Source organism: Nerophis lumbriciformis, linkage group LG13 (genome assembly GCF_033978685.3).
Source record: "Nerophis lumbriciformis linkage group LG13, RoL_Nlum_v2.1, whole genome shotgun sequence".
NCBI lineage: Eukaryota > Metazoa > Chordata > Actinopteri > Syngnathiformes > Syngnathidae > Nerophis > Nerophis lumbriciformis.
The window spans coordinates 34,065,479-34,137,280 of NC_084560.2; the positions used below are offsets into that span (position 1 = coordinate 34,065,479).

The 71,802-nt window shown below is 41.5% G+C and overlaps 5 protein-coding genes across 8 annotated transcripts in view; 4 read left to right on the forward strand and 1 right to left on the reverse strand.

The window, feature by feature from the left end:
• The window catches only part of fhip1b (FHF complex subunit HOOK interacting protein 1B), an 18,449-nt gene extending 11,368 nt beyond the window's left edge, over positions 1 to 7,081 (reverse strand). The window contains exons 1-3 of one of the 3 annotated variants that reach the window (XM_061970958.2): positions 6,754 to 7,081; positions 308 to 659; positions 1 to 79 (exon numbers count right to left, since the gene is read on the reverse strand). The exon at positions 1 to 79 is cut by the window's left edge and continues 326 nt beyond it. In XM_061970958.2, coding sequence (XP_061826942.2) covers positions 1 to 79; positions 308 to 436 — 208 coding nt within the window. In that variant the 5' untranslated portion in view covers positions 437 to 659; positions 6,754 to 7,081. Of the gene's footprint in view, positions 80 to 307; positions 660 to 4,796; positions 5,045 to 6,753 lie in introns of those variants that run through there. The other 2 variants (XM_061970956.2, XM_061970957.2) reach the window with 2 other exon arrangements.
• A 1,724-nt stretch (positions 7,082 to 8,805) lies between these two features.
• Positions 8,806 to 14,531, forward strand: cnga4 (cyclic nucleotide gated channel subunit alpha 4). Its single transcript, XM_061970961.2, has 7 exons — positions 8,806 to 8,949; positions 10,938 to 11,039; positions 11,251 to 11,357; positions 12,387 to 12,970; positions 13,043 to 13,288; positions 13,625 to 13,790; positions 13,904 to 14,531. The coding sequence occupies exons 1-7, from the start codon at positions 8,807 to 8,809 to the stop codon at positions 14,482 to 14,484; spliced, it is 1,929 nt and encodes a 642-aa protein (XP_061826945.2). The 5' UTR covers position 8,806; the 3' UTR covers positions 14,485 to 14,531.
• A 2,915-nt stretch (positions 14,532 to 17,446) lies between these two features.
• trappc10 (trafficking protein particle complex subunit 10) lies at positions 17,447 to 43,324 on the forward strand. 2 transcript variants are annotated; one of them, XM_061970951.2, is made up of 23 exons: positions 17,447 to 17,605; positions 20,431 to 20,512; positions 20,613 to 20,748; positions 22,029 to 22,228; positions 22,291 to 22,486; positions 22,573 to 22,684; positions 24,484 to 24,731; positions 24,992 to 25,138; positions 25,263 to 25,377; positions 25,459 to 25,535; positions 26,274 to 26,365; positions 26,434 to 26,574; positions 30,998 to 31,107; positions 31,182 to 31,726; positions 35,753 to 35,894; positions 35,965 to 36,123; positions 36,197 to 36,423; positions 38,534 to 38,634; positions 38,715 to 38,838; positions 38,901 to 39,065; positions 39,140 to 39,320; positions 42,236 to 42,430; positions 42,527 to 43,324. In XM_061970951.2, exons 1-23 carry the CDS (start codon positions 17,545 to 17,547, stop codon positions 42,775 to 42,777), a joined length of 3,807 nt encoding a protein of 1,268 aa, XP_061826935.2. In that variant the 5' UTR covers positions 17,447 to 17,544; the 3' UTR covers positions 42,778 to 43,324. The 2 variants fall into 2 exon arrangements, with proteins under 2 accessions (XP_061826935.2, XP_061826936.2); XM_061970952.2 differs by having other exon boundaries at positions 30,998 to 31,098.
• Positions 43,325 to 44,833: 1,509 nt separating this feature from the next.
• gdf3 (growth differentiation factor 3) lies at positions 44,834 to 52,156 on the forward strand. The gene is made up of 3 exons (XM_061970558.2): positions 44,834 to 44,966; positions 45,127 to 45,544; positions 50,941 to 52,156. Exons 2-3 carry the CDS (start codon positions 45,265 to 45,267, stop codon positions 51,765 to 51,767), a joined length of 1,107 nt encoding a protein of 368 aa, XP_061826542.2. The 5' UTR covers positions 44,834 to 44,966; positions 45,127 to 45,264; the 3' UTR covers positions 51,768 to 52,156.
• A 17,567-nt stretch (positions 52,157 to 69,723) lies between these two features.
• LOC133613161 (olfactory receptor 10K1-like) lies at positions 69,724 to 70,647 on the forward strand. The gene has a single exon (XM_061970557.2). It carries the CDS (start codon positions 69,724 to 69,726, stop codon positions 70,645 to 70,647), a length of 924 nt encoding a protein of 307 aa, XP_061826541.1.
• Positions 70,648 to 71,802: the final 1,155 nt, after the last annotated feature.

The window sequence follows — 71,802 nt, forward strand, 5'->3', positions numbered from 1 at the left end:
TCTGGTCGGTGTGGTTCCTGACCGCGATCAGGTCATCAGTGGAGGATGACGGCTCGCTCTGATCCAGCACACGTGACACCTGAGGCGCACAGTCACAGTGTTTGCACTCCTGAAGTTACACAAGCTAAGACTTAAGAAAAGCCTTCAAGCCAGTCTAGAAGTCTTTACTTCCTCATTTCATAACTTACACAAAATGATGAACCGGCGTGACAAGCATTGATGTGCAGTTGTAGATAACAAAGTGCCACTTCCTTCAATTTTGTGTCGTGCATATATTGAAAACATACATGACAAAACCAAGGCTCACCTGTCTCCAGTGGTTCTCAAACACCATCAGACATGTCTCCGGATCGGCCGTGCAGGGGGCCGACTGGGCGGCGCTCCGACCCGGACGGCCGCCGGGAGCCCGTGGGTTTAACCTGCTCAGCCAGCTCATGTCGGACCCGACAGCAAAAAGGTGAAGGGTCAAGGTCGCAGCAAACGACAAGTGGAGAGGAGTCACTCAAGGAGAGGGTGATGTAGATTAGAGGTGGGAGGGGCCGACGTCGCTGTCAGTCAGTGATTTTCCTGTTCAGGAAGTGCTACAACCCAGTCCTCCAAGGAGACCCTGTCATCCGGTCTGAAGCCAAGACCACTCCATAGCCAGTCTCCACTCTCAACTGTTAAACGAACAACATGCTCAGTCATCCATTGGTTTGTATCATTTTACATTTATCGTAAATTCCAGATTGTTAGACGCTACTTTTTTCCCATACACTTTGAACCCTGCGGCTTATAAAACGGTGCGGCTAATTTGTGGATTTTTCTTTGCTGACGGCCATAATGCAAATAGTTAAAAAAAAACAAAAAACAAGCAAAGACACGAAATAGGTGTGTTATTGGTATGGCGCCATCTTTTGGACAAGTTCGCTCACTGCAGGTGCTGCAGTGCATTTCTGTTTAGACTGAGCTTTCAACCGGAAGTACAAGTGCCGTTCCATCTTCTAGCCATCCAGAGCGTTTCAACTCATATGGATTCTTTATTCATCACTCCAAGCAACGTTTGTAAGTTCTACAATCTAACAAACAATTCTTACTTACAAAACCGTCCCATGTGTGATGTCTGTAGGAGTGTTTTCATGCATATTAGTATATGCTGTCATAATGTAATCATGCTAGCGTTGTTATTATTAGCTAATATGCTAACACATTTATAAGTGTCTGTGTTAGTATTAATAACTTACAATAGCATTCTTTTTGTATTGTTTCAGTTTCATAAATTCACCAAAACGTCACTGCGGACTTATTGAATCTGTTTAGCTGATTGGAGCGCTAGCTTCTGCAGCTTGTAGGTCCATGACCAGGACTTCTGTTTTGTTTGATCAGCTGTTTTACTGCCTGTTACAGACACCGTTTGGAAACAATTAAGGCATGTACATAAAATTTACCAAATATTTCTGTGTAAATAACTAATTTCACAACGTATGTATCTGCGGCTTATTGTCCGGTGCGGCTAATATGTGGAAAAATATATTTTTTCTTCTAAAATTTAGTGGGTGCAGCTTATATACCGGTGCCTCTATAGTCAGGAAAATGTGGTGTGTGAATATGTTTGTATTGTTTCATTGTACACATTTTACTCCTGGTGCAACAAAGAGAGTATGAATCCCTTACATTTAAAGCCCAGGGCAGAGATAAATGCACAATGCATAGTTTGTTTCTATGGCAACAACACTTGTGGAGTCTGAAAAGCAGAGCCTCTGTCTCAATTAGTACACTTCCGTATTCTTTCGGGTAGGTAAGTGCGTTAACACTGGATGCAGGATGCAGTGCACTGATGGTGCCCGCATGTTGCACTCAAAACGATTCATTACCACCCTCAATAGTCGTCATATTGGCTACGTCCCACAAAGGGAGTGACTACCAAACAAACAGCGGTTGTGTAATCCTGTGCTCATTTTAAGCAAGCTAGAAAAAGTCCCAACAAATCTCTTCTTAATTATTGTACAATCAAGACGTGGGGATAAAAGCTGGCAGATTGTTTCATCGGGTAACTCGTATGCTGGCAATAACAGAGTGGAGTGGTTGCAATTCGCCATTCAAAAGGAGAGAAGAACAAGTTGTGGGTAAGTGCGCCATGACAGATTTGGGACTACACTACACTGTCACAATTGGCGCATTCAGGACCTAAATACACTGTGCAATAAGGATGGGTGATATGGTTGAAAACTGTATCACGATAGTGTTTCGTTTATATGGGTCTATATCAATAATTATTGATATTTTTCTGACCCATCAAACATAAGAACCAGGAGAAAAATACATTAAAAGGTAAACATTTTTATAAAATGTAACCTTCCTCTAATTATAATCCCCTCAGATATCAAGACAGAAAGGAGAGGAAATGTCAGCACTTGCATGGAAAACACTCAATGTAAACAAAATTCCAAAATCACATTGAACACTTAACAATAACCTCTTAAAATGAAGGTGAAAAAATACGTATGAAATGCTTAATAAAGTGTAACAAAGTAGTGCAAAGTGCGAAAATGTAAACAGAGAAACCTGAGAAAAAACTATTTTCTGCAGGTTTAGTGCCAGGAAGTTACAGCTGTGCTCTAAAGGGGGAGCGCGGCTAAGGTGGTGTGGTATTACCGGTCTTGGTGGGGACGAGCGCCTTGCATCATCTACAGACCATATTGGTCTGACTATGATCCATTAAAAAAAAAAAACCTGCCATACTGTCGATATGACTTTCCCCCTTGTATCCACAATCTCTCTGCAGCCCTCATTTTGACTTTCTCTTCTTACTCCATGCAAAGAATCAACCGCAAGACAACAAGATTGCGCAACCAAACTTGATAGTTATTACTGTTACTTGAGTGGCTGTTTGCGTGTCACTCACACTGATTAGTGATCACTTCCCGTGTTGCTGGGTTACCAGAGGATGAGCGAGTGCCTTTGTTCATGCAACCAACCTTGCTTTGCAACTTCCGGTTTCTTCCGATGAAGAAAAAGAAAATGATCGGACGTTTTATCGAACACATTTTTTATTGATAGCAATTCTGTAATGATTATTGATATCGTTTTATCGGCCAGCCCTACAATGTAATTACTGAAGTGTACTGACAGGTGCATCACATTTGAGACAGAGGCAAAATGGAAGTTTTTGAAAATGACAGTTCCAGCGTCCAAAGAAACACAAAAAAACTGTCATCTGCCTTCCTTTGTGTGACCCTGCTAACTAGTGGTCTGGCATGCATATTACAGATCTGTGGGACTGAAACATCCTGTTTTCATGGCAACACAAGCTCATTTGTGGGATGGAGCCAACCATCTAGTCAATGACAAGCTTATCAACAAAAAAAAGCAAGAAACACCTTAGTTTTTATTGCGACAAAGTAGGGCTGGGCGATATATCGCGGGTTTGTCTCTGTGCGATATAGAAAATGACTATATTGTGATATTCGAGTATACGTTCTCATGCAGTTGCTTTTAGCTGCGGGCATTACACTACAGGCGTTCCTCACTCTGTTGTCTCTCCTGCTCACAGAGACATAAAACAAGCGCACCTTCTTACATACGTCACATACGTATACGCCCTCGCGGAGCAGAGAGGTAGCGGCATGGGTAACGTTAGCTGTGGTGCGAGTGGTAATACGAGAGAAAGAAGGGGCGAATCTGGTAACAAATGAAGGAAGAATTAATTCCCAAGAAAAACAGCAGGGGGTCCAGAGTCTGGCAGTGATTTGGCTTCAAGTGGGAATATGTCGAACAGACAACCGTAATTTGAAGTGTGGGGCAAAAGTGTTGCTACAAAAAGTGGCATTACTGCTAATATGTAGCATCATTTGAAAAGTCACCCGCTAGAGAATGAAGAGTGCTTACTCCGCATGTCAACATCTACATTCGGTGCCACATCAACAAAATATCGAGGCAACCATTGCCACATCAACACCGTATGAAAAAAATAGTCAACAACAGAAGGAGATAACGTCCGCAGTAACCTACCACATAGCGAAGGACATACACTATTTGATTTACTATTATGCAGCTCATTTTATTTGACAGTTATTGAGATATCTTGTGTGACATCATGCAAAAAAAGTGCACTTTATTTGTTTTAAACTATTGTAGGGGCGTTCTGTACAAAAAGTGCACTTTAATTTAGTGTTGTTTTGATATGTCATCTTAGTGACATCATGCACAAAAGTGCACTCATAGCTTGTTTTAAAATGTCTCTGACAATATTGCACTTTCTGTTTTGAAATTACATGAATGTTTGTGCCACTGCTTAATAACTGTTTAATAAATACAGTTTTGGTCAATTGACTTAGTTGTGATTTCCCTCTCTGCATGAAAGTTTAAAATGAGCATATATTCATGAAGTATGAAGAAGAATGTTTTAATGTAGACACATAGAATCATCATACTGGTGTGATTATATGCATCAAGTGTTCATTCAAGGCTAAGGCAAAATATCGAGATGTATATCGTGTATCGCGACATGGCCTAAAAATATCGACATATTAAAAAAAGGCCATATCGCCCAGCCCTGCGACAAAGACATTTTTACTTCTTAAACCCTGGAAATATGAGACACATCTAGTTAAAGAGTCCACGAAAGGTGAAGCGTGGAAGTTTAGCTAGGTTAACCTTTAAACGACTCTTGTGTTATCATTTGCAGCTGTCACATGACCGTCCACCACAGAGTTATTTCTTCAAGGTGTTTCTGATAAAAAATAAGGAAGTCTTCATTCGCACATGACATACGCAAAAACAAACAAATACGTGTCCAAAATGTAAGGTCCACTCACCGATTAATCAATCAATCAACCAGGTCAACAACTTTTAGTGCATGTCAGACTGTTCAGCTTCAGGCGAAATGAAACCTCCGCTTTGTGTAGTCGAGGATCGGATTAGGAGCTCAAAGTTCCCCAAGACTCCCAAGCAGGGAGGTTCTGACCTCTAAAGAAGGAAGTTATGTTAAAAAAAACAAAAAATGGTCCAAGTCCAAAGGTTCAGCGTGTGAATGAGAACATGAAACCTACGAGGTGCAACACAAACATCTTGAGACTTCAAACAGGAAAAGCTCAGGTGTGTACAGGTGGGCGGGGCTATGATCTGTCCCACAGACTCACCTTTGCACCTCAGGGCGGGACCAAGTCGATCTCTACTTCTACGCATACAGTTGTAGGACTGTGCCACACACAGTTTGAAGGACAAGAGCGGAACTTGGCTGACATTTCATGTCATGATGAATGCCAAGCCCCTGTCAAAGCACACCTCCTTTCCGTTGCTGTGACAACCAGCAGCAACCATTACTTTATCACAACACGAGTGAAACAAACAGCAGTGTTTCTCCTAACATTCTATTAAAAGGGGCAGCAGGTCCATCAATCCATCCATTTTCTACCGCTTGTCCTGTTCGGGGTTGCGGGGGGTGCTGGAGCCTATCTCAGCTGCAACTTATATTTAATTTTAATCTAATTTTCTTCCTACGGCGCCAGATCTCATAAACAGGTTTGTACATTGTTCTTTTACTCAACTAAATCAACTTGATCAACAAATATTAAAATACATTTTGCAAAGACTGCTTACTAAACACAAATGCCCTGGTTATCCTAGGGCTGTGACGAGAACCGATATCAGTTCATATTGCCCATTAATTTTCAACGCAGGAAGTGATCAGTGGGAGAAACATGCCAACAGCCAACCAGGTAACAGCATCAACTGTCATGTTTGGTTGCACCATCTTGTTGTCTTGCTCTTGATTCTCTGCATGGATACTAAAAAGGAGTGCTGCAGAAAACGAAGAGATTGTCGCTAAAAAGGTTTGTAGTCCTTAGCCGAGCTTACCTGTTTTCTTTTCAACCCTTGTCCGGTCCCTAGGAGAAACTAAAGTGCAGGACCGTATAAATAAAATTTATTACAAAATATAACAAATGTGTTTCTTTAAAACAATAGTAATTTGGTCCAATATTATTTCAGTAAGAATTACTGCATAACATAATTTCATTTCAATACTTAAATAAGAATAACTGACCAAAATTAATGTTACACAGCCATTATTACTTATTGGCACTAAACCTGCAGAAAATATTTATTCTCAGATTTTCACATTTTGCACTATTTTGTCACACTTTATTAAGCATTTTCTTACATATTCCTTATGTTGCCCCATTCATTTTAAGAGGTCATTGTTGAGTGTTCAATATGATTTTACAATTTTGTTTACGTTGATTGTTTGAGTGTTTTCCATTGTTGTTGTTTTTATATTTATTTTCCTTTCTACCTTGATACCTGAGGGGATTATAATCAGAGGAAAGTTAGATTTTGAATAAAAATGTTTACATTTAATATATTTTTCTCCTGGTCCTTGTGTTCAAAAGGTCATAAAAAATATCAATAAATATTGATATCGACCGATAAAACCCTTATGTCGTGATACAGTTTTCAGCCATATCGTCCTGCCCTAAATTATCCCGTAATTGTTAATTGAAAACAGGGCATTCTGTATTTAAAAATGTTATGTTTAATAATCATCTACATCGACTGGACCACAGTATTAATAGTAGTATTATTATTAATATATGTGTTATCGTATACCAAATCCCGTTGATAAAACCAAGAAGGTATGCTTCCAAGTGTCACCCAGGAAGGGGAAGGCAATCAGCGCATCCTAATGACGAAATGATGGAGCAGTCTGCTTGATTCCTCACTCGTCATTTGTATAAAAATGTCAAATTCTGGTCAAAGTTGGAGGCCACTCACCTAATGTTGTTGTCAGAGACCTGACTTGCTGAATTAGCTAGCAGGTTAGCCAGCAGGTTAGCTGGAGGCTAGCCGCTAACGAGCTCCAGAATCAATGTCAGCGTGGCACAAGACCGACAGACGCCCGACTAGGCCCCGACACAAGCAGCGCGCCGCGGCGACACGCCACCGTGAAGCCAACAACTCGAAACGCTTCTTGTTCGGGGCGGCAGCGCATCTTGTTAGTGACACAACAACATCCTGTGCGATGCTTGGCCCGAAGCTCGTCCCCGACTTGACGCCATCTTCGCCGAGACTCCGCCCACGCGGCGACGCGCTGCTCGTGCGCGCTGTGACCCACTTCCTTAGGTTCTGTCCGGTTCTGCAAAGACACCCTTTAGTTTACCCCCATCATTTTGTATGGATAAATTTAATGAATATTAAAATATATATTTTGAGTTAAATAATTGTTGTACATTGTAAAAGTTGTGCATTTGTGTAATACACACATACAATACAATTTATTAATGAATAATATATTTTTTCTATAAAAATCACAATAATGAAAATATTGTACATACTAGTATGCAATTAATAGATCACATTAAAAAAGAACATATTACATTTAAGTATTTTAATATTATATACTGTTTTGAAGATTATATATATATATATATATATATATATATATATATATATATATATATATATATATATATATCTCCATCCATCCATCCATTTTCTACCGCTTATTCCCTTCGGGGTCGCGGGGGGCGCTGGAGCCTATCTCAGCTACAATCAGGCGGAAGGCGGTGTACACCCTGGACAAGTTGCCACCTCATCGCAGGGCCAACACAGATATATATACATATATATATATATATATACATATACATATATATATATATATATATATATATATATATATATATATATATATATATATATATATATATATATATATATATACATATACATATACATATATATATATATATATATATATATATATATATATATATATATATATATATATATATATACAAACCCCGTTTCCATATGAGTTGGGAAATTGTGTTAGATGTAAATATAAATGGAATACAATGATTTGCAAATCCTTTTCGACCCATATTCAATTGAATGCACTACAAAGACAAGATATTTGATGGTTGATAAACGGTTTTCGCCTTGCATACGAGAGTTTTAACTTGCACTTACAGATGTAGCGACCAACTGTAATTACTGACAGTGGGTTTCTGAAGTGTTCCTGAGCCCATGTGGTGATATCCTTTACACACTGATGTCGCTTGTTGATGCAGTACAGCCTGAGGGATCGAAGGTCACGGGCTTAGCTGCTTACGTGCAGTGATTTCTCCAGATTCTCTGAACCCTTTGATGATATTACGGACCGTAGATGGTGAAATCCCTAAATTCCTTGCAATAGCTGGTTGAGAAAGGTTTTTCTTAAACTGTTCAAAAATTTGCTCACGCATTTGTTGACAAAGTGGTGACCCTCGCCTCCATCCTTGTTTGTGAATGACGGAGCATTTCATGGAATCTACTTTTATACCCAATCATGGCACCCACCTGTTCCCAATTTGCCTGTTCACCTGTGGGATGTTCCAAATAAGTTTGATGAGCATTCCTCAACTTTATCAGTATTTATTGCCACCTTTCCCAACTTCTTTGTCACGTGTCTTTGTAGCATATTCAACTGAATATGGGTTGAAAATGATTTGCAAATCATTGTATTCCGTTTATGTTTACATCTAACACAATTTCCCAACTCATATGGAAATGGGGTTTGTATTGAAGTTACATACATGTTACAATTTAATGTGGTTAAGAATAAATTATGGTCACAATACCTGTGGCTGGTAGATGAGCAGAAGACGACTTTCTGGAGGGAATATAGAAAATCCCGGAGGAGTTGTATGTGCGTGTTGTGGTTGTCGTCCATAGTGACCAACATCAACAGGCAAAGCGCAGCCTGCAGAACTGGCTTGGCAGCAGACATCTTCATCCCACTGCGTGTCCACAAAGTCCTCAAACACGACTTTTGACGATGAATGACATGTCCGACGTCAATGGTCCAGGCTCCGGATGGCGCAGGTGGCTCAGGTGGCGTCGGAGGCTAGAGATAGCAGATGAGGGAGAAGATGGCAGCGACAAAGACGACAAAGACAACTGCAGCCAGGACAGTGCATCCCAGACAGGGTAAGAACAATTAGGAGAGGATTTTTTGTCTTGTGGGTAAAAAATTTACACATGGTGGTTGTAGAACTACAAATGTGCTGACTTGCTTTACGGCGTACGTCACTCCCCCCATTCGTTAACAAGACAGAAGTCAATGCAAACTTTGCCAGGAAATTAAAAGAAGAAGAAGAAGAAGAACGTCTGTGTGCAATTACTGCTATCTTGTTTGAAGCTCCAAAACAACCAAAGAAACAAAAAGTTTTGTCTCAGGAGACAGAAAAAGTAAAAGGGAGCTTGTACGACTAAAAGGACAGTCAGGATCAACATTGCCCCGGCTTTTACTTGCTGGCGTGAGCTCAAAGACGAGGAGTTTCAGACCGATGCTACCTTGGCTTTGTTTCTGCTGGGTGAGTAAGTGACTTCCGATGCTCAAATCAAATGGTAATGCTCAATGTGTGTGGTAGCAATAAATAACCACCAGCATGATAGTTTCACTACTACCTCCTTTGAAAAAATCTACCGCCGGCCTTTCTTTGCTTCGAACCTGCATCCGCCCTGATACATTCTTGGTTGTAGCGTCATGTTTGTAACGCAATCCAAGATCATTTCTTGATAGTGTCTGCTTTTTAACATCAGCGTAGCCAATATTACAGCGGACATCATGTCATTTTTGACGCTATATGTGATAGTCCTCATGGGAAATGTGGTCTTCTTCTGGCGAAGCACTACCGCTTTGGTCCACTGGTGCCGCCAAAATCAACCAAAACTGAAAGTTCTTAAGTGGGGCTTTAAGTTAATGGAGATCATCTCGTTCAATATGGCAACTTGTTAGCCTTGCGGACATGCCATGATCAGTGATTGTGTGGGCCTAAAGAGCATGACTATGTATTGAATTTATGGAAGCCACCCTTTGGGGGCCAAAAGAAACGACTTGACGGGCCGGGTTTGGCCCGCGGGCCCCACTTTGGGCACCCCTGCTCTAAATAGTACATTTAGTAGTAGTACCTCGGTTGTAGGGTCACGCTTCAATTAATTCGAGGTACAGTAAAGGTTTAAAACAAAATTTGCTTAGCTCTTCAAATGCTTAGGGATTCAGAAAATGTAAATATTCTCCAATACATCCATCCATCCATTCATTTTCTACCGCTTGTCCCTTTCGGGGTCGCAGGGGGTGCTGGAGCCTATCTCAGCTGCATTCAGGCGGAAGGCGGGGTACACCCTGGACAAATCGCCGCCTCATCGCAGGGCCAACACAGATAAACAGACGACATTCACACTCCCGTTCACACACGAGGGCCAGGTGCATGTCAGGTGCATGTCTTTGGAGGTGGGAAGAAGCCGGAGTACCCGGTGGGAACCCACGCAGTCACGGGGAGAACATGCAAACTCCACACAGAAAGATCCCGAGCCCGGGATTGAACTCAGGACCTTCGTATTGTGAGGCACATACACTAACCCTTGTGCCACCGTGCTGCCCCTTCTCCAATACAAACAAACCTATAAAAAAAAACAATTTATAAAGTGAAATAACATTTTAAAAGGTTTCTTTGGAACAATTCCATGCACAAATACATGTGCAGCAAGTTTCGAACTAAGTAATGCAACACAGATTCTCCGATAATATTGACACAATTCATACTATAAAAATAAAATAAAACCCACAGCATGCTCGCTCACCTGCAACATTTTAAATTTAAATTTGGTTCATGCGTTCCTATAGAAAAAATGTATCTTGTTCAAATTAATCACAACTCTCCATAAGACTGGAAATATTCCAGAGTGTCAGAGAAATTGCTGTAAAACAGCAGAAGAGAAGTGATGGCACAATGCAAAGGCTCGGGGTAGTGCGAGTACGCCTATTCCTGTTCCTCACTTAATTGTGAACTGGGTATGCTATAAATACATGTTCCACCAATTGTGGCCATACAAGATGTGATAACTTGCATCATGACACAGTATAGTATCAGAATATTCATGATTGTTTTTTTTGCGACTGCTTTTCCCCGCAGCTGGAGAGGCTGGGTGGTGGACCCGGCCGAGCACTTTTATTACGTCTGGCTGCAGCTGATGGTTTTTCCTGTCATCTACAACTGGGTGATCATCATTTTGAGGTACACCGGTCTCTCCGACATCAGAGCCAGTGTCTATCCACCAATGCCTTTTATACAGAATCCAACCAACCCCCACTTCTTCTCTAAAACAGACATTTTACTACTCCTTTGGATAAATGGGATTGTGATAAAGTTATTTTGTAAAAAAACAAAAACTATCCGCTGTAAAAGGGACATGTGTGTATCACATGACATGGCGTTGCTTTCACAGGACTTGCTTCACGTCCATCGCCCTCAACTACCTGCCCGTGTGGCTCACACTTGACTATGTGTCTGACCTGTTGTACGCCACAGACATGGTTATCGCTGTCCGCACGGGTATGTATGTACGATTTGACCAGTAGGGTTGGGCATTGTTTGGACTTGGACAATTCCGGATTGGATTCCAGGTCTGGATCTGGATTGGATCCCTGGTCCTCATTTTAATCCTGGGTACTAATTTCAATTCCGGTTTCTAACAATTCTTGATTTAGATTTTTTTAAGAGGCAAGGTCAAAAATGTACTCCTCTCACAAGGCTATTTTCAACCAGTATCAATACTTCAAACTTAAATATAAATGTCATGAAGTTTATTTTCACAGGAGATCTTTCTCTGTGTGTAACGTATTTAGCCTTGTCCTCCAGTGATAATATTTCTCAAGAACCAACGTTTTTTTGCCGCACTGGAGGATTATTGCCTTAGGTGAGTGGAGATACAGTTAGCTGCTAGCCTCCTCTGTGGCAGCTCTGAGGACTTAACCTTGATAATAGGAATCCACGTTTAAAAATGTGGATGGTTCCGGTGGAATTGGACTGTAAGACAATGCCCAACCCTATTGACCGGTGCTGAAAGTTGAGCCAGGTTTATGCTTTTCTAGATGCACCAGCGTATGCTACCCAAGCTCACTCCTCCCCGTCCAAACTGTCTTGCGTAGCTTCACATGCGCATCCCCCAAAAATGTGTGGGCTGTAAACGCCGTAATCGGCTGGTCGATTGAGCAGACAATTCGCTCAAATGCGTTTTTTCTGATTTCAGATCAACATTCCCAAAAGTCACTCCAGTAACAGCCCCGTCTCTCTTTAATTGACATTGTTTGCTCGTGACGAAGGAGCCTATCAAGCTAAATGGTCGACGAGTGTCATGTTTGTCCACTGAGTTGACTGACTGTAAAACACTGCCCCAAGCGTTTTGGCTGAGAATTGCACAGAAGCCGCCCAACCACGACGCAGAACTGTCAAAAGATCGCAGTGGGCGACAGAAGCAGAAGCATAAGCCGGGCTTTGGAGTGGTGCAGTTGCTAAGTGTCAGTCATGTGATGCTTATGTCCAATTTTTTTCTGAGTGATTAAACTCTGAGCATTTTTCTAGGGTACCTGCACCAGGGCATCCTGATCAGAGACCTAAATCAGCTCAAGAAGCGCTACCTTCACTCTAAATGTTTTGTAAGGGATCTGTTGTCCCTACTGCCCACCGACTTGTTCTACTTGGTCTTTGGCATCGAAACGCCTATGGTGAGGATAAACCGTCTCCTTCGGACGCCGCGACTCAACGAGGCACTCGACCGCATGGAGACAAGGACCTCTTATCCCAACACCTTCCGCATCTCCAAGCTCATGATCTACATCTTTGTCCTGATCCACTGGAATGCCTGTCTCTACTTTGCACTGTCAAACTACATTGGCTTCGGAAGCGACGGCTGGGTCTACCCCAACATCACCAATCCGGTGTTCGCCTCCACGCGCCGACAGTATTTCTACTGTTTCTGGTTCTCAGCCCAGATATTCACTACAGTCGGAGACACTCCGCTGCCAAGTCGAGAAGAGGCGTTCTTGTTCATGATTGCCGATCTTCTCATCGCCGTGTTGGTGTTTGCCTCAATAGTTGGCAACGTCGGGAGCGTTATCACTAGCCTGAGAGACCGTGACAACGTGTTTTTCCCCAATCACGAGCTGGTAAGACTGCTTGCATCTCCGCTCTTCAGTTTTGGATTGTTTGGACGAAAATTCCCCTTTCCTCCGATGCAGGTGAAAGCCTATTTGCGCAGCCATCACATCAGCAAGGAGCTGAGGCAGCGTATCGACAACTGGTACCAGCACCTGCACATCAACAAGAAGATCATGCGTGAGAATGAAATCCTGCAGCAGCTGCCCATCCACCTGAGGACCGAGATCGCTGTGAGCGTTCACCTGCCCACTCTCTCCAAAGTCACTATCTTCCAGAGCTGCGAGAAGAGCCTGCTGGAGGAGCTGGTGCTAAAGCTAACACCCCAGGTCAGGAAGCCAGTCCACAGCCTTTGTTTGTGTGTTGTGCTTCTCATTCTTGTGATCAAGATGATGCCATTTTTAACCTTCATCCAGTTCCTTGATGTCTTTGACAGCAAGTACTTGGGCTCCAAAAGGTTTATGTAGATTTAAGTACCTGATATATTTCCCTGCTTCCCTAAGTCACGTGCTTTGTCAGATGCTCGGTCATTTAGATGTTTGTTCCTTAGCTTATGTCTCTGCTTCAGCAGCGCTGTTTTGTACTTTTTGTCGGTGAACTTTACAATGATGCAAGCACTGTGTAATGGTGACACCAAGAAAAAGTCTTCATGTTGTGTTATTCAGGTGTTCAGTCCGGGAGAGTACGTGTGCAGAAAGGGAGACGTGGGTCACGAAATGTACATCATTAAAGAAGGGAAACTGGCAGTAGTCGCAGACGACGGCGTCACGGAGTTTGCTGTGCTGAGTGGAGGGAACTTCTTTGGAGAAATTAGCATTCTCAAAATTAGAGGTATGTCAAGGCCAGTTAATCTCTGTAGCTTCTCAGAGTTATTGTCATTTTTCTTTGGTGTTTGAACTTGTCAGTGTTAAAAGTACAATTTCTGAAAATGTCCATGTGTTTAGGCAACAAGTTGGGCAATCGCCGCACTGCCAACATCCGAAGTATCGGTTACTCTGACCTGTTCAGCTTGTCCAAAGAGGACCTGACGGATGTGATTTCGGAATATCCGGTGGCCAAGCGCCACCTGGAGGAGAAGGGCCGACAGATTCTCACCAAAATGGGCATGCTAGATGTCGGTGGGGGGAAAGCGATAGACGCTGCAGAGAAAATGGAGGTGAAGATCAGCTGCCTGGAGAGTATTATGGAGGACCTGCAAACCAAACTGGCTCGCCTCATGGCGGAGGCTGAGTCGAGCAACCGCAAGATGGAGGCCCGCGTAATGCAGTTGGAGTGGGAGGTGGCAGCTCGCTACAGCCTAACGGTGCATGGAGAGGACGACCACGATGAAGAGGGACAATGGCGAGGACGGGGGGTCGGCGAGGAGGTCGTGTGTGAGCGAGAGGAGGCTGAGGGGGAGGAGGAGGAGGCAGAGTTCTGCAATCGAGGACAAGATGTGGACAGTAGGGAGGTTGCCGAGGACGGCGACGGGGAAAGTGCCAAGGACGAAGCACAAAGGTTGCTGCAGGGAAATGAGGGCAAATGAGCGGAAAGTTGGTGGATAATAATAAAAACATCAGTCCAAAACCTTAACTTGAGTCTGCACTGGTTATTACTGGGACCTGTTCCTAGTATTTTGGTTACCCTTTTTAGTTACGGTTTATAAAAAAGGAGTGCTCTTCTTCCACCATCAACGGCCAAACTGTTTTACTGTATGTAAAGGGTTAGACTCTGGTTTAGCAGACCACCACCGCCAGCTAGTGTCACAATGGATGTCATTACCAGAATATAACCGGAATGTTTGGTCAAGAAAGTTCTTGTATCACAGTGCTCAGACACATAAGTGCAGGACAGCAGGGAATGGAACGGAGGGGAAAATATAATTAAACATTAAATGTATTATTATTTGTATGTATGTATTATTGCTTGTTTTTCAGTTTAGAATTGCCCTCTGTGCATAATATAGGTACAATACTTATCACATCACAATAATGCTTATGTGCTGATCAATTAGTATCGGCTCGATACTAGCGTGACGGGATCAATATAAAAATATTTTTATTTTTGTCTTATTTATGTTGTGGCATTGTTGATATTCATATATTTATATATCAATCAATCAAACTTTATTTATATAGCACTTCATGCACAGACAAATTGCAACACAAAGTGCTTGACAAACAAAACACACACGCACGCACGCACAGCACTGCAAAACATGGTAGTACTGAGGATTGAGGAAATTGCCACTTCGGAGGGAAAATAAAAATATAGAACTTAAGACAATTATACATCATAGGGCAGTGTTTCTAACTCATAGGACTGTGGCCCATTGTTGGGCTGCAAAAAATATGTTTTTCAGCTGTGGTCCGTATAGGCCGCAGCGGTACTCAGTTGTAATACACCTTTCCACCACTTGGGGCAGCAATTACAATATCAAACAAACAGAAGAAGTCTGGAGTTAAAGTCTTGGAAAAGTTTCTTAAGCGCAAAAAGTATGACTGAAATGGTGAAGCTGTAGTTCAGTTGCACTTTAATTTTATTGACCGTTTATTTAAGAACACACACACACACACACACACACACACACACACACACACACACACACACACACACACACACACACACACACACACACACACACACACACACACACACACATACACACACACACTCATTGTATTTGTTATCTTCTTGAGACATCCGAAAAATGACTACCTCTTTAGGACCACCCTTTCTAGATATATAAATATTTGTATTTACAACGCTAATAATATATACATAATATGTAAATATAAAAAAGGTAAGCTTTTTGTAAAAAAATTTGGGGGGGGGAATTTTTTGGTTTGTAATTGGTTTTTAATCTTCAAAAGATTAAAGTTATTACAGTATGTCTCTATATACATTTTTTTATTTTTATTTGTTTTATTAATTTTGGCGTAAGGGGGCGCATTTCAATTTCTTACACACACTTGTTATTACACATGTTGGCCAGAGGGAGGAGCACTTCAAATTTTTACACACACTCGTTATTTCAAATGTGGACCAGAGGGGGAGCACTTTTAAAACCGACACAGTCAATTTGAAAAATCCCTCCTTTTTGGGACCACCCTAACTTTGATGGATTTCACCACCAGGGGTGCAAATGAGACATTCTCTATTAGATGCAATGGTTTTTCGTATTGGGACCATGATTTGGGTCCTAACTTGTTCACCGGTCCTCATACGGAATGTACTTCTCCTTGTTGATGTCTCAAGAAGGGTAGAAAGACAAGAACACACACACACACACACACACACACACACACACACACACACACACACACACACACACACATCTTTATTGTATAAAATGTGTTCTATTTTATCCACTAGCGACGCTGAGATCATTATTCATGCGTTCGTTACGTCTCGTCTCGATTACTGTAACGTATTATTTTCGGGTCTCCCTAAGTCTAGCATTAAAAGATTACAGTTGGTACAAAATGCGGCTGCTAGACTTTTGAAAAGAACAAGAAAGATTGATCATATTACGCCTATACTGGCTCACCTGCACTGGCTTCCTGTGTACTTAAAATGTGACTTTAAGGTTTTACTACTTACGTATAAAATACTACACGGTCTAGCTCCAGCCTATCTTGCCGATTGTATTGTACCATATGTCCCGGCAAGAAAACTGCGTTCAAAGAACTCTGGATTATTAGTGATTCCTAGAGCCCAAAAGAAGTCTGCGGGCTATAGAGTGTTTTCTATTTGGGCTCCAGTACTATGGAATGCCCTCCCGGTAACAGTTAGAGATGCTACCTCAGTAGAAGCATTTAAGTCCCATCTTAAAACTCATTTGTATACTCTAGCCTTTAAATAGCCCCCTTTTTTTAGACCAGTTGATCTGCCGTTTCTTTTCCTTTCTCCTCTGCTCCCCCCTCTCCCTTGTGGAGGGGGAGACACACAGGTCCGGTGGCCATGGATGAAGCGCTGGCTGTCCAGAGTCGGGACCCGGGGTGGACCGCTCGCCTGTGCATCGGTTGGGAACATCTCTGCGCTGCTGACCCGTCTCCGCTCGGGATGGTTTCCTGCTGGCCCCACTATGGACTGGACTCTTACTATTATGTTGGATCCACTAGGGACTGGACTCTGGGGGGGGGGGTGGCTATATAAATAAACATTGATTGATTGATTGATTGATTTATTACTACGACCATGCATTAATTAATCAATTGTATTTAATTGAGGGGAATCATTTTATATTTTTCTGGATGTTGTTACATTGTCTTACTCATACTGTATTTTTGTGTATTGTTAAATAGTTTACATCAGGTTTGTTATACTTTTTGTCTACAATAGCTGTCCTATCATTTATTTTTTTTAAATCACTAAATATTGTTAAAAAATGCAAGTACAAAAAAAACTATTCTACTTTTCACTTATTAACTCCTTCCGTAACAAAAATGCGGACTGGCCCTTTAATGAAGTCTGATGACGTATTTCCCGGAAGTGCAGTGTGGTAGTTCCCCCCACCCCCCTCGTACGACTGCAGACCTAAGCACTTACTAATAATAATAATAAAGCTGGACCCGTGAGTCATTTCCATGGAGTGCCACCGCTAATGGAGAGTCAGGAAGAGAAGCCCACCATTTATACTATGGAAAACAAGCCGATTGTGACATGTGAGTGCACATTTAAAGGGCACTTTACTGTCATTTTGCTGCTCTTGACAACTAGCTTGCTAGCTAGCTTCGTTAGCTTCCGCCGCGGCGCAACGGAAACGTCACACCACAGCCACTTCACGTCTCGTCCACTCGCCTCGTTTGGTCTTGTCAGAGGCTCGAACAACGACTCGTCCGCGAAACAGACTCTTGTTTTCGCTCGGTGGTGTTGTGTGTGTGCTAGCTAGCGTAGCAGCCAGCTACACAGGCCTGCTAACGATGGACGTCACTGAGAGAAAACACACCTCTCCTTCCACCTTGATGTGTGTAATGTCCTGTTCTTGTCGTTCATTTCAATGCGCACACACGCTGGAGAAGTGTCACACAAAACGGTGTTGCACTCCCTGGCAGTTGACTGTGTGTGCCTTGCTCAATGGCAGCCACCATCGCCAACTCCCAGACTTTTTTGTGCAAGGGTTAGGGCGAGAGGTACCACCATAACAACCGACATTAAAACACAGTAGCGTTGTAGACCTAAATATTCATTGAAAACAAGGCAGAGGTTCTATTTACCGAGTACATTTGGGACAAGCGGTAGAAAATGGATGGATGGATATTTAATATTGTTGGCCACTGTAACGTTACACACAGTTTGAACAGCAACACTGTGTTTGAAAATGTAATTAAGTGATTCGGTGTACCACTCCAGTTTAACAATCACTCTGGTTAGGGAAAATAATAACTTACAGATGTAAATGTACTTTGTAATGAATCATTTCTCTCCTTACCTGCTTGCGAAGTGTTCTCAGATAAGCGCGGATTTTGTGTTTTACACAGGTAAGACAGTTTGACTGCTTTGGATCGTAGTCACATGTGCACTCCAGCAGGTTACATTGTGCAACTTTCTTGTTCATTGCACCAAAGGACAAAAAAAAAAAGGACAAAGTGACACCAAGTCAGAACTTGTGGAATTATCAGGATGCTAAATCCCACTATTCAGAATCAGAATAGTTGTATTCAATCAATCAATCACTCAATCAATCAATGTTTATTTATATAGCTCTAAATCACAAGTGTCTCAAAGGGCTGCACAAGCCACAACGACATCCTCGGTACAGAGCCTACATAAGGGCAAGGAAAAACTCACCCCAGTGGGACGTCGATGTGAATGACTATGAGAAACCTTGGAGAGGACCGCATATGTGGGTAACCCCCCCCCTCTAGGGGAGACCGTGCAATGGATGTCGAGTGGGTCTGACATAATATTGTGAGAGTCCAGTCCATAGTGGATCCAACATAATAGTAAGAGTTTTATTGCCATTGTTTGAGAGCGGGTTCACAAACTATGAATTTTTCTTGGTACAATCGTGCAACATAAAACAAATATAACCTAGATTAGGTAATAGATACCGTATTTTTCGGACTATAAGTCGTTTTTTTCATAGTGTGGCCGGGGGTGCGACTTATACTCAGAAGCGACTTATGTGTGAAATTATTAACACATTACCGTAAAATATCAAATAATTATTATTTAGCTCATTCACGTAAGAGACTAGACGTATTAGATTTCATGGGATTTAGCGATTAGGAGTGACAGATTGTTTGGTAAACGTATAGCATGTTCTATATGTTATAGTTATTTGAATGACTCTTACCATAATATGTTACGTTAACATACCAGGCACGTTCTCAGTTGGTTATTTATGCGTCATATAACGTACACTTATTCAGCCTGCTGTTCACTATTCTTTATTTATTTTAAATTGCCTTTCAAATGTCTATTCTTGGTGTTGCCACAGAGATACACGTTGTGAAATTAGTTATTTACTCAGAAATATTTTGTAAATGTTTATTTACCTACTTTAATTGTTTCCATATGGTGTCTGTAACACGACAGTAAAACGGCTGATCAAGCAAAACAGAAGTCATTGTCATGGACCCACTAGTTGTGAAAACTACCGCTCCAATCAGCTAAACCGACTCAATAACTCCACAGTGGCGTTTTGTTAAATTTACTGAGGAATTAGTGAAACTGAAACAATACAAAAAGAATGTCATCGTAAATCAATAATACTAACACAGACACTCGTAAACGTGTTAGCATATTAGCTAATGCTAACTACGCAAGCGTCATTACATTATGATAGCACATATAAATATGCATGAAAACACTAATACCGACATCACACGTGAGACTGTTAAGTAAGTATGAATTGCTTTAGTTATATTGTAAAATTTACAAACGTTGCTTCGAGTGATGAATGAAGAATCATTTTGACAAGTGACGCTATGGACGGTTTTACTTCAGGTTCAAGGCTTTAAAACAGGAAGTACATTTTTAAACCGCAACACATGCAGTGAGCAAACCTGTACAAAAGATGGCGCCATAGCACAAACAATGACACACCATAGGGACGGCGTGGCGCAGTGGCAGAGTAGCCGTGCGCAACCCGAGGGTCCCTGGTTCAATCCCCACCTAGTACCAACCTCGTCATGTCCGTTGTGTCCTGAGCAAGACACTTCACCCTTGCTCCTGATGGGTGCTGGTTAGCGCCTTGCATGGCAGCTCCCTTCAGTGTGTGAATGTGTGTGTGAATGGGTAAATGTGGAAGTAGTGTCAAAGCGCTTTGAGTACCTTGAAGGTAGAAAAGCGCTATACAAGTACAACCCATTTATCATTATTTATTTACCATTTAAGTGTCTGTGCTTGGGTTTAATAAAAACTATTGAACACAAAACATTGTGGCCGTTAACACCATTTTATAAGCTGCAGTTCAAAGCGTAGAAAAAAAGGAGCGATTTATAATCCGGAATTAACTGTAGTATGAATGTTTTCTTCCTCCCAGGTGCCGGAGACCAGGGCTTGTTCACGTCTCTCTACACCTCGTTAGCCCAGCAGCTCCCCAGGGAGCCCATGGAGTGGAGGAGGTTAGTTTGAAATGAGTGACACTTCAAAGCGGCAAGATAAGATCTTTTTATCGTAGAGTCAACAAGAACGTGTCACATACCAGTACGCTCTTCCCCACAGGACCTATGGCCGTGCTCCTAAAATGATCCACCTTGAGGCTAACTTTGTCCAGTTTAAGGAGGAGCTCCTCCCCAAGGATGGCAACAAGGCGCTCCTCACCTTCCCCTTCCTCCACATCTACTGGACAGACTGCTGCGTGAGTCACTGTCATTTTGTATGTCACGTTTTTCCATGAAGTGGCAAGATTTGGGAAACGTTGGTACTGTGGGACATCTAAGAGCAAACAGTCCATGCCTGGATGCTGCTCCAGCTTCAGTTGCTAAAATAAGACTACTGTGTAGAATGAATCCTTTAGATCCCATACGGCGTCACCCATGATGACTTTTAAGTAGGTCTGGGCTGATTTAAACAATATTAATTTATTTTACAATAGACATGTAATCAAAATCATTAAAAAAATGTGTTCAATATAAATTAAATATGTATATATTTTTTGGTTGAAAGAAACCGGAAGTTACAAAGCAAGGTTGGTTGCATCCACTTGCTCTGGTAACCTAGCAATGCAGGAAGTAATCACTGAGCAATTGGAGGGACACGCTAACAGCCAATCACATAACAGTATCAACTAAAGTGTGGTTGCGCCGTCTTGTTGTCTTGCAGTTGATTCTCTGCATGGAGTGAGAAAAGAAAGTAAAAATGAGTGGTGTAGAGAGCAAAGAAATTGTGAATTAAACAGGAAAAGTCACCTCGACAGTATGGCAGTTTTTTTAGTTTTAAAACGGACTGTAGTCTTTAGTCACGCTCACCTATTTTCTTTTCAAACCTTGTCCGTTCTCATTACGGTACACGGAAACAACAGGTAGGAACTAAAGTGCAGAACTGTATAAATAAAGGTTATGAATGCTCGCATGTAGAAAGAAAATACATTACAAAATGTAACAAATGGTTTACTTTAAAATAACAGTAATTTGATCTGATAATATTTAAATAATAATTACTGCATACATAACATTTCTTTCCATAATTAAATAAGAATAACACATCAAATTAAATGTTGCACCGCTGTAACTGCAGAAAATAGTTTTTCTCAGGTTTCTCTGTTTACATTTTCACACTTTGCACTACTTTCTTACACTTTTATTAAACCTTCATTTTAGGAAGTTTTTGTTAAGTGTTCAAAGTGATTTAGAATTTTGTTTACATAGTTTGTTTTCCATGCGTGTGTTGACATTTCTTTTCCTTTCTGCCTTGATAGCTGAGGGGATTATCAGAGGAATTTTACATTGGAAATAAAAATATTTACATTTAATATATTTTCCTCCTCGTCCTTATTTTTGACAGGTCATAAAAAGTATCAATAATTGTCGATGTTGATGGATTTAAAATACTTATATGATGATACAGTTCTCAGCTGTATCGCCCAGCCTTACTTCTAAGCATCCACAATGTAATGATGCCTGTACATCCATCTTTTAGGACACGGAAGCGTATAAGAGCTCAGTGAAGGAGGACATGATGCGCTGGCAGAACAGTCTGCGCACGCACAGCTCGGCCGACTGGGTCATCATCGTGGTGGAGTCCAGTGACATGAGAAAGAAGAACAAGACCAACATCCTGCCCCGCTCCTCCATTGTGGACAAGATCCGCAGCGATTTTTGCAACAAGCAGAACGACAGGTGAGAGAGACTTTGGTGTCGCGCAGTGCTGGCGAATCCTTGACCGCTGGACCATATTGCAGGTGTGTGGTGTTGTCGGACCCCCTGAAGGACTCGCCTCGGTCTCAGGAGTCCTGGAATTCTTTGTTGCTCAAGCTGAGAACCCTCCTCCTCATGTCCTTCACCAAGAACCTGGGGCACTTCGAAGACGACATGCGTACTCTCAGAGAGAAGCGCACCCAGCCGGGCTGGAGCTTCTGTGAATACTTCATGGTCCAGGTGACCACCAAATGTTGTTACATGACCAACGACTCTAATTCAAATGCTCTGCTTTCCTGACTGATGTTTTTGTTGGTATTGTGTAGGAAGAACTCGCCTTTGTGTTTGAGATGCTGCAGCAGTTCGAAGATGCCTTGGTCCAGTACGATGAACTGGATGCTCTTTTCACCCAGTATGTCCTTAACTTTGGAGCTGGAGGTACATGCACGCAATAATTACACCAGCGGTCTTTGCAGTACCGGTATATCTTACAATGGGTCAATACTATACATATGAAACTTAAGAGTAGTCTGTGTACAGCTTGTGTAGCAGTAACGATTTACTGAGCCAACACTCAGTCATTATTGTCTAATAGCTGGCAACGCAAGTGAGTAGCAAGATAATTGTGTCTTGCCTACAGTCAAGCAGGGTGGTGTTAGGCTGCATGAGTGCTGCCAGCTGCGGTTCAGTGAGGGCAAACATGAATTTAAAGAATTAATAATAGGGACCTTCAATCAAGGTTTCATGCTGCCGATACTAATACCAATCATCCATAAGTTAGATCGGCCGATACCGATCACATGTATTAACTGCACATTTTTTCAATGTATTTTATCTGAGTGCTATTTGACAGTTTAACATCAATAACACAATATTTTAACTAGTTCATTATTCTTTTTTATTACATTCAATTGTTTGATCAAAACAGAGTCTATAGTACACAATTACTAAACAAAATTGAGATAATTTCGTTTTTGCCCTGAAAGTCTTCCTGTGTCCAAGAATTATAGCGTGAGTTTGTAAATATTCGCTAAAAACAAGTATTTTGAGAAAAAAATATATTGATCTCATCAGTCGAGTAACAATCAAATAATGATACTACCCTTAATATCGACACTCCCAACTTATGGATAGAGGCACCCTAATCTTACGTGTCAGGTACTGACTGCAACAATGCTGACACACCAACAGTTGTTTTATAATCCTCTCTCTAACTCTTAATAATGTACTTGGTAATTCCCTGTCAATATCTGCTTACTTTCTGTTGCAACGTGCTTCCATCTACACTTCTTAAACTTTACTAAGCATTTATTTATTGGTGTTGTTTAAAGCTAGCAGAGCTTAGCTATTAGCATGACTGCTCCAGGCTTCCTCTTTGTGTTTAACACGTTGAGCCTCGTCCTCCATGAGGTGGCAGTGTCGACAACGCTGCGGATATGTCCTGAATGTTTCAGACCTCACATTGCTTGTCCATTGCCTTTTTTTTTTTTTTACTCCTAATGAGCTAGCAAAATTAGAAAATGCTGTAAAATGGCTTAAAAAACACTCAAAGTAGCACCCACTCAGTAGCTGGTAGATGATATGCGTGGCGAAGTTGGTAGAGTGGCTGTGCCAGCAATCGAAGTGTTGCTGGTTACTGGGGTTCAATCCCCACCTTCTACCATCCTAGTCACGTCCGTTGTGTCCTTGGGCAAGACACTTCTCCCTTTGCTCCTGATGGCTGCTGGTTAGCGCCTTGCATGGCAGCTCCCACCATCAGTGTGTGAATGTGGTAATACTGTCAAAGCGCTTTGAGTACCTTGAAGGTAGAAAAGCGCTATACAAGTATAACCCATTTATCAATTATTTATTATGTTATACCAAAGCATATTTTCATTAGTTTTTTGGTATGTTAATCGAAAAGTTTCGTACAATTAGGGGTTCCACTGTAAACGTAAAAATACACCAAGATAACTGCTTGGCAAAGCTGGAGCATAGATTGTGGAAAGGCACAGGATCAAACACCACACATGATTGTGACAAACTGCCAGTTGGGTCAAAGGGCAAACAGTTTCAGCTGTGCAAGAGGCAGTATTGTGCATAAGAAACTGTTTTCCAAAGCGCATACTCATCATGGAGAATCAAACATGTCCGCCTGATAAGTACAGTTAAGTGTCATAAACGACTGAAAGGAGCCAGGTGGTAACGTTGTCAAACCATGCGTGTTTTTTTCTTCCCCTAATTTTTTGGGTCCTCAGATACCGCCAACTGGCTGGGCTCGTTTTGTGCCCCGGTGCGCAGCTGGAGCGGCTTGCTGCTGCGGCGGCCCATTGACATGGAGAAGCGGGACGGGATCCAGCGCGGCGAGGCCAGCCTGCTGGACCTGAGGAGCTACCTCTTCTCCCGCCAGTGCACCCTGCTCATCTTCCTCCAGAGGCCCTGGGAAGTGACCCAGAGGGCGCTCGAGCTGCTGCACAACTGCATCCAGGAGCTGCGCTTGCTCGAGGTCGTCCAGTCGTGAGCCGCCATGGCTGATCTCATTTCCTCATTTGCGTCCTCCTAGTGCATCTTTATTTCTAGCTCATACCGCCAGACACTGTGCTGTTGTACACTAGCGTCAGGCAGTCTTCCTCAGGGGACGCACTTTTGCATATCCTTCATTTTAGATAAAGCATTAGGGAGTCAGGAGGGACACAAATTGGACAAATGAGATGAAGTTCAGGTCCCAGAGGGGTGAAGAACTAACAAGTCTTTGTTGTGGTCTAGGTGTCAGTACTGGAGGGGGCGCTGGACTGTTGGGTTTTCCTCAGCTGCTTGGAGGTTCTGCACAGGATCGAGAGCTGCTGCGACCAGGCTCAGTTAGCTGCCAATAGCGCGCACACTGTAGGACTGTGGGCCTACGCCACCGACAAGGTAACCCGCTTGTGTCTGATTCCCTTTACATTCAATAAACCACGATTTTGTATTCATTTCGGAGCATGGTTGGATAGATGGAGGAAGAGTAGGTGGATGATGAAGGTTTGTCTTCCCCCTGCAGCTCAAGTCGCTGGGCGAGCTCTGTGGGCTGGTGTCCTGTAAAGGTCCAACCTCGGAAGACTTGAACAGGACTGTGGACGTGCTGGCCGGACTGGGAGACGAGCGACCCGAGACTGGTTGGTGACCTCTCTGCTGAACCAATGAAACTTACAGTCAGATCCTTTTGGTTGGTTGGTGATGTGCTTGTTGTCCCGCAGTGAACAGCCTGCAGAGCCCCTACAAGAAGCTGAAAGAGGCCTTGTCTTCTGTAGAAGCTTTTGAAAGACAATATCTTGTAAGTGGGTGTCTTCAAAAGTAGGGATAGGTACCTTATTCGGTATTTTTTTTGGTACCGACAGAATTGAAATCTAACTGTGCCATGTTTTGGTACCTGGGTCGCCAGGTTGCCGACTCAATCTTTGCTTCCCTCCAGTAGCACTATTGCAATTTTCAATACCAACAAAGAAATTGACTCAAAAGGCTCCAACGTAAGTTAAGTAGGGCTCCACTTTTTAAACAGTGTGCTAGCTTGATGCTAATATACATTGGCTCCGATATTGACATGTTACTGAAAAGCATCGGGGATTTTACATGGGAATTTCAACTCCCCAAATTTGTTAAAACAAACTACAAATAAAATGGTGCGTAATAAGTACAATAATTACAGTGTTAACACATTCCAGTGCGAAACAAAAAACAAAACAACACACCATAAACTATATACTAACGCCATCTAAACATCTTGGACTTGCAACATGTCATACTTGCAAATGAGACTCAGAAATGTGATAATAAAACACACACAAATAGACTGAAAATTGGCATCGTTGAGTACCAACAATTGGTACCGTATTGGTTCAATTGTGGACAGTACCCATCCCTATTCATAAGTTTTCTGCATTGTTATCTTTCTAAAGACCAAATTTGTGTGCATTATATCCCTTCTACTAGCAGGGGTTACTTTTACAGACTTTTGGATCTCATTAATAGTTGTAACCAGTCTCCTCTAAAATTCTATTTTCTGTCCAATCAGGAACTGTCTCACGCTGCCATGGAGATGTACCGGGCCATTGGTCGGCTACGGTCGGCCCGGCTGGTGGGAAAAAGCCTGGCGGAGTTTTACATGTGAGGAAGAGATTTGCCTTGTTGGTGCAGCCGCCTTGTGCTCATGGACAACTATGTGTCGTTACCAGGAGAAAGGAAGACCCTGAGCGAGCAGAAGTCTTCCTACAGGAAGCGCTCAAGTCCTACGTGTCTGAGGGCTGGAGCTTCCCGGTCACACACACCAGGAAACAGCTTGCTGAATGCCAGAAGCTGCTGGGAAGAACCGTTGAGTATCCTATTGCCTTGCCTGTTCCTCGCTCGCTCATGAACACATTGTCATGGGACCGTTTGTGAATGGAGCTTGTCATTACGACTCTGTGCTGCAGGTGGCGTTATACATTCTAGCTCCAGTTGTTAACACACCTCATACGCATTAATCATGCGAGAGAATAAGATACTATATTTAGCTAACATTATTTAGGAGCCTCTGGAGGTAAGGTCAGGGCAAGGCTGGGCCGCACAAAGTATTCAGCATAGAATTACCTTTTAACCATGTGACAACATTTGTTAACTACTTCTACCAGCAGCAATAGTGACCTTTTTAACTTTCTGCTAGGCATTAAGTCATTATACATGTCAAATGGAAAGTAATCATTTTATATTTTGACACTAAGTTCACACTTAAGCTTGCTTAAAGGCAGTTGCTCTTCGTGTATAATTTTTGTGTTTGCACTGTTATGGTATTTACTGTTCTTTCAAGATTGCCATAATATATTTAACTATTAGCCGGCCAAGGTGTAAACTTTGAAGTTAAGTAGAGGGCCACAAAATATGGGCCCACAAGCTCTTGCTTTAGATCAGCGGTGTCTAAACATTTTGACTTAAGGCTAAAAAAAATTGTCCGAAAGCCTATTGCATATATTCATCCATTTTCTACCCCTTAATCCCTTCGGGGTCGCGGGGGGCGCTGGAGCCTATCTCAGCTACAATCGGGCGGAAGGCGGGGTACACCGTGGACAAGTCGCCACCTCATCACAGGGCCAACACAGATAGACAGACAACATTCACACTCACATTTACACACTAGGGCCAATTTAGTGTTGCCAACCAACCTATCCCCAGGTGCATATCTTTGGAGGTGGGAGGAAGGAGTACCCGGAGGGAACCCACGCAGTTACGGGGAGAACATGCAAACTCCACACAGAAAGATCCAGAGCCCGGGATTAGAACCAGCACTGCTCAGGACCTTCGTATTGTGAGGCAGACGCATTAACCCCTCTTCCACCGTGCTGCCCCTATTGCATATAGAATAACAATATATGCACACACACACACACACACACATGCGCAAATATATATCCTATACATATCTATGTGTACATATATATATATATATATATATATATATATATATATTATATTAATGTAATGGATATATAATAAATAATATAATTGTATATTAAGAGTGGGTGAAAGTTTGACTCCTACCTTGTTTACTTCTGTGATGACCGCTTTAAAGTTTTTAAATCAATCAGAAATATCCATCCATCAAGCAGCTAAAATGCGTCAAACATGGATAAGTGTGGAAAGTGTTTTGCATTTTTGCCATTATGCATTGCAAGGGATTTAAATAAGTGTAATTTTGGACAGCATTTTTTATAATATCCACAAAGTTCCGTGAGCAGGTGACCATGTGTGTTGCCTTTTTGGTTTAGTTAATTTGCGCCATGACTGGGAAAGGTGGTTTGGGTTGGGTCATGTATAAAAATGCTGTGCTGTGTACACTTCAAAGTGCAATTCATGGTAATTAACCTGAATTACTTAACATTATCCACAAGTTGGCGGCAAGGTTGCAGCAATTATACTGTTATATATTTAAAAATTGGAGATACCATTGATTGAGACTTTTATTAATAGGTTGCACAGTGAAGTACATATTCCGTACAATTGACCACTAAATGGTAACACCCGAATAAGTTTTTCAACTTGTTTAAGTCGGGGTCCACTTAAATTGATTCATGTTACAGATATATACTATCATATATACTATCATCATAATACAGTCATCACACAAGATAATCATCAGGGTGTATACATTGAATTATTTACATTATTTACAATTCGGGGTGTGGAGGGGGGGAGGGTTAGGTTTGGTTGTTATCATCAGTCATCAACAATTGAGAACAGAGAAATGGATATTGAAACAGTGTAGGTCTGACTTGGTAGGATATGTACAGCAAGTAGTGGACATAGAGAGGGAGAGAGAGAGAGATCAGAAGGCATAAGAAAAATATCTGCATTTGATTGTTTACATTTGATTATTAACAACAATCCGGGGAGGGTGTTAGTTTAGGGTTGAAGTTGCCTGGAGGTGTTCTTTTAGTGCGGTTTTGAAGGAGGATAGAGATGCCCTTTCTTTTATACCTGTTGGGAGCGCATTCCACATTGTAGCATAGAAAGAGAATGAGTTAAGACCTTTGTTAGATCGGAATCTGGGTTTAACGTGATTAGTAGAGCTCCCCTGGTGTTGTGGTTATGGCGGTCATTTACGTTAAGGAAGTAGTTTGACATGTACTTCGGTATCAGGGAGGTGTAGCGGATTTTATAGACTAGGCTCAGTGCAAGTTGTTTTACTCTGTCCTCCACCCTGAGCCAGCCCACTTTGGAGAAGTGGGTAGGAGTGAGGTGGGATCTGGGGTGGAGGTCTAGAAGTAATCTGACTAGCTTGTTCTGGGATGTTTGGAGTCTAGATTTGAGGGTTTTGGAGGTGCTAGGGTACCAGGAGGTGCATGCGTGATCGAAAAAGGGTTGAACGAGAGTTCCCGCTAGAATCTTCATGGTGCTTTTGTTGACCAGAGAGGAGATTCTATAGAGAAATCTGGTTCGTTGGTTGACCTTTTTGATTACATTGGTTGCCATTTTATCACAGGAAAGATTAGCCGCTAGAATGGAACCTAGGTAGGTGACCTCATCCTTCCTGGTGATAACAATGTCACCCACTTTTATAGTGAAGTCATTGACTTTCTTAAGGTTGATGTGGGACCCAAACAGGATGGATTCTGTTTTACCCAAGTGTATGGATAGCTTGTTGTCAGCGAGCCAGGTGCAAGTTCTACAGAGTTCAGCACTGAGGATTTTCTCCACCTGTGACTTGTCCTTGTCTGATACCAGCAGGGCCGAGTCATCCGCAAACAAGAACAATTCACAGTCGCATGCCGATGACAAGTCGTTTATGTACATTAGGAACAGTAAAGGCCCCAATATACTGCCTTGGGGGACTCCACAACTCACTGAGAGGGGGGGGGGGGGGGGGGGGGACACGGTGCCGTTCACCTCTACCACCTGTTCCCTCCCCTCCAAGTAAGATTGCATCCAGCTCATCTTATTGAAACTTGTGACGACTTGTGGGCCAAACTGAACAAACTGAAATCTAATTTCATTTTGTAATTGTAAACATATTTGTTCAGTTAAATTCCCCGGCGTCTGTTTGTCAGTTAGTTAGCAACATAACCCAAAAAAAGTAAAGAGCGGATTTTGTGGAAACTTTCAGGAAATTTCCGCAATAGAATGAGGAACAAGTGATTAGATTTGGGGGGGATTATCCAGTCAATTCGTACTATGTTACTTGACGTTACAAGGCTGAACTTCTCTAGCAACCCCACCTTCACCCACAGAGACAAAGAGAGTGGGTACCCGACAAGAGGGTTTACTCTGTTGATTTAATTCCGCTATAGAACATTTGCAACATAGCTCTAAAGCTCAGGTGTCAAATTCCAGGTCTGGCCCACTACATAATTGTACATGGCCTGGAAATAGTATGTAAATAAAGTATAAAATACACATTACAAACATGTGTTTTGTTAGAATAGAAATAAATACTTACAAATCTAAATGACTTGTAATTTCAGAGCAAGTTATCCATTAAATTGTACACTTAAAAAAACGTGGTAAAGTTTTCCATTTCAATACGCTGTAAAAACAACCGCAGATTTTATGGTGCAAAAAACTGGCAGCTCACTCGTCAGAATTTTACCGTAAAAAACAGTGGTACTGTAGCATCTTCCAGTTATAGTGATATGCTTTAAAAATTACTGTAAATTTTACTATTACATTATGCCCGTTTTTGACTGCAAAATGTAGCCTTTTTTTACAGTGACATAAAAGAATATATAATAATTATCCAATGCATAGGCAATTGTGTAATATTACGAGGCAAATGCTTGTACTACACATGTATATTCATGTATTACTCAGCCATAACTTTCAAAGAAAACCAGTTTGACACCTATGCTCTAAAGCAGTGGTCCCCAACCACCGGGCCACAGCCCGGTACCGGTCCGTGGATCGATTGGTACCAGGCCGCACAAGAAATAAAAAAAATAAAATAAAAATACAACAATTTTTATTTTTAAGATACACTTACAATTAGTGCACCAACCCAAAAAAACTCCCTCCCCCATTTACACTCATTCACACTCATTCGCACAAAAGGGTTGGTTCTTTCTGTTATTAATATTTCTGGTTCCTACATTATATATCAATACAGATCAATACAGTCTGCAGGGATACAGTCTGTAAGCACACACGATTGTATTTTTTTATGACAAAAAAAATAAGAAAATTGTTTTTTACCATACACCCCCCCCCCCCTCCCCCCCCCACCCCACCCCCCGCCCCAGCCCTAGTATGCTGCTTTCCTTAACAAGTGCACAGCTCCCTGCAGACCAGCGCCTTGTTGGCCGGCGACGCCAACCTCACCAAAGAGGAGAGGACGCGATTCTGTCAGGATGTCCTGACTTTTGCTGGCAAGCCAGGTAATCCCAGTGAGTTGTGGTCTCTCTTTTTAAGGACTCTTAGGTGTGCACATCCTCGCTTAAGGCGCATTTGTCCTCCTCAGGTCCATCAGGCTCTGCCAAGGCCATCCTCAGCATGGGCGTCTTCGCTCAGCTCACGCGGCTACAGTTCCACCCGGCCAGCGCCTCTGTGCACTCCGGCGCTGTCCTGCAGGTGGAGCTCACGCTGCGATGTTTAATGCCCATGTCGGTGCACGTACAGGAACTAGCCATCAGCATTCACTTCGACCTGGAACAAGGGGGTTCTCAGGGGAGAGGGAAAGGAGGTCTGAGACAGAGCAGCAGCGGGTCTATAGACTTGGATCAGGGTGGTTCCACAACAGGACGCCCCTCCTCCCTCACGGTCAGCCCCCCTTTGGAAATGGACGAGATCCATGACCGCAGTCCCTCGGACAATTCCCTGACCTCCGCGGGAGTGGTGTGCAAGAACGCTCACCTCGTTATCCGTCGCCATGACAGCAACTCTCCTCAGGACACGCCCAATTGTGCCAGCCCGTCCCCCGTCACCTTGAAGGAAGGAGCGCAAATGCTGCGGATGCGCGACCTGACTTTGGCGCCCGGCGACAACAGCGTCCTCCTCACCGCGCCGGTAAGGTCACGTGTTCCCGTCTGTTGCCGCACATTCATCAGAACGATTCCGCTCCTTTTTTAAGTGTTTATTTCAACTAGGGGTGTCCAAACTTTTTATACTGTGAAAATTAAATCATGCGGGATTGCGCGGCCATTTTGATATTTGTGTTTGTCAAAACCAATACAATATAGATTTTTTTTTAAATTTTATTTTTACCTTTTAATGCTTCAATCAAGTTTGGTCCGGGGGACCCAGGAGGGTCTCGGTCATAAAAATGTTGAAAATAAGTCATAATTATACGCTTAAATCTCCAGATCATCTTCAGATCTATCTGTCGCTATAGTTTTAATTTGGTTTGTTTTTATGTTTCATTCCCTATTTGTTTATAGCAAAAAACTCAAAGTATGCACTATTTTACCACTCAAAACTTTCAAAGTGGAATATTTGATGTGAATTAATTGGAGCCTAAGTAAGTCAACATTTATTTTGATGTATTGTTAATTTTTGAACGATGGCAGTTTAAAAAAAACACCCCAGTAACATTCTCAGGGATCCGAAAGGCCTCACTCATAAAAGTGTTAAAAATAAGTCATGCATTTTTAATGTTTTGTACTTGCAAACCTAAAATGTAGGCCTGGGTCGATAACAAATTTTGCTTGACGATATATTGACCAACACATTTTTGCCGATAAACGATATTATTGCCAGTATTTTTATGAGACCATTGATTTAATGATAATACATAATAATAATAATGCATGTATATCCTTTCAAATGCAATAAACTTGTATTTCTCGTGTATTTTAACATTGTAATTGAAATGAAAATGTTTAAATCTCCAAGTTAAATAATCCAACCAATGAGAATAAAACAACTTTGTTAGCAATATTTTGCACTTGAATAAAAATTACAACCAAAAGCAATACAATATCTTTAGGGAATTGAGGGTAGCTCACATATACACGATCATAACAATAAATAAAATGGCTTAATAAAGTATTGACAAACAAAGTTGCACTTCAATATTAAACATGTAGGTAGAGTTGTACATGACTTATCTGACAATCAAGGTAGGAGTCCTTCTTAAACAGAAGTGCAAAGTAACAATATAAACACTACAGTTTAAAAATATGTTTTAACAGGTCATATGCAAAACAAAATGAAGTTTGACAGATTCCGAGTGAAGAACACCGACATGACAGCCACACATTCTGTGAGCGCAAACTATTTTACTTTGTTTTGTTTAAGCTGACCCACCTGTCTTCTTCACCAAAGGTGAAGTGAGTGTAGACTGTGGAGTGGTTGTATATTAAGTGGGCGTCGTCGTAGTCGCGCACATTTAGCAAATTGGCTTCTCAGTCTTTATAGGCTCATCTTGTTCCAAAAGTTTCAACTGAAATATTCTCACATTGGTTCGATGGCATTTGGGTTTGTGATCATTTTGTCCGTGTCAGCTGCTACATGCACTGTGTGATGCTAGCAGGCCACCTAATGAGGACAAGATCATTCACCCCCTTCTTTTCAATCCGTTATGGTACAAACACGCGTAGCCGCTAACAGTGACAAAAAGTGTGAATGCTCTTGAAGTACGCATATGGCGATTTATCCATGCTGGAAAACTTAATGACGTTAATTTTCATTTATCGTTAGTTAATTGACCTACCGAATATCGGCCCAGGTTTACTTAAATCTCTAGATCAACTTCAAATCTGTATCAGTCCATTAAGGTTTTTATTTTTTTCATGTTTTTTTTTTGTCTGGTATATGTTGTTTTTGTTATAGAAAAAAATATGCAATATGCAATATTTCCCCAAAAAATATTTCAAAGTGGAATATTTGATGTGAAGCCTTCATTGTAGGGCTGGGCGATTGTATGATCGTAATCGTTGATCGCGATTTGAGTTCAATCACGGTGGTCAGCATATTTCCTCAATCAAACATGGAGGAAAAAAGTATGTTAGAAGTTACCGCAGTAGTAAACAGTAGGGATGCAGTACTCGTTATAATCCTGCACGGGACAATCTGCTTTAATTTAGAAAAATAAGATTGTGATAATAATCGATATCGATATAAAAAAAAATAATTGTGATAATTTTTTATGCCATATCTCAATACTAGGGATGGACTTCTTCACCCCAGAAGCCGATTCGATACGCATCTCGATACATGATCCCCGATACGATACAGTAACGATACAATGAAGCCTCTTGCCAATACAATGCAATGCGATTCACTCCTGTTCTCGATACGATGCGATTCAAAATTATTTCATAACGATACAACATAGACCTTACAAAGGGGTTCAGTTTGATTAGTTGTTTTATTATGCAGTACCATTCGATTCAGGGGCAGCACAGTGGGAGAGGGGTTAGTGCGTCTGCCTCACAATACGAAGGTCCTGAGTAGTCGTGAGTTCAATCCCGGCCTCGGGATCTTTCTGTGTGGAATTTGCATGTTCTCCCCGTGACTGCGTGGGTTCCCTCCGGGTACTACGGCTTCCTCCCACCTCCAAAGACATGCACCTGGGGATAGGTTGATTGGCAACACTAAAATTGGCCCTAGTGTGTGAATGTGAGTGTGAATGTTGTCTGTATATCTGTGTTGGCCCTGCGATGAGTTGGCGACTTGTCCAGGGTGTACCCCGCCTTCCGCCCGAATGCAGCTGAGATAGGCTCCAGCACCTCCCGCGACCCCGAAGGGAATAAGCGGTAGAAAATGGATGGATGGGCATTCGATTCAGAAATTTTTAAATCTACATCCAGTCTCTTGCCTAAGAAGCTTAACTCTGCCTTACTCTGTTTGAACTTGAAGGTTGCATTTCACATTGCTTTTTTTGTGTGAAGCAAACCAATGAGCCCATTTAAAAATGACAATTCACTATTTGAATATGAAATTACATTTTATTATTAAGCACTCCTCTCTGCTTATTAGGTTAACCCATTTTGTTTTGACAAAACATAACTTTACAAGTGTAGAGGGCACTCTCCACTTCAGTATGAGCAATATGAATGCTCAGTGCAAACAATCATGACTGTTTTGCAAAGAAAAATAGTGTCTACTATACTGATATTAACATAAATGTATGTTAGTTGACCAAATACTGAGTGTAAATAACTGTAATTTGTTTGTATAAGAAATAAATAACAAAAATACAAGTTTCTGATAAAAGTAGAAATTGGCAGAAGGTTTCTGCAAACAACAATACTCTAGGTCTCTTCATGTGTGTAGCCAGGTTTGTCGTGCTACTCACGTACTTGATAGCGGCACGGCATTCTTTACATATTGCATGTGTCTCATCATTCTTACCGTCTTTCTTATAAAACCTGAAGTATTTCCATACGTTTGGGAGCATCGACTATCTCATCACTGTCATCCATGTCGCGTGCACTGTTCTGTGCTGCTCCTTTCCGGAAGTGAGTTTCCTTATGTGCCCGCTCGTAAATACGACAGAGTCAGGGCTGCCAGTCAGATCTCACCGCAGACCTCCATGGATCTTACGTGAAAAGTAAACAACTGAGACTGTATAAAAAGAGTTTCTACAACAAGTGACACTGGGCTGAGCAGGAACATTTAGAACATATTGATATCGATCAAACGCATGAGTTTAACCGATACAGAGAGACAAGAGCCAATGCATCACAAACTTGCCCCTGTTGTTTATCGATGCATGATGGAATGTATCGGTGCAGTCGCATCGCAAGTGTTTGATTCGAACCACCGGTGCGAATCGGTGAATCTGTCCGTCCCTACGCAATACGTCAATAATTAATAACATTCATTTTGATTCATTTTCTAAAGAAACGTGTTATTTGAGTTGACATTGCAACTTTTTCTTTTTACATTTCCGCTGTTAGCTTTTTTTATTCCACTTTTTTATTTTAGTTTTCTGTAATAATATTTTTAGAATGTGCCGCGCGCAGTTAAAAAATTAGTTGCGGGTCGCAAATGGCCCCCGTGCCGCTCTTTGAACACCCCTGATTTAGACCTTTGTATCCATTAGATTCAAAGGGTGCGGCGTAATCTTTTGGTGTTTTGTGCCACCAGAGCGAACAGCCGGGCTCGTACACGCTGCGTCAGCTGTGCGCTACGGTGGGTCAGGTGCACTTTGTGTTGCCTCACATCTACCCCTCCATCCAGTACGACGTCTACTCCCAGGAGCCCCAACTGACTGTGGAGCCTCTCTCAGGTCAGACTCCACACCGTGACCTGGCTCTTCCCTCTTCGCTCCTGACTAACAGGCGCGTTTGTGCCTTCAGAACCGCTGCTGGCCGGCCTGCCTCAGATGGTGAAGTTCACGCTGCTGACGGGTCACTACGCGGTGAAGCGGGGCGACGCTCTGCAGCTCAGCAACAGTGACACCATGCCCATCCTGGCCTCCAGCAGCTGCACCGCCCGCATCAGTAACACCACTGCTGGTATGACAGCCTCCACTTGCACACTGGTTCTAAAAGTGCGGAGAAACCGAGCGCTTGCTTCCTGTGTTCCCAGCAATGGCCGACGGCGTGCTCTCCATCCAGTCCTCTGGCAAGGTGACCAGCATCAGCCTGCCCCCCACCCCGCCTTACCACACCATGGAATTCCAGCTGGAGGTTCTATGCATCATCCCGACAGGCCCGGACCGGCCCACCACCGAGAGGCTGACCAACGGAGAGGTCCGCCATCGGCCTCGCAGCTACAGTCATCCCGACACGCTCATGACCGCCGTCGACCAGAGGGTGAGGCCCACACGCAGGGGTATAATGATGCTGTGATCTGTATGCGACACGGTTGGTTCAGTTACATATGTTAAGGGAACAAATTTGAAGAAAAAACAAAAAACTGCTTAACTTTTTGATTTTTTTCAAAAGATTTTTAAAATTAAATTACAGCTTTAATCATTTTTATAATGAAGCATAAAAAGCAGGCAATTCTCCAATACATAGAATCTTCATCTTCTGCTATTGTAATTTTTGTCTCAAAATATAACTTTTCTTCAGAATATTTTATTGTAAATTTAGAATTTCCCTTTTTTGCAGTTCTTTTTAAATTTTGTCCTCATTTTACAATTTTCGTTTAGTAAAATTGCAATCGTATCTGAAATTCTGAAAAAAAAAAAATGTTTTGTTATATCCTAACATTTCATTTGAAAAGTACATTTGTTCTAGGAATGCACAATAAATATTGTAGCGACATTAGGAATTATGATGTCACGCCAATAAAAACGATAACATTACAAAATGAGCTGCAATAACCGATAACAATAAAACGCTCCAATGAGTCGAGATTACCCGTACTTTGCTGTCGGTTGGTGAGGGTGATCAAATTAAGTGCTACTTTTTTCTTGAGAGGTAATAGTGTATATCTTGGCACATACAGATAGACAAATAAACATTTACCTTAGGGGAGGCGTGACAAAATTCTGTCCCCTAGGACAGTGGTTCTCAACCTTTTTTCAGTGATGTACCGCCTGTGAACATTATTTTAATTCAAGTACCCCCTAATCAGAGCAAAGCATTTTTGGTTGAAAAAAAGAGATAAAGAAGTAAAATACAGCACTATGTCATCAGTTTCTGATTTATTAAATTGTATAACAGTGCAAAATATTGCTCATTTGTAGTGGTCTTTTTTAACTATTTGGAAAAAAAGATATTCAAATAACTAAAAACTTGTTGAAAAATAAACAAGTGATTAAATTATAAATAAAGATTTCTACACAAAGAAGTAATCATCAACTTAAAGTGCCCTCTTTGGGGATTGTAATAGAGATCCATCTGGATTCATGAACTTAATTCTAAACATTTCTTCACAAAAAAAAAAAATCTTTAACATCAATATTTATGGAACATGACCACAAAAAAATCTATCTGTCAACACTGAATATTGCATTGTTGCATTTCTTTTCACAGTTCTTTTTGACAGACATTTTAGTGAGGGTCAAACCATCATGGCATGGGGGAAACTCTGCGTTTATGGTAATGAATGGAATAGCCTACTTGATTTGATGTTCAGTTTATGAACTTACATTCATATTTTGTTGAAGTATTATTCAATAAATATATTTATAAAGGACTTTAGAATTGTTGCTATTTTTTAGAATATAAAAAAAAATCTCACGTACCCCTTGGCATACCTTCAAGTACCCCCAGGGGTACATGTACCCCCATTTGAGAAACACTGCTCGAGGACAATGTAACTATGAGCAAGTTCCAAACAGCCCGTTTCATGCAGTGCTTCCTAAATAGTGGGTTGGGCCCCCTCTGGGGGGCATCAAAATATGGTTGTGGGGGTGGGGTGTCGTGAGAGCCAATGGTGTATTAGCATCTGTAGTGTTAGTAAATAACTATCTTGACACAACAGATAAATGAAATAAACTAACTTCAGGGGGGGCGTGAAATAAGTTCTGTACATTAGGGGGGGGCGTTACAAAAACTAATTGAGAACCACTGCTGTAAGCCTTTCGTAAACTTCCCCTGAGCTCAGTATAAACCATGTGGGACGTCATCACTGTTACCAAAACATTCCACGAGGCAGGAAACGTGCTTCAACACATCAAACCTTATTAGCCACCTGAAACGCTAGCATTGCTGCGAGGATATTTTAAAAGGCGAAGGAGACGCCTTTGTTTAGTCCTTCTCACCTCCAGGTGTGCATTTAAAATTGAATATATGTCAATAAGTTATTTGTCTCGAGAATATATCTGCTTGAAATCAAATATATTGTGCACTCCTAATATTTTGACTCATACTCTTAAATATATTCATTTTCTTCTGATATTCTGCCTTTTTGACCTTGCGCGATTTTTAAATGACAAAATCTTTCCCCATGGAACCAAACGCATCTTCTCAGCTGTCCATCGACTGCCCGTGGTCCATCTACTCCACGCTGCTGGCTCTCACCTTCTACATCCCCTTCAAGACCAAACACTCGCTGCTGTCCGCCGGAAACAGGTGATTGGCTCGCCGAGACCTCTGGCGCTGGCGACGAGGGCGGAATGTCACCGCTCGTGTTTTGTCTCCGCCCCGTGCAGGAAGTACATCCAGGTGTGTGTGAACAACGTGTCTCACTCGGACTTCACGCTCGCCGATGTGAAGCTGGCGGAGCAGCAGCATGCCTCGCTGGAGCTGCTGTCTCTCAACGCGGCTGCCAAGCAGGTGAGCGCCACGATAACAGGCCTCTGCCCTATAGACTTTGTGCAAGTTGTGTGTGTTTGTAGTTGTTGTGCAGCAAACACAGCGTGTTCTGCCTGTGGGAGGTCAAGTGGAAGGACGGCCTCTCCTCGTGTGTCCAGTGTGTCTTCTCCGCCAACTTCTCTCCTCCCGACCAGGACGCCGCCGCCTTCAAGCCTTTCCACTACCACTTCCTGCTGGAGCGAGTCCCCGTAAGTACTCCGGTACTTGGATGACACTTGTCCACAATAAGTAAGCATCTCCCCGCCTCGCTTTGTGGTTCCAGACGTTGTACAGCGTGACGGCGGACATCCTGCCTCCTGCCGGGGAGCAGCACTGTCGCTCCGGCTCCCTCTGCGGGCTGGAGGTGTGTATTACGCGACTGTCTGAGCCCACCGAGGGCGAGATGTCTGACGAGAACAAGACTGACGCCGACGGGCTCAGAACTACCAAACTGATGTATGAAGGTAGGACTAAAGAGCTGCCCACCTTTACCTGGGGCTCCTCCTTCTTAGGTAGGCCCACTGAACCGTGGCTGTACTGTTGTCCTTCCATCTACTGTTATCACCACCTCATATTGTCAGATAGACCGGCAGTCCTTATGCAATAAATAAATGATTAATATTGTACACAAATAACTAGTTACTCATGCATGACGAAAGAACACAAAAAATAAAAAAAAAATAGGTAAGTGTGGGCGATGGAAGAATACAAATAAGCAAGAACTAGTTAAGTGTGCGCAGCAGAAGAACACAAAAAATCAAGAACTAGTTAATTGTGGGCGACAAAAGAATATAAGAAAGGAGCAAGAACTACTTAAGTGTGCGCGACGGAAGAATATGAGAAAAGGAGCAAGAACTACCGTATTTTTCGGATTATAAGTCGCACTGTTTTTCATAGTTTGGCCGTGGGTGCGACATATACTCCGGAGCGATTTATGTGTGAAATGATTAACACATTACCGTAAAATATCAAATAATATTATTTATCTCATTCGCATAAGAGACGAAGCAAATGGCAGCAATCGTCACACACACGTCAGCAATCGTCAGTCACACGTCAACCAATAAGAATTCGGCGGGGAAGGGTCATGGCAGAAGTGCATTGTGGGTCATGAAATGCTAACTGCTATATGTTACATGCTAATGCCGTAGATATTAAAATGGATCACATCAACATTGGCGGTAACTTATAAAAACTGAGAAGGACTGAACTAAAATGGCACCGAAAAGGAAATCATATACTGCAGATTACAAGCTGGACGTAGTGAAATATGCAGCAGAGAACGGCAATCGAGCAGCAGAAAGAAAGGACATACCAGAGGCAACACCGTGGAGGAAGATTTCATGGGATTTAGCGATCGGGAGTGACAGATTGTTTGGTAAACGTATAGCATGTTCTATATGTTATAGTTATTTGAATGACTCTTACCATAATATGTTACGTTAACATACCAGGCACGTTCTCAGTTGCTTATTTATGCCTCATATAACGTACACTTATTCAGCCTGTTGTTCACTATTCTTTATTTATTTTAAATTGCCTTTCAAACGTCTATTCTTGGTGTTGGCTTTTATCAAATACATTTCCCCAAAAAATGTGATTTATACTCCAGTGTGACGTATATATGTTTTTTTTCCTTCTTTATTGTGCATTTTCGGTCGGTGCGACGTATACTCCGGAGTGACTTATTGTCCGAAAAATACGGTAGTTAAATGTGAACGACGGAAGAATATAAGAAAGCAAGAACTAGTTAAGTGTGCTTGGCGGAAGAAAATAAGAAAGGGACAAGAACTAGTTTAGTGTGCGTGACGGAAGAAAATAAGAAAGCAAGAACTAGTTAAGTGTATGCTACAAAAGAATATAAGAAAGGAGCAACAACTAGTTAAGTGTGCACGACGAAAGAATATGAGAAAGCAATAACTAGTTAAGTGTGCTTGGCGGAAGAAAATAAGAAAGGGACAAGAACTAGTTTAGTGTGCGTGACGGAAGAAAATAAGAAAGCAAGAACTAGTTAAGTGTATGCTACAAAAGAATATAAGAAAGGAGCAAGAACTAGTTAAGTGTGCGTGACGGAACAATACAAAAACAAGAACTAGTTAGGTGTGTGTGGCAAAAGAATACAAAAACAACAAGAACTAGTTAGGTGTGTGCGGCACAAAATACAAAAACAACAAGAACTAGTTAGGTGTGTGCGGCAGAAGAATACAAAAACAACAAGAACTAGTTAGGTATATGCGGCAGAAGAATACAAAAACAACAAGAACTAGTTTATGTGTGTGCGGAAGAAGAATACAAAAACAACAATAACTAGTTAAGTGCGTGCAGCAGAAGAATACAAAAACAACAATAACTAGTTAAGTGCGTGCAGCAGAAGAATACAAAAACAACAAGAACTAGTTAAGTGCGTGCAGCAGAAGAATACAAAAACAACAAGAACTAGTTAGGTGTGTGCGGCAGAAGAATACAAAAACAACAATAACTAGTTAAGTGCGTGCAGCAGAAGAATACAAAAACAACAATAACTAGTTAAGTGCGTGCAGCAGAAGAATACAAAAACAACAAGAACTAGTTTGTGTATGCGGCAGAAGAATACAAAAACAACAAGAACTAGTTACGTGTGTGCGGCAGAAGAATACAAGAACAACAACTAGTTAGGTGTGTGTGGCAGAAGAAAACAAAAACAAGAACTTTTTAAGTGTGCGGCAGAAGAATCCAAAAACAACAACAACTAGTTAAGTGTGTGCGGCAGAAGAATACAAAAAACAACAACTAGTTAGGTGTGTGTGGCAGAAGAATACAAAAACAACAAGAACTAGTTAAGTGTGTGCGGCAGAAGAATACAAGAACTAGTTAGGTGTGTGCACCAGAAGAATACCAAAACAACAACAACTAGTTTAGTGTGTGGCAGAAAAATACAAAAACAACAAGGTGTGTGCAGTAGAAGAATACCTAGCCAAATAATCTGTGGTGGTGCGTTCTTTTTGTTGACTTTTTAACTTGAGTTTACATTTTGTCTCCTGAGCGCGAGGCAGACTCTTCTGCTGGCAGTACGTCACTGGAAATGAAAGTAAAAAGTCAAACCAAACACCTTAAAATGCTCAAAATTTGGGGGCAAGCACGCTTAAGTTGAGACCTACTGACTCTTACGGAGACCGAAAATCACTCCAGGTCCTGATTGTAACGTTGCACCGGTCACACACATGAACATTGGAAGTGTAAAAGTAACACAACCATGCTCCAGGAAATAGTCAGCACCAAGTCTTAGGTACATAAAGACACACTGACACCTTCATTGTTGATGGGCAATTCAGTCAATGTCAACATGCTAAAGCAACAACTGTGTGTGTGTGCGTGTCTGCGTGTGTGTGTGTGTGCACAGTGGCAGACAGCAACAGTAACTGGGCCGTGTGCGGGAAGAGTTCGGGCATGGTGACGATGCCTTTGGCCACAAGCTCCACCCACAAGGTTCACATCGAAGTGATGCCGCTGTTTGCAGGACACCTACCTTTCCCCAAAATCCAAGTGCTCAAGTACCTGCCTCACAACGCTGCAGTGGCCATCCAGCCTGACCCTGGTATGCACACACACACACACACACACACACACACACACACACACGCACACACGCGTGCAGCACGTTCACAGCGGTGCTCGGGTGTGAACTCCTCAGACAGCCTGGTGGAGAACGACAGCCTGTCCCTGCTGGACAAGACGCTGGACGAGCAGGCGGACACGGCCAGCCTGCGCAGTCGGGGCAGCGTGCACTCGCTGGGCGGAGTCGGCGACCAGCAGCAGAGGGGCGTGGCCATGCCACGGCTGGAGCCCTTCAGTCCAGGCCAGGTCTTCAACCGCAGCCTAGTTAGCCAAGTCCTAGTGCTGCCCGCCACTGACGACCACATCATGGAGGTGAACGCCACGTGACCCGTGGGGTCGGCCCACCCAAACCCGCCCACCACTTGTAAGACTGAAGCCGGACCCTGATGAACTCGGCTGAGCCAGGTGGGGGTTCCATGTCTATAAAGACTCGGCACTATGGACCCCCACTAACCCTTCCCCCGAGCATGAACTCGCTGCTCGCCACCAAACATGAGAGCCAATCACGTGATCCGATATGAAGGACTTTGTACATAGCTGATTGGAAGGATATAGATATATATAAAGAAATATAAATATATCTGACAAACTCTCTCTGACCCTTCATACTCTGTGCAAGTGCGTGGGAAATTACCAAATGAGTTGTTTTGTCAATTTTGGCGCATTTGGCAACACGCACGCTGCGAAGCAAACAGGCTTTCACCAGCGGTGTTTTGGCGCCCCCTAGTGGCCGATTGACAGCCATGTTCGTAATAAAATCATGAAGTCACAGATTTGATTGATGGGAGTCATCATAAAAGCCAAAAAGTGCGCGAGGGGGGAATATTTTTATTTATGTTGTTGAATTTTTGTTGATTAAAAATGCTAAAACCAATCCAATGTAGGCCCGTTTGTTAAGTATTAGTGGGATTGTTGCAGCTATTTATCTTTTTCAACTCGTTCTTGTTAAATGAATCAGAATATTTCATCATTTTCTCTTGCAAGGCGGCGTTATTTAACGTCTAGATAAGCGCTAAAACAAATACAACCCTAAAAACCACAACAGGAACTATCTTATCGGGCACGCCGGGAGGTCCTGTCAATTAAATCGAACACAACGGTTGGGCGATACTGCAGATTATGGTACCGATCCGATACCAAGTAAAATACATTCCCAGTATTTCTGATCCGATTTACTTTTAATTGAATTTCTTTTTTAAAGATAGTTAAATGATTTTGACAATCATTTATTGATCACCGTGATTATAATCAGGATATAGCACAGGACAAAGTTATTTATGAGCAATTGCACAATTAATAAACTGTGTAAAGTAACCATAGCAAAAAATTAATACAATCAATTCACATCTGAATTGCAATTCTTTCTTATTTCAATTCCGTATCAATTCATGATTTTGAAGAAACGATTTTTTTCAAAAAAAAGAAAAAAAAGAGAATCAGCACCTCCAAGTCTTGAGTCAATGGTTCTCGCCCGGAAAAGGGTGGAGTGCCATCTTCGGGTTGGGGAGGAGATCTTGCCCCAAGTGGAGGAGTTCAAGTACCTCGGAGTCTTGTTCACGAGTGAGGGAAGAGTGGATCGTGAAATCGACAGGCGGATCGGTGCGGCGTCTTCAGTAATGCGGACGCTGTATCGATCCGTTGTGGTGAAGAAGGAGCTGAGCCGGAAGGCAAAGCTCTCAATTTACCGGTCGATCTACGTTCCCATCCTCACCTATGGTCATGAGCTTTGGGTTATGACCGAAAGGACAAGATCACGGGTACAAGCGGCCGAAATGAGTTTCCTCCGCCGGGTGGCGGGGCTCTCCCTTAGAGATAGGGTGTGAAGCTCTGCCATCCGGGGGGAGCTCAAAGTAAAGCCGCTGCTCCTCCACATCGAGAGGAGCCAGATGAGGTGGTTCGGGCATCTGGTTAGGATGCCACCCGAACGCCTCTCTAGGGAGGTGTTTAGGACACGTCCGACCGGTAGGAGGCCGCGGGGAAGACCCAGGAAAACGTTGGGAAGACTATGTCTTGGAAACGCCTCGGGGTCCCACAGGAAGAGCTGGACGAAGTGGCTGGGGAGAGGGAAGTCTGGGCTTCCCTGCTTAGGCTGCTGCCCCCGCGACCCGACCTCGGATAAGCGGAAGAAGATGGATGGATGGATGGATGGATTTTTTTTTTAAAAGAATCAATTGAAAAAACGTTTAACTTTTTTCACTAAGTAACATCTCAGAAAACACTTGGCTCCCCAAGTACCACCATAATGACATTAGATTACAGTAGTGTAGTACACCTAAGTATTCATTAAGTACCGGCATAATGACAACGTTAGAATACAGTAGTGTAGTAGACCTAAATATTCATTAAGTACTACCATAATGACAACATTAAAATACAGTAGTGTAGTAGACCTAAGTATTCATTAAGTACCACACACAGAGGAAGTGCTTTTATTTTGTAGCATTTGCGTGCACTTCCTCTTCAGGCAGCAGACACGAGGAGGCACGAGGAGGAACATGTTTGACTTGGCTTAATTGGTAAGTTTAATTCAATTATAATTTAAAAGTACATTCAACAAACTCCAAATGTTTACGATCTGATATACTCAAATATTTGAGTTTATGAACTCAAAAAATATGTGGCAACGGATTGCCTCACTTTTTTTTTTTAGTTCTGCTTACTTATTCGGGTTTACAGTGAGTGTCAAGTCTATATTGATACCGCGAGTGGTATCGACCCGGATCGATGCTTGGATTGACCTTCCCACCCGTACCACCTGCGGTGATGGCGAAAGTCGCGCACAGCTGAGTCGAGTCGAGAAGGACCAGCGTCGCCATGCTCGCTGTCCTCGGCCTGCTGGCGTGCGTCCTCGGCGTGTTCGCCCTCCCCCGCGCGGAGGACCCGTCCGGCCAGGGGCGGCTCCTCCTCTCCGCTCTGGGTCTCTCCGAGCGGCCGCGGCCCGCCGACGTCCCCCGGGCCCGGCGCCACGTGCCCCCCGCGCTCTGGAAGATGTTCCGGAGGTCGGACCTGCAAGCCCAGGCCCAGGAGATTGACCCGTGCACGGTGTCGGAGTACGGCGTCCGCGGCAACATCATCCGATACGTGCAAGACCAAGGTAGGCCTGCCGGAGCCTGATCAGAAGCTGCAGTTAATTGAATTGGGAACGTTAAAAGTCACGTTTTTGAAGTTGTTACAGGGCCGGCCCGAGACTTTGTGTGGCTCTAAACTAGCAAGTGGCCCCATTTTGCTCTTAAATAGTGCTTATCTATTATAGTTGTAATCAAAAAGCCCACAATATTCACATGGTTATTCGTTATCATTAATATTGTTTAGATTTAAGTGTTTTTCAGCCACTGTGAGATTATGTAATTTCACCTATTTGGGACAAGCGGTAGAAAATGGATAAATAGATGTGTTAAAGGGGAACATTATCACCAGACCTATGTAAGCGTCAATATATACCTTGATGTTGCAGAAAAACACCATATATTTTTTTAACCGATTTCCGAACTCTAAATGGGTGAATTTTGACGAATTAAACGCCTTTCTATTATTCGCTCTCGGGAAGCAATCCGCCATTTTCTCAAACACATTACAAACACCGAGTCAAATCAGCTCTGTTATTTTCCGTTTTTTCGACTGTTTTCCGTACCTTGGAGACATCATGCCTCGTCGGTGTGTTGTCGGAGGGTGTAACAACACGAACAGGGACGGATTCAAGTTGCACCAGTGGCCCAAAGATGCGAAAGTGGCAAGAAATTGGACGTTTGTTCCGCACACTTTACCGACGGAAGCTATGCTACGACAGAGATGGCAAGAATGTGTGGATATCCTGCGACACTCAAAGCAGATGCATTTCCAACGATAAAGTCAAAGAAATTCTGCGAGCGGATGAGGGTATGTCTACAGAATATATTAATTGATGAAAACTGGGCTGTCTGCACTCTCAAGGTGCATGTTGTTGCCAAATGTATTTCATATGCTGTAAACCTAGTTCATAGTTGTTAGTTTCCTTTAATGCCAAACAAACACATACCAATCGTTGGTTAGAAGGCGATCGCCGAATTCGTCCTCGCTTTCTCCCGTATCGCTGGCTGTCGTGTCGTTTTCGTCGGTTTCGCTTGCATACGGTTCAAACCGATATGGCTCAATAGCTTCAGTTTCTTCTTCAATTTCGTTTTCGCTACCTGCCTCCACACTACAACCATCCGTTTCAATGCATGCGTAATCTGTTGAATCGCTTAAGCCGCTGAAATCCGAGTCTGAATCCGAGCTAATGTCGCTATAGCTTGCTGTTCTATCCGCCATGTTTGTTTGTATCGGCATCACTATGTGACGTCACAGGAAAATGGACGGGTGTATATAACGATGGTTAAAATCAGGCACTTTGAAGCTTTTTTTAGGGATATTGCGTGATGGGTAAAATTTTGAAAAAAACTTCGAAAAATAAAATAAGCCACTGGGAACTGATTTTTAATGGTTTTAACCATTCTGAAATTGTGATAATGTTCCCCTTTAAAAATGAGGGATGTCCGATAATGGCTTTTTGCCGATATCCGCTATTCCGATATTGACCAAACCCTTAATTACCGATACCGATATATACAGTCGTGGAATTAACACATTATGCCTAATTTGGACAACCAGGTATGGTGAAGATAAGGTCCTTTTTATTAAAAAATAAATAAAAATAAAATAAGATAAATAAATTAAAAACATTTTCTTGAATAAAAACGAAAGTAAAACAATATAAAAACAATTACATAGAAACTAGTAATTAATGAAAATGAGTAAAATTAACTGTTAAAGGTTAGTACTATTAGTGGACCAGCAGCACGCACAATCATGTGTGCTTACGGACTGTATCCCTTGCAGACTGTATTGATATATATTGATATATAATGTAGGAACCAGAATATTAATAACAGAAATAAACAATCCTTTTGTGTGAATGAGTGTAAATGGGGGAGGAAGGTTTTTTGGCTTGGTGCACTAATTGTAAGTGTATCTTGTGTTTTTTATGTTGTTTTAATTAAAAAAAACCAAAAAAAAAAACCAAACAAACGATACCGATAATAAAAAAACCGATACCAATAATTTCCAATATTACATTTTAAAGCATTTATCGGCCGATAATATCAGCAGACCGATATTATCGGACATCTCTATTAAAAATAGTTTTTGCACACAAGTAATTGTAATTCGTAAATAATGTGCCGTTGTTGAGTGTCTGTACTGTCTAGACCAGGGGTGCCCACACCTTTTCTGCAGGCGAGCTACTTTTCAATTGATCAAGTCGTGGGGATCTACCTCATTCATAAATATAATTTAGATTTACTTATTTATGAAAGATATATTTTTGTTAACAAGTTAAAGGTGTTTAATGATAATACAAGCATGTTTAACACATAGTTAATATTGTTAACAAGTTAAAGGTGTTTAAAGATAATGCAAGCATGTTTAACACATAGGTAATATTGTTAATAAGTTAAAGGTGTTTAATGATAATACAAGCATGTTTAACACGTATTAGTTAATATTGTTAACAAGTTAAAGGTGTTTAATAATAATACAAGCATGTTTAACACATATAGATTCCTTTCTTTAATGAAGACAAGATTATAAGTTGGTGTATTACCTGATTCTGATGATTTGCATTGATAGGAATCAGACAGTAGTGGTGATAACGTCCGCATTTTCAAATGGAGGACAAAAAAAGTCCTTTCTGTCCAATACTACATGAAAGTGGTTGGTTTTTAGCATCTTATTTGTGCAGCTTCCACACTCCTTTTTATACACTTTACAAGAAATACATTGGCGGCAAACTCCGTAGCTTGCTAGCTTGTGCACGCCAGCTTTCTGAGACTCTTATTTTGTTAGCGCAGGCAGGATGAAGCAGAGCTTTTATTGTGAAGACCTGAACTGTGCAGTCGGTCTTTGGAGTTTTGACGGCAGGTACGGCGCGAGAGTCTGTTGAAATAAAAAGTGTTTCTCGCCTTCCTGTCGGTCATTTTTTCTTAATAATGATCTGGCAGCAGCCAGCGTCATCTCACAAGACCCTCGGGTGCCGTGAATGTCAATCAAGTGACGAAAGTGACGTCATTGTGAAGATTTATAATCGGTAATTTTTAGGACTATTTCTTTAATGCCTGGCTGGCGATCGACTGACACACCCTTCGTGATCGACCGGTAGCTTGCGATCGACATAATGTGAACCCCTGGTCTAGAGCTAGGCAGATTAACCATGTTATACCATATCATATCAGTAGGTGGCAGCAGGTAGGTAATGGCTTTGTAGATGTCGGGAACACCTCGCGTCATGATCCCAATATGAAGACGACAGCGGGAGGCATCGTGAAGGTAAAAAGGTATCTAATGCTTAAACCAAAAATAGACAAAAGGCGAGTGCCCCTAAGAAAAGGCATTGAAGCTGAGGCATGGCTATGCAAAACGAAACTAAAACTGAACTGGCTGCAAAGTAAACAAAACACAAAATGCTGGACGGCAGCAAAGACTTGCAGCGTGTGGAGCAGAGACGGCGTCCACAAAGTACATCCGAACATGACATGACAATCGACAATGTCCCCACAAAGAAGAAAAGCGTCCGCACAACTTAAATAGTCTTGATTGCGAAACCAAAACACAAAATGCTGGACGACAGCAAAGACTTACAGCGTGTGGAGCAGAGACGGCGTCCACAAAGTACATCCGAACATGACATGACAATCGACAATGTCCCCACAAAGAAGAAAAGCGTCCGCACAACTTAAATAGTCTTGATTGCGAAACCAAAGCATAGGGATGATGTTTGATAAGAAATTATCGAGTTCGAGCCTATTATCGAATCCTATTATCGAATCCTCTTATCAAACCGATTCCTTATCGATTCTCTCGAGTCCAGATAGGTTGTTGTATATGGAAAAAAAACACACTATTTGGTTTAACAAAAGCTCACTTTTATTATAGAAGAAAAAATAAAATCTAATAAATAAATAAATATTGACTGTTACCCTCCTAAAAAATAAATAAATAAAATAAATAAATATTGACTGTTGTTACCCAAAGTATATTGAGTGGGGTTTTTAGAAAAACAAATATATACAGTAACACAAAAACAACCTGTCTCTGTGATCACTATAAGTGTATAAATAATAATAGTGTTAAATAAAATCAGTCCCTTGGGCACAAAACTGAAAATAATACAGCTCTCCAAAAAGTGCACTTCTGCTGCTATTTGACATAACTGTTTGTTATTATGCTTTGACATTTTTGCAATTTATTTCTTTATTGAAAGAAAATTCTATGAAGAGAAAAGTTGTTTGCAAATGTGGTTACAATGCTAAAAAATGAAAAGTTAAAGCTAAAAAAAGAAATACACTTTATTGAGTTAACATTATTTCTTTATAGGGGGAAAGATGTGATGTTATGAGCTAGGGAATATAACAACTACACTACCCAGCATGCAACAGGAGTGACAAGCATGCGCGGTAAGCCCGAAAAGTGTTGTTGCATGTTGTCACCCGGCAGCTAAGAATGAGGTTATGAGCACGCTTTGAAAGTAAACGTCAAGAACTCAGCCAACACGCCTCGTCTGCATTATTTATAATTAGACAGACAACACATATACAGTGTGATTTTATTTTGTTTACAAGGAAAGAAAAACAAAAGTTAAAAAAGGGAGATCATGTCAAATATGTTGTGTATATATGTATGTGCTGCGGTTGCCCTAAGAACGTTGCGACAGCTGCCGTATAGGAGGTGCGTTGCTAGCCTGGTTGCTATGTTTCCGGTTGGTCGTAAAAGTGTTCATGTGTTTGTACCCTGCTCAAATCTCTCAGTAAAGTTATTCATTGGATTATACCTTTTGTTTTGAACTTTATTACACCTTGGAGCACTTTTTCGGTCCATTGTTTTTCCTGCTTTCGCTATCTGCACCTAATGACTGAGCTACGTGGCGTCATTTCTTGTGATGTCACACGGAGCATTTCTGGTCGGGACGGGATTCGTTCCCAGGGATTCGAATAAAGAACCAACTCTTTTTCTTTACTATAGTGGTCTCGAATACGGGTACCGGTTCTCAAAAAGGGATTCGAGTCCGAGGACTCTGTTCTTTTCTTATCGAACAACCGGGAAAATCGGTTTCGAGTATCATCCCTAAGTATGGTAGACCTAAGTATTCATTAAGTACCACCATAATGACCAGCATAAAATACAGTAGTGTAGTAGACCTAAGTATTCATTAAATACCATCATAATCACATTAAAATACTATAGTGTAGTCATTAAGTACCACCATAATTCTTTAACAATTACATTTAATCTACTGTACATTACGCGCAGTTTGAACAGTAACACTGTGTTTGAATATTTAATAAGTGATTCTTTGGCATACCACCAGATGGAGCCAAGTTTACGTACCACAGTTTCAGGGTTGCTGTGTTGGATTATTGAGAAAAACACAACTTTTCAAGCTGTAAGGTAAAGAAATGATTGATGTGTGTGTGAACACAGGCAGACTGGTGCCTGGTCAAGGGGGGTTGTGTGCGGCCTGCGTGGACCAGCATCTCTTCTTCAACATGTCTGTTCTGGAGTCGGCGGAGGTGTTGTCGCTGGCCCGGTTGCACGTGCACTTCCTGTGGAGGTCCGGCCGTCCTGCGGCACTGCTGCAAGCTCCTCCCACTGTCAGCGCGGTTATATACAAAGTGGTCCGGTCCACGCTGAAAGGAGCCGATCCCCGCGCCAACCGTCGGCTGCTGCTGTCACAGTCGGTCCAGCTGCGTCCGGAACCGGTCTCCGTCACCTTAGACGTAACCCCACTGGCCGATTCTTGGCGCCGGCCAGCCCGCAACTACGGCCTGCTGCTGGAGCTGCGTCCTCTCGGGGCCAACTCACAGGAGCCTCAACCCCCGCTGGATTCGACCGCGCCTCTTGTCCAGGCCTCGCTGGTTGCGGTGTCGCTCAACCCGCACCAGTGCCGGTCCCGGCAGAGGAGGAGCGCCGCCCGCCCCCAGGTATCGCCCAGCAACGTGTGCAAGGCACGCCGCCTCTACATCGACTTCAAGGACGTGGGCTGGCAGGACTGGATCATCGCCCCTCAGGGCTACCTCGCCAACTACTGTCACGGGGAGTGCCCCTTCCCACTCAGCGAAAGCCTCAACGGAACCAACCACGCCATCCTGCAGACCCTGGTCCACTCTCTGGACCCGCACGGAACGCCGCAGCCCTGCTGTGTCCCCATCCGCTTCTCGCCGGTCTCCATGCTGTACTACGACAACAACGACAACGTGGTGCTGCGTCACTACCAGGACATGGTGGTAGATGAGTGCGGCTGTAGATGACCGCCGGCGCCGCAAACTTTTGTGTGTTGAGCATAAATTCTGCATCACAACTTCAATAAAGCTTCTCTGAATGAAACCACACAGGTTATTAATGATATGCATAACTGAAATAAAATAGACTCTAATCCAGGGATGTCCAAACTACAGGCCGCCAGTCTCGTCAGTTCATCAAAGCAACGTGGAGTACTTTCCAAATTCGTCTTAATTACCAGGCGGTCTCTGAATGCACACAACCTTCCCTAGTCATGGTGCAAATAAATAAATAAATGAGGCCAACATAAAGGTCAACACACATGGTCACACAACACAACCTGCTCACGGAACATTGTGGATTTTATGAAACACCATAAAAAATGTCAAAATTACACATTTAAATCCATTGGAGTGCATGATGGGAAAAATGTAAAACACTTGCCACCCTTATTCATGTTTGGCGCATTTTAGCTGTTTGATATTTCTGATTGATTACAAAACTTTAAGGTCAAAGGTCAAACTGTCACATAATCCATATCCACTTATACAGTTAAAAGCCAGTAAATTAGAATATTTTGAAAAACTTGATTTATTTCAGTAATTGCATTCAAAAGGTGTAACTTGTACATTATATTTATTCATTGCACACAGACTGATGCATTCAAATGTTTATTTCATTTAATTTTGATGATTTGAAGTGGCAACAAATGAAAATCCAAAATTCCGTGTGTCACAAAATTAGAATATTACTTAAGGCTAATACAAAAAAGGGATTTTTAGAAATGTTGGCCAACTGAAAAGTATGAAAATGAAAAATATGAGCATGTACAATACTCAATACTTGGTTGGAGCTCCTTTTGCCTCAATTACTGCGTTAATGCGGCGTGGCATGGAGTCGATGAGTTTCTGGCACTGCTCAGGTGTTATGAGAGCCCAGGTTGCTCTGATAGTGGCCTTCAACTCTTCTGCGTTTTTGGGTCTGGCATTCTGCATCTTCCTTTTCACAATACCCCACAGATTTTCTATGGGGCTAAGGTCAGGGGAGTTGGCGGGCCAATTTAGAACAGAAATACCATGGTCCGTAAACCAGGCACGGGTAGATTTTGCGCTGCGTGCAGGCGCCAAGTCCTGTTGGAACTTGAAATCTCCATCTCCATAGAGCAGGTCAGCAGCAGGAAGCATGAAGTGCTCTAAAACTTGCTGGTAGACGGCTGCGTTGACCCTGGATCTCAGGAAACAGAGTGGACCGACACCAGCAGATGACATGGCACCCCAAACCATCACCCAACCATGCAAATTTTGCATTTCCTTTGGAAATCGAGGTCCCAGAGTCTGGAGGAAGACAGGAGAGGCACAGGATCCACGTTGCCTGAAGTCTAGTGTAAAGTTTCCACCATCAGTGATGGTTTGGGGTGCCATGTCATCTGCTGGTGTCGGTCCACTCTGTTTCCTGAGATCCAGGGTCAACGCAGCCGTCTACCAGCAAGTTTTAGAGCACTTCATGCTTCCTGCTGCTGACCTGCTCTATGGAGATGGAGATTTCAAGTTCCAACAGGACTTGGCGCCTGCACACAGCGCAAAATCTACCTGTGCCTGGTTTACGGACCATGGTATTTCTGTTCTAAATTGGCCCGCCAACTCCCCTGACCTTAGCCCCATAGAAAATCTGTGGGGTATTATGAAAAGGAAGATGCAGAATGCCAGACCCAAAAACGCAGAAGAGTTGAAGGCCACTATCAGAGCAACCTGGGCTCTCATAACACCTGAGCAGTGCCAGAAACTCATCGACTCCATGCCACGCCGCATTAACGCAGTAATTGAGGCAAAAGGAGCTCCAACCAAGTATTGAGTATTGTACATGCTCATATTTTTCATTTTCATACTTTTCAGTTGGCCAACATTTCTAAAAATCCCTTTTTTGTATTAGCCTTAAGTAATATTCTAATTTTGTGACACACGGAATTTTGGATTTTCATTTGTTGCCACTTCAAATCATCAAAATTAAATGAAATAAACATTTGAATGCATCAGTCTGTGTGCAATGAATAAATATAATGTACAAGTTACACCTTTTGAATGCAATTACTGAAATACATCAAGTTTTTCAAAATATTCTAATTTACTGGCTTTTACCTGTATATCCATCATATTATGTGCACACACACACTCTTAATATTCAATTATACTCATATATCCATTATATTATATATCATAATATATGTGCACACACATATACATACATACACATGCATAGATGTGTGTGTATATATATATATATATACCTGTATATACTATATTGCCAAAAGTATTCGGCCACCCATTCAAATGATCAGAATTAGGTGTCCTAATCACTTGGCCCGGCCACAGGTGTATAAAATCAAGCACTTAGGCATGGAGACTGTTTCTACAAACATTTGTGAAAGAATGGGCCGCTCTCAGGAGCTCATTGATTTCCAGCGTGTAACTGTCATAGGATGCCACCTGTGCAACAAATCCAGTCATGAAATTTCCTCGCTCCTAAATATTTCAAAGTCAACTGTCGGCTTTATTACAGGAAAATGGAAGAGTTTGGGAACAACAGCAACTCAGCCACTAAGTGGTAGGCCACGTAAACTGACAGAGAGGGGTCAGCGGATGCTGAAGCGCGTAGTGCAAAGAGGTCGCCGACTTTCTGCATAGTCCGTTGCTACAGAGCTCCAAACTTCATGTGACTTTCTAATTAGCCCACGTACAGTACGCAGAGAGCTTCATGGAATGGGTTTCCATGGCCGAGCACCTGCATCTAAGCCATACATCACCAAGTCCCATGCAAGTGGTGTAAAGCACGTCGCTACTGGACTGTAGAGAATTGGAGATGCCTTCTCTGGAGTGATTAATCACGCTTTTCCATCTGGCAATCTGATGGACGAGTCTGGGTTTGGAGGTTGCCAGGAGAACGCTACATTTCGGACTGCATTGTGCCGAGTGTGAAATTTGGTGGAGGAGGAATTATGGTGTGGGGTTGTTTTTCTGCAGTTGGGCAGGCCCCTTAGTTCCAGTAAAAGGATATTTGAATGCTCCAGGATACAAAAAAACATTTTGGACAATTCCATTCTCCCAACCTTGTGGGAACAGTTTGGAGCGGGTCCCTTCGTCTTCCAACGTGACCAGTGCACAAAACAAGATCCATAAAGACATGGATGACAGAGTCTGGTGTGGATGAACTTGACTGGCCTGCACAGAGTCCTGACCTGAACCCGATAGAACACCTTTGGGATGAATTAGAACGGAGACTGAGAGCCAGGCCTTCTCGACCAACATCAGTGTGTGACCTCACCAATGCGCTTTTGGAAGAATGGTGGAAAATTCCTATAACACACTCCGCAACCTTGTGGACAGCCTTCCCAGAAGAGTTGAAGCTGTAATAGCTGCAAAAGGTGGACCGACATCATATTGAACCCTATGGGTTAGGAATGGGATGGCACTTTAAGTTCATATGTGAGTCAAGGCAGGTGGCCAAATACTTTTGGCAATATAGTGTGTAGGTGTGTGTGTGTGTATATATATATATATATATATATATATATATATATATATAATGTGCATATAAGTAAAAGGCTTTTGCCCCCTGACCAACTTTTTTTTAGCCCCCAAATCAAAACGTTTGGACACAGCTGGGGGGGTACTAGGATGACAGGGGATGCAAAACAATAACAGTGCAATAATTTTTCATAACATGGTCACTACTGCCTAGTTTCTCTTGTTATATTCTTATTTTACTGTTATATTTGTATTCTCATTGTTGCTTTTTATTTTTATTCTATTGTAATATTTTGCTATTTTGTTTCCATTTATACCCCCATTATTTATTTTTTACTTTTTAAATTCGATCTCAATTCTGTACACTGCTGCTGGAATTTTAATTTTCCTGACGGAACTCTCCTGAAGGAATCAAAGTACTATCTATCTGCTACATTCGTTTGCAGGGCCGGCCTATGGCATAAACACTCTGTGGTGTTTAGGGACACAACCACTAGGGGAAGCACATAATCAAGGCCTGAGCTTTAGTTAAAAAGTGTTTTTATTTAGTTTAGATTCGTCAATCATGAAATACGACTTTGTACAAGTTCAGATAAAATCAAGTTTGCTGTCAAAGTTCAAGAATAACTGGGAAGGAACCTTGATTAAAGTTTGAAACAGAGGTCTCAGTAGTTGTAGTCTCAGTAGAGACTTAGCCTCCAGTAGATGCACTAACAATAATTACAATATTTATTATCCACTAATGATATGGAAATAAAAACTTTATATATAAGTATGTTTAAAGTACATTTTAATGTGATTATTAAAAGTCACATTCTGGCTACGTTATAATATACATTTGTAAAAAAATAAAATAAAAAAAAAGGGGTTTTGAGAATATTTCTATGTGCCTTTAGCCCCCCTAAAAAGGCCTAATGATACTACTGTTCGATTGCTGAATGAAAAACAATATTGATCAAACAAAGTCATAAACATGTAAAAATTGTAACTGTTCTGATTACGGAGTGCGCCATCTACTGTGCTGTTATCGCGTGTGGAGGACAGGCACGTACTGTGCGTCATGTCACGCCGCGCCGCGATTAGTACCGAAACGTCAACTCCGTTTGTTTTACGGCAGTTCGGGTCATTTCCGTCGTCACTGTTGCCATGGTTTTCTTTTTTGTGATCTTTATTTCAATAACGATGTCATATGAAAGATTACATACAATACGAAGCAAACCTTAATACAGTACTACATTTTGAAACTACAGAAACCCGAACGATGTGCTCAGAAATCAAGTCTTTTTTACAACTTTATTTACATCAAATACATACATTCACAATACTGTCTACTTTGTGTCGTAAGTTAAAGTGCCTTGTTAAAAAATAATAATCAGTGGCGCCCCCGTGCGTCATTAATTTAAATGACAGAAGAGTGTAAGTGGTTGAAAATGTGGCGATAATAATCCGTTTTATTTTTATTTTTAATTTTTATTTTTTATTTACCCCTTGTACATGTTTATGTTCTTGTTCTGTTATACTCTTATAGGTAAGCTTTTTTATACAAAACATTAATAAAACATTCAAATATCACAGTACATGACATGGCACTAAAAAAAACCCTCCAGGAAGTGACGTAGACGTTGCGCATGCGTGGACCGATCAGGGCTTGCTGCACAAATCGGGTAGTGAGACGTTAACAAATTAAGTTATTCTGCACTAAATGATATTCAACTGTAAATAGCCTACAATAAAAGGATACATACACTTTTTTTTTTTATATAATACTGAGTGGCCTTTAATCATTTAGTGATTTTAATAGCCAGTGATTTCCTGAAATAAGTGACAGACATGATAAGGCGGAGGAAAAAGTAGTTCCCACTAATCGCGATTCATTTAGACATATTCCCAAGTATTTAGTTACTTTACACGGTGTTCCTGTTAATGATATAAATTATAGGGAAAAACTGAAGTATCAAAAGTATTCATGCTTTGATTTGAGAATCGATATTAGAGCATATAGATCTGGTAACGGCGGTACTGATATTTTAGTATCGATCCGCACATCACTAACAGAACGATGGATACAATCATGGATGGATGGAAGTGTTTTCATGCAAGAGGGAACTGGTTTGATATATTGATTAAAAAGTTATTTTCCCCACACAACATTTTCTTAGGGTTTTTGAGTCAAATTAAGTCAATACTTAGTTTTTAATGCATGTAAATACACCAAGTGTGTGATTGGGTTGGTAATGTTAGGTTTAGGGTAAGGTGGGGGCCCTTCAGCAGTCTAATAATAATAGACAAGTAATGTTTAACGACCAAAATAGAGCCAAAACTAAATTCAGTTTCTGTTCCCACAAAGCCTGTGACACAACAGTACACTAATTAGTATACTAATGGAAATATACCGACAAGAATATTACATTTGACACACAATACCAAACTGGACGTCAAAATGTACTAATATGATCCACTTCAAGAAACTCTTCAAACTTAAAGTGTTTACAAAGTATAAAGAAGAAGAACCATGATAAACATTCTGAATTTATTTAACTCATCCATTCTTTCATTCTTTCACACTTCAAGAAACTCTTCAAACTTAAAGTGTTTACAAAGTATAAAGAAGAAGAACCATGATAAACATTCTGAATTTATTTAACTCATCCATTCTTTCATTCTTTCACTCACAAAATAATCTTACTTATCTCAACATATGAAATGTAACTTACTTCACCAATTATTATTTATTTACATATTTTTATTGTGATTACTTATGGAGTATATTGTGAATAAATTGAGAACAGGAAGTGAACAAAAGTTTTAGCAACTGTTATGTTAAAGAAAAGGGGTAGGATTAAATAAGCTCTGCTTCTTCCTATTCCTTTTCGAACATGTTGAAAAGAGAAACTGGAGATTGTGATGTATCATGTTGTATGATTGCATGTTCGAAATAAACTCAAACTCAAACTCAAACTCAAACTCAAACGTCTACAAGTGGCAAAATTGGTGCAAATGCTTTAACGAAGGTTAACCACTAGATGGTGCAATAATCAAGATACAATGTTTTTGGCTTTAACGCTGTTTTGCCCAAGAAACAATGGAGATAAATAAAATAATTATTTTTAAAACGGAGAACTCATGTTACATTAACAATGTATTCGAAGTTACATGTTTTTAATTTAAATTAGTTTTTGCTAGCTTGTCAATCATTGTGGCCGGTAGGACACATGATGATGCAATTGTTGATGACTGAAGTGCTGATATCAACCAAACCCTCCTCATCCCACCCCCTGATTGTAAATAATGTAAATAATTCAATGTATATACTCTAATGATTAACTTGTGTGATGACTGTATTATGATGATAGTATATATTTGTACCATGAATTGATTTACGTGGACCCCGACTTAAACAAGTTGAAAAACTTATTGGGGTGTTACCATTTATTGGTCAATTGTACGGAATATGTACTTCACTGTTCAATCTACTAATAAAAGTTTCAATCAATCAATCAAACACCAAATATACCAGTTTCATCCTCTGGTTTTGAAGCTCTACTTGTCGAGGACAGAATTGGGATATCCAGAAGATCAAATTGTTTTAGAAATCCACCAGGGCTGCTCTGGGAACCATGCCACCATATGTCTTGCAGAGGTTAAGAATGAGATATGATTGCATTATTATAGGAGATTCTGACATTGTTCATATACAAATCTGTCCATGAAGTGGCAAACGCACAGGGAACAGTGACCGTGAGGTACGTCTTTAGCTTAGAAACCCCCCAAAAACTATGAATTGCTCCAGTTCAGAAACACAATTCTTTCACTTTCTGGTTGCCATTTTTTGCAGAAAAAAAAAAGCCAAACGACACTGAGCCGCAGTTACATACACAAATTGTCATACATGGACCTCCTAAAGTTGTGTGATGTGAGACATCAACACGGTCTCTTAGAACTCTCATAAAGTTATCGTACTCGATTGTTGAGGAGATTTAAAAGTGATGTAACGTCCACATCACGTAGAACAAAAGTGCTTAAGTCTGAAATGTTGGCAGTGTAGAATAAGGCTTCTTTAATAGTAGTTACCATAGAAAGGTTTGCCTTGGGACTGCCCAGCAGGCACAAGACATTGAAACAACATTGAGAACTTGTTGAATTAGGTTCTGACTTTGAGCAACTCAAACCTAACATTGGAAAAACGTGCTTTTTGACGACGTTTAATCAATGTTGGGTTCTGACGTTGATTTGCCCATTGAATTTTGGTCATTTCCCAACCAATATTCCACAACTCAAATACAATGTTGAAACAACATGCTTTTAGACGACGTTTAATCAATGTCAGGTTGTGACGTTGATTTGACCATTGAAATTTGGTCATTTCCCAACCAACAACGTGGATCCAACGTTAGACACCAACATTGTCTCAATTTACATATACAACTATTTTGCAACAAAGTCAGTTTTAAAGGACATGTATGTATAATCAATGTTGTATCAAAGTCAGTTTTAAAGGACATGTATGTATAATCAACGTTGTATCAATGTCTTATGTGCCTGCTGGGTGGTACTCTAAGCAGTTGACACTACTCTGACTCTGCAGGTTGATTCAGACTCTTTCCCCATATCATAACTGTATCTATTTGTTTAGTGTTAGTGTGAACAGTGCAATTCCGATAAAAATAAATAAATCGGAAGACGCCTCTTTCGTATATGGTCATAAATCGATATGTATAAGACTGCAGTCTGAACGCAAAGGTCGCGTTCATCCCACTTATATTTCATTAAAAGGTGACTAACTTCACAATTCTTAAAGGGGAACATTATCACAATTTCAGAATGGCTAAAACCATTAAAAATCAGTTCCCAGTGGCTTATTATATTTTTTTCAAAATTTTACCCATCACGCTATATCCCTAAAAAAAAGCTTCAAAGTGCCTGATTTTAACCATCGTTATAAACACCCGTCCATTTTCCTGTGACGTCACATAGTGATGCCAATACAAACAAACATGGCGGATAGAACAGCAAGCTATAGCGACATTAGCTCGGATTCAGACTCGGATTTCACCGGCTTAAGCGATTCAACAGATTACGCATGTATTGAAACGGATGGTTGTAGTGTGGAGGCAGGTAGCGAAAACGAAATTGAAGAAGAAACTGAAGCTATTGAGCCATATCGGTTTGAACTGTATGCAAGCGAAACCGACGAAAACGACACGACAGCCAGCGACACGGGAGAAAGCGAGGACGAATTCGGCGATCGCCTTCTAACCAACGATTGGTATGTGTTTGTTTGGCATTAAAGGAAACTAACACCTATGAACTAGGTTTACAGCATATGAAATACATTTGGCAACAACATGCACTTTGAGAGTGCAGACAGCCCAGTTTTCATCAATTAATATATTCTGTAGACATACCCTCATCCGCGCTCTTTTCCTGAAAGCTGATCTGTCCAGTTTTGGAGTTGATGTCAGCAGGCCAGGGAAGCTAGGGTCGATATTCTTCTCTTGATCATCTTCGGTGGCATAAGGGACGGTGTGAGCCAAGACATCCAGGGGGTTTAGCTCGCTCGTCTGCGGGAACAAACTGCCGCCATTGCTTGCCGTGCTACCGAGGTCCTTTGTCCCTGAATAGCTCACACACTCCGGCAGATTCAATGGGGGTCTGGCGGCAGATTTCTTTGACTTTATCGTTGGAAATGTATCTGCTTTGAGTGTCGCAGGATATCCACACATTCTTGTCATCTCTCTCTTAGCATAGCTTTCGTCGGTAAAGTGTGCGGAATAAACGACTGACCATTTCGTCGGCTTTCCCCACAGCCTCGTATTTTGAACAAATTTCGTGCAATTTCTTTCCACTTTCGCATCTTTGGGCCACTGGTGCAACTTGAATCCGTCCCTGTTCGTGTTGTTACACCCTCCAACAACACACCGACGAAAGTGAGAAAATGGCGGATTGCTTCCCGATGTGACGTCACGCAGCTAAAATTGCTGGTGTCCGTTACACTTACTGCATGCAAATAATGCTAATAAAGGATCTGTGAGTGTAAAAGTCATTCATTACACCCTGCAGGGATTAGCGCTTGGACTAGGACTTGTGCAGTCTTTAAAACTGGTCTTCCTACATTTCCCTTGCTAAATATTAGAAAGCACTTTTTTGTGTTTTGAGCTGAACCCGTGTGATGTACATGTCTGAATGTTGCACAGTCAAGTATCTGGATTTATTAATGATAGCTTTCATGGTACAGTTTTGATGATGTGTTGATTCTCTCAAGTGCTGGGCTTTGCTGGCCACAATGACATGTTTATCCAACATTTACATTTATGTAGTTTTTAACTTGAAATCACGACCCGCAACACGTAATGTTGATGAAATAAAATAAACACGTTGAAGTTTCTCATTTGACAGCATACTGTAGTTGTTGTGTTTAATAGGTGCTATAATAACAAACATGTTTATTGTGATGGTGTGATTAGGAGAAGGTGCTTGTTTGTCAGACATGTCGTCCCCTTAGGCCACCTCGGTGTGACCACTGGCTCGTAATTAGTTGCTCCGTTGTGTTCCCCTGAGGCCTGGCTTGTTATTCGCCTCGTGTTACAGTATCCTTACATCACTCCTAATTAACCACAGTGAGACCCACGGTCCTTGGTGTTTTTGAGAAGACAAACACCAGAAAAACATTTGCCACAAGAAGTGCATGACCCCGAAAAGACCTGTGGACAATGAGAAGTTTAATGAAGGTCAACATGATCAACCAGCACCTGCATCGAATCAGACCACACAATTAAACCAAAAACAATTAAATACAAATAAAAAGAGTTCAAACCTGATTGATCCTCAGGGCACTGAAATGATTGAACTGGACTGTTCATTGTCTGAGAAGACGTTTGGCCTCTCAGCCGAGAAGGTTTCATCAGCTCACAGACTTAGATAGGGCAGTTCTCGTCTGTGGCAATGGTGCAGGCAGGATCCAAAGTACGTATCCTCTAAAATGTTGACATACCCAAACACAAATGGTTTCACTGTATATAATTGAACAGTGTTCATATTGTGTATAACGTGTATTTATAATATGTTGTACAAAAGACATTTCATAATTTTCGGAAGTTCATCTTGTACTTGACATTGTTTATAGGGTTAGGCGCTATAAGTGTTCAACTTCAGCCTAAACCCTTTCGGTCTGCAACATTTTCATTTTCAATCTATGAATGTACAACTGTTTGTTTATTTTGTTGACCATTGACAGAAGAATAAACTTTACTTTACTTTACTTTACTTTACTCTGTTGTGGTGCAAAGGGCAGTTATTCAGTTATCTGTGCCAACACAACAGCAATCATTAGGATGGAGTGACCAGCATTACATTCAGTTGTTCCAATGGTCAAGGTCGCACCTCAAACTAAAAGTGCCTGTTTTGTTGGTGGATGACTTGCTGAATATCTTAGCAAGGGTAGATAGGACAGCAGTGGACGTGGGGGATAGGTTGGTGTCGCAGACCCTTACTCTCTGTTTTCAACTTTGACATAGATGGCCTTCCTCACTCTCTTTGCAAACCATTTGACTTCTATGTCCAGAATGTTTTTTGTCCTGAAAGAATGCTTCTTCTCTTTGAGGTGCAGATAGACAGCTGGGTCTAAACCTGAAGGGGTTTCCCATCCGTGCTTTCACATTGGTTCTTTTGTTTCCCCAATATATTAATCAGTGCATTTGTCACGAAGCTTCACTCAAGGTTGTTTTTCCAGGTATTGGGTGTTCGGTCTTTGGAATACACCAGCCGCTGTCTCAGGGTGGTACCAGGTTTTAAGTTAGCTGAATGTTTGGTTGGTTAAAGATTCCTTTGAGTTTCTCAGATAAACCCGATACATGTTAAATGAAAATGTTTCACACTTTTAGATGATAAATACTTAGGCTCCTGCACCATAATCTCAGATCAGAACTGTCTAATCTAAGTCTGTAAGCATGCTGATGAAGCCTGCCGGATGAGAGGCGAAACGTCTTCTATGACAATCTGAACAGTCCAGTTGCGATCGATTCAATTCCCTGAGATCACTTGTGGTATTATTCTAAGGTGATTAGTGCACATGTGTGTGTGTGTTTGTCCGTGTGTGTGCAGCATTGATAAATGAATGGTCCACACTTCATCTTACATCATGTATACAAATGGACATAAAAATAGAAGTGCTCTTTTAGGGACTTCACCAACATGACACACCACACATTGAACATTTTGTCCGCAGACATTCAGATTCTCGCACTCCACACAGAATCAGTATTTGTCAGTGACGTGCGGTGAGGTTGATGGCTGGTGAGGCACTGACTTCATAACAGTCAGATTTACAAACATATGAACCCTAAAGAGTATCTTATTCACCATTTGATTGGCAGCAGTTAACGGGTTATGTTTAAAAGCTCATACCAGCATTCTTCCTTGCTTGGCACTCAGCATCAAGGCTTGGAATTGGGGGTGAAATCACCAAAAATGATTCCCGGGCGCGGCGCCGCTGCTGTCCACTGCTGTCCACTGCTGTCCACTGCTCCCCTCACCTCCCAGGGGGTGAACAAGGGGATGGGTCAAATGCAGAGGACAAATTTCACCATACCTAGTGTGTGTGTGACAATCATTGGTACTTTAACTTAACTTTAACTTTACACATACAAACTGTAGCACACAAAAAAGCACATTTAATAAAAAAACGTTATTAGGGTCTTACCTTTACTTATAAATGCGCCGCTGTTGTGCTGGATTAATGAACCCCCTGACGGGAGTGTTATATCAACTAAAGCCCTCACTTCAACTTTCCACGTGCAAGATTGAATCTATTTAAAAAAGTGTAACCGAAGGTTTATAAATGTCGCCAATACTGTATGAAACTACAAAATAACAAACACGGAGGCTCCAGTTTACACGAGGACCACTTTATTTACCTTCTTTCAAAAACTTCCGCTCCACTCCAACGTGTCAAAATTCCACTCTTAGCGCCTTCAAAATAAGAGCTCAAGGCATATACTGTATACCAGCGCATAACAGGAACTTAACATCACAAAGAGGAAAGCCCATAAAAATAGGTTACAAAAGTTATTTAATAAGAAGCCAAAAAGTGCAAAAACAATAATGTTCGTGTTGGAGGAGTTGTGAATTAAGTACACTTGCAGTCTGCAGGTTACCTAATGTTGTGGCCCTGCAGTCATTCACAACTCCTCCAACACGAACATTATGGTTTTTGCACTTTTTGGCTTCTTATGAAATAACTTTTTTAAATAGATTCAATCTTGCACGTGGAAAGTTTAAGTGTGGGCTTTAGTTGATATAACACTCCCGTCAGGGGTTGCCGTGCATTCTACGGCGGGGGTGCAGGAGGCGAGCCTCAGCCAGTGCGTCTTTTGCAGCCGTTTTATGATCGCTCAGCACAAGAAATACGTTACACACATACAGTTGTTGACAAAATACACTGTACATTATATACCTCAGCTAACTAAACTATGGAAATGTATAATATAGTTCATATAGCAATACGGTCTCACTGCACAGCAGGCCAGCAGTTAGCCGAGTCCGCAATCCATGGTGAGGCACAACGCAGTGACGTGCCTCAACTGGCTGCTGTTCACCGCACCGTCTCTTCTCAGTATTTGAACGGAAAATGTGAAAATTCAGCGATTTTGAATAATCTAAAACTGGTGAAGTTAAATGGAAAATAACTTCATAGTATAGTCACTGGATACATTTAACAATTTAATTTTTTTTTTTTTTTTTCCTTTTTTTTCTTTCCATGATGGCCTCACCTGCCTCCAGTGACTACACGTCACTGGTATTTGTATAACTTCGACTGGACTGACCACCAGACAATATGGGAAAAAATAGCCAGGAAAAAAAAAAACAGTCAGTGGGGAAAAGATGTTTTAGAACTAATGTCATTTGACCCACCCACCATTCCTGGCACTGACTTCTCAACCACACGCTCCTCGGACCAGCCACATCAGCAAGTGCCCCACAAACCGCCATAGCTAAAATATTGACCTTTTCCTTCTTAATGTCTTACGAGAAATAATTCAGCTAAGAAAATGTTGACTCAGGTTGCAGAAAATCCTGAAAACTGCCACAAATGCGCCAGAAGTGAGACCTCCATGAATTGGGGCCATGTTGACCTGCGTAAACACACCGCACGGCGGGTGATGTTATGTTTCGTTCGCCTGCGGGTCACTTCACGGACACATTCAGACTACACATAAAAGTTTGTATGTCAACAAAAAAAAAAGTCTAAATTGGGCATCATACACTGTAGTGTGAACACAGCCGTAAAGGATGGCATCTGGGTGCAGACTCAAACCGTGATCACTCAGTTATTGATCTTTGGATTAGAAATCTAAAAACAGAACCAATAAATAAATAAATAAATCAATCAATCAATCAAATCCTTTATTGTCATGGTCATAATAACACTCAACTCATACTGTACATGTCAACCAGATTTTGTTTGAGCTTTGTCTAGTGCAGGGGTCGGCAACCCGCGGCTCTAGAGCTGCATGCGGCTCTTTAGCGCCGCCCTAGTGGCTCTCTGGAACTTTTTCAAAAATGTATGAAAAATAGAAAAAGATGAGGGAAAAACATACTTGCCAACCCTCCCGAATTTTCCGGGAGACTCCCGAAATTCAGCGCCTCTCCCGAAAACCTCCCGGGACAAATATTCTCCCAAAAATCTCCCGATTTTCAGATTTGCGGACCTGAGTAAGGACAGCCTTTTTTTCACGACGGGAGGACAACAGGGGGACAAGAACTAGATCTAAATCATCCAGACTAAGAGATAAATTGTATTATTATGTTTATCTTACCTAAAAATAAATATATTTATTAATAAAAAAATAAAATAAAAAAAATGTCACTATATTTTGCTAAAAACATCATAATTAACTGTATTTTTATTTTTATTTTTTCTGACTCCTTATAACATACAGCCATAGAATTATACAATAAAATAAACATATTTGAAATAATTAATTTTAAATGATCATAATAATTCATTTAAAATGACCATATTTAATTATTAAAATAATTGCTTGTTTATCGACAACTTTAGCATTTTATTCATTACATTTTGAAGCTCTCAGAAGCCAAGTTATGTTATATTCCTTAATATTTATTTATGCAAATTTGAAGTATCAATTATCTAAATACAGTTTTGTTTGCATATTTTCAGGATGTATATATATATATATATATATATATATATAATAAAAAAAAAAAAAAAAAAAAAAAAATATATATATATGTGTATATATATATATATGTGTGTATATATATATATATATATATATATATATATATATATATGAAATACTTGACTTGGTGAATTCCAGCTGTCAATATACTCCTCCCCTTTTAACCACGCCCCCAACAACGCCCCTCCCCACCCCCGACCACGCCCCCACCCCCCGAAATCGGAGGTCTCAAGGTTGGCAAGTATGGGGGGAAAACATATATTTTTTGTTTTAATATGGTTTCTGTAGGAGGACAACCATGACACAAACCTCCCTAATTGTTATAAAGCACACTGTTTGTATTAAACATGCTTCACTGATTCGAGTATTTGGCGAGCGCTGTTTTGTCCTACTAATTTTGGCGGTCCTTGAACTCACCGTAGTTATAAATGATAAATGGGTTGTACTTGTATAGCGCTTTTCTACCTTCAAGGTAAAGCGCTTTGACACTACTTCCACATTTTACCCATTCACACACACATTCACACACTGATGGAGGGAGCTGCCATGCAAGGCGCTAACCAGCACCCATCAGGAGCAAGGGTGAAGTGTCTTGCTCAGGACACAACGGACATGACGAGGTTGGTACTAGGTGGGGATTGAACCAGGGACCCTTGGGTTGCGCCACGCCGTCCCTTTGTTTGTTTGTTTACAATGCATGTATAACTTTCTCCGACTTTCTAGGACGTGTTTTATGCCACTTATTTTTCTGTCTCATTTTGTCCACCAAACTTTAAACGTTGTGTGTGAATGCACAAAGGTGAGTTTTGTTGATGTTATTGACTTGTGTGGAGTGCTAATCAGGCATATTTGGTCACTGCATGACTGCAAGCTAATCGATGCTAATATGCTATTTAGGCTAGCTATATGTACATATTGCATCATTATGCCTCATTTGTAGCTATATTTGAGCTCATTTAGTTTCCTTTAAGTCCTCTTAATTCAATTTATATCTCATGACACACTATCTGTATGTAATATGGCTTTTAATATTTTGCCGGCTCCAGACAAATTTGTTTTTGTATTTTTGGTCCAATATGGCTCTTTCAACATTTTGGGTTGCCGACCCCTGGTCTAGTGGCATAGAAACTGCATTAATGTGCAGGTTGACCATAGTTCACATTAGCATTGTCAAGAAGATCGCGATAAGAGGGGGTGGGGGTGGGAACAGTGAGATGTCTGAAGAGTGTTACGTCGATGTTGCAGCAATGCAATGTCCAGGGCACAATTATTGAGGTGTGAAGAGTGAGGTATTAAGATGGTCGGGGGCAGTAAAGAGGCAGGCTGTTCGTTTAGCAGTCTCACAGCCTGGGGATACTAACTGTGAAACATTCTGGTGGTCCTGGCGCGAATCGATCTATACCTTCATCCGGAGGGTAGCAGGTTGAAAAGGTAATGTGCTGGGTAGTGCTTGTCCTTCAGGATGTTGCGTACTCGCTTTAGGCAGCGAGTAGTGTACATGACACCCATCTCTGGGAGTATTGTGCCTGTAATTTTCCCTGCAGTTTTAACCACTCGCTGGAGGGCCTGTTGGTTTGAGAAAAAACAATTATTCAGTCTAAGCCTGGGCCCATGGAGAGGGAAAAAACCTCATAGCCATAGCACACATAAGCATGTGTCTAAGAGGGAAACATTAAAGACATTAAAAGAGCAGAGTTGATGCAACCAGCCATTCCTACATACAGCTACAAAAAAAATAAAAAAAATAAAATGATGGCACAATTGTAAAAGTTTACCATTGATTTTTGCGGAATGTTTGCACATTTTGGTTTCTTTAGAAAGAAAAGACGTTGTTGGGCCTTTCCGACTGTAGAAGCAGTGTTAATGTCCCAACAGAGATCCATCCATCCATCCATTTTCTACCGCTTATTCCCTTTGAGGTCGCGGGGGGCGCTGGAGCCTATCTCAGCTACAATCGGGCGGAAGGCGGGGTACACCCTGGACAAGTCGCCACCTCATCGCAGGGCCAACACAGATAGACAGACAACATTCACACTCACATCCACACACTAGGGCCAATTTAGTGTTGCCAATCAACTTATCCCCAGGTGCATGTCTTTGGAGGTGGGAGGAAGCCGGAGTACCCGGAGGGAACCCACGCAGTCACGGGGAGGACATGCAAACTCCACACAGAAAGATCCCGAGCCTGGGATTGAACCCAAGACTACTCAGGACCTTCGTATTGTGAGGCAGATGCACTAACCCCTCTTCCACCGTGAAGCCCTCCCAACAGAGATCTTCTGTTATATTCACCCCTAAAAAAATGTCATCATTTGACCCTTTCTACGACCTTGTTATTAATTAAAAGTGGAGGGTGTTTTTTTTCTGCCCTTTTTGCGGAAGTCTACAATTAATTATTTGGTTTTGTTAGTGTTATGAAGTTAAGAACCAAGTTGTTGTTATCACACCATGAAGCCAGCTGTTGCACCTCTGCGGTGTTTGACAGTGAGGTTGGACGCTGAAGAGGCTATGCAGTCATGTGTGAGGAGGGTGAAGAGCACAGGGCTTAGCACACAGCCCTGTGGGGCACCGGTGTTGATGGTGAGCGTGGCAGAAATGTGCTCGCCAAGCATCAGTAATTAAATGTGTTTTTCTTTATTGGTGAGGCTTTATTCTCTTCCATTGCATGTAGAATCAAAATCCACATGAGTTCACTTCACCACTTAACATATGTGTTGCCTGCCGCCATCCTGTCAACGCTTGCAGATTCTCACGTTAGGTTCTGATTTTATACATCACATTGCGTATTAAAAAAGGTACGCAACTTTTCAGGCCTGTTTTAAGCATATGGAGAGATTGTTTAGTCAACTGGTGAACAAAAGAATACGATCACACTTGTTAGCATTGGAATCTTCATTTTCCCAAGTGATTCTTTAAAAAAGCCATTCACATCATCATATGGTGTTTATAAGATGTATACATGGAAGAAAAAGGAAGCTCAGAGCCATGCTGTCGGACGTCATTTTATATCAATAATTGTATTGCTTTTTCACTATTAAGTTATTGCAAATTAAAGTCTTGGGAGGGTTACAAAGTAAAAGAGGAGAACGCCTCTTCAACTTGGAGGCCAATTGCAGGCGGTCTTCATCCTGTGGGTCATCCTTATAAGGTGGACGACTTCTTACTCTTCTCAGCATTGACTGCTCACAACAAGTTCCAACAACATCACCGTGAAGACTTGGAGGAGCTTGTCGACATGACAGCATCTTTTGATGGAGGACTTGATGGATGCTGAATTCAATGGAACATTTATAACTCTTGATGGCTTTGTAGAAATGGACAAGTATAGATATCTTTACTTTGTCATCTTGTTGACATTATATATTCTCATCCTCTGTACTAACTGCACCATTATATGTCTAATCTGGATCCACAGGAACCTTCATGAGCCTATGTACATTTTCATTGCTGCTTTGTCACTCAACTCTCTTTTGTTTAGCACTGTTATCTACCCCAAACTTTTCGTTGATGTTTTATCTCAAAAACAGACCATTTCTTATCTTGCTTGTCTGTTTCAATATTTTGTCTATTATTCTTTTGGTGCTTCAGACTTCTTACTGTTGTCAGCCATGTCTTATGACAGGTATGTGTCTATCTGCAAACCTCTGCAGTATCCAAATATCATGGGAAAAAGAACTGTTATTGTCCTCTTGACTTTGGCCTGGTTTCTACCTGCATGTGAGCTTGTAGTGGCAACTGTGATTAGTTCTCAACAAAAACTCTGTGACTTCACAATGAAAAGCATTTTTTGTAACAATACAATGTTGAAGCTTCACTGTGTAAAATCAGAATTTCTCAAGGTTCATGGTCTGTTTATGATGACGAATCTTGTTGTTGTTCCTGTGATGTTCATCCTTTTTACGTACATAAAGATATTTATAGTAACTTATCGCAGTTGTGCAGAAGTCAGGAAAAAAGCGGCAGAGACATGTTTACCTCACCTGATGGTTTTATTCAGCTTCTCTTGTTTGTGTCTGTTTGATGTCATCATTGCTCGATTGGAGTCAGGTCTTTCAAAACTTGTACGTTTATTAATGACTTTACAAGTAGTTGTGTATAATCCTTTGTTCAATCCAATCATTTATGGAGTGAAAATGAAAGAAATCTGGAAACACATCAAGAGATTGTTTTATCAACTGGTGCACTAAAGAAAATGATCCCACTTGTTCGCTACTTGGATGAGAGGGGAAACGTCTTCTAAGACAAACCAAACAGTCCAGTTGTGATCGTTTGAATGCCCTGAGAACACAATGACCCGGGTGAGTGACAACATCCATAGACATAGGATTGAAGTCTTTATTTTCCCAAGTGATTCTTTAAGAAAAGTCATTCACATTATCATATGGTGTTTATAAGATGTATACATGGAAGAAAAAGGAAGCGAAGAGCCATGCTGTCTGTTGTCATTTTATATGAATAATTGTATTGCTTTTTCAACATTAAGTTATTGCTAAGTCAATATCCTGCATTTATTGACACATTTATACATTGGTTGTCACTTTCAACTTCTGTACTAATTTATTGTTAATGTAACTATAATTTCAATTGTGCATTTGACAACTCACATTTTAATTTGAGTTGTGATTATTTTTTTATTTTATGGCTTCTTGTAATTTTCTGTAAAACCCTTTAAAATTCCTTGTGTATGAATTGTGCTCTATAAATAAACTTGTCGTTGCCTTGCCGATAATCTCTTTATTTTCAATAAATGTACTTATGTGCGCATACTTTTATAACACATATATTTGTGCATTGGCCCTAGTGTGTGAATGTGAGTGTGAATGTTGTCTGTCTATCTGTGTTGGCCCTGTGATGAGGTGGAGACTTGTCCAGGGTGTACCCCGCCTTCCCCCCGAATGCAGCTGAGATAGGCTCCAGCACCCCCCGCGGCCCCAAAAGGGACACGCGGTAGGAAATGGATGAATGGATGGATATTTGTGCATTGTAACACTAAATTAATGTTTATCTTTATCACTGCATAAGCCATCCATGTATTGTCACACATTCTCTATTATTTTCTCTCCCTAAAAAGGAACGTGTAGCCAAATGTGTCTTCGGCTGCTTTCTGTACCAAGCCTCAGTGGCAGGCCCCTCCATATACATTTTTGTGTGAAGAAGCACATGTAAAATGCCAGTTAATGAACCACAGAGCTCTTAATTTGAAATTTTATCGCAGACATACTCCCTAGTCCCTTCCTGCTCTGTCACCGATAAGATCAAAATAGCTAATTTCCACTGATTTTCTCACCGTGCCACGCAGTGTTAACGCGGGTCTTGTAAAGCAGTCATACTTTGTTAAATCT

What these genes read in the sequence shown, in the direction of transcription:
- cnga4 (XM_061970961.2), top strand. Translation starts at nt 8,807, where the DNA reads ATGTCCGACGTCAATGGTCCAGGCTCCGGATGGCGCAGGTGGCTCAGG. An exon ending in GACAGTGCATCCCAGACAGG is followed by an intron (nt 8,950 to 10,937) that starts GTAAGAACAATT and finishes TTTTCCCCGCAG; the next exon opens with CTGGAGAGGCTGGGTGGTGG. An exon ending in TTTTCCCCAATCACGAGCTG is followed by an intron (nt 12,971 to 13,042) that starts GTAAGACTGCTT and finishes CCTCCGATGCAG; the next exon opens with GTGAAAGCCTATTTGCGCAG.
- trappc10 (XM_061970951.2), top strand. Translation starts at nt 17,545, where the DNA reads ATGGAGAGTCAGGAAGAGAAGCCCACCATTTATACTATGGAAAACAAG. An exon ending in CTGCTGGGAAGAACCGTTGA is followed by an intron (nt 26,575 to 30,997) that starts GTATCCTATTGC and finishes ACAAGTGCACAG; the next exon opens with CTCCCTGCAGACCAGCGCCT. An exon ending in CATCAGTAACACCACTGCTG is followed by an intron (nt 36,124 to 36,196) that starts GTATGACAGCCT and finishes CTGTGTTCCCAG; the next exon opens with CAATGGCCGACGGCGTGCTC.
- gdf3 (XM_061970558.2), top strand. Translation starts at nt 45,265, where the DNA reads ATGCTCGCTGTCCTCGGCCTGCTGGCGTGCGTCCTCGGCGTGTTCGCC. An exon ending in CCGATACGTGCAAGACCAAG is followed by an intron (nt 45,545 to 50,940) that starts GTAGGCCTGCCG and finishes GTGTGAACACAG; the next exon opens with GCAGACTGGTGCCTGGTCAA.
- LOC133613161 (XM_061970557.2), top strand. Translation starts at nt 69,724, where the DNA reads ATGGATGCTGAATTCAATGGAACATTTATAACTCTTGATGGCTTTGTA.